Consider the following 72,089-nt stretch of genomic DNA (forward strand, 5'->3'; position numbering starts at 1 on the left):
TTCGGATCACTGTCCTAATGGTTCTTCCAGATGTGGCCAAGTTAAAGTTTCTCAGCTGATTCCTTCACGTTTTCATTAAGAATGCTAATGTAATCCTCCTTTCACCCTATTCCTTGGACTTTGACAATATTTCCTGTGTCACTTTGTTACAGAGCTTTAACTGTCCACTACACCCTATGTTTTTAGTCTTTGTCCTCAACGACCCATACGAAAATGATGTGCAACAGAAAACAATATGATTGATATAAGCTTTATCGTTAAGTTCAATAAGATTTGATCCAATAAACCAAAAGAATAACTCGAAGGCTCAACTGATTGGCGATGCAGTGACCTTGTGGCTATTTTTAATAACTTCTAGCATGGCTAATAATCCTAAAATTTGGCGGGAGACATACATCGATTTAACTGACATTAGTAGTTTATTTTATCGAGTTTCGAGCAATAAGGACGCAGTAGAAATCGTTGGCATCTTCAATCTCTACCTAAACGAATAGAAGACATTTGATAGACTATTTTGTCCAACGTTCTATAACTTTTTTCCCAATCCACAATTCTGAGAAGCAAAAGTATGATAAAAAATATTCAGTAAGGGGTTTGGGAAGGCCAGCTTATATTATTTCCTAATAAGCTAACTCTCGTCATTAATAAGCATATAATACCCTTAATACTGTAGGCACAAGACCTAACATTTGGGGAGGGGTTCCAGTTGATTAGTTCGACGCCAGTATGCAACTGGTACTTAATTTATCGACCCCAAATGATGAAAGGCAAATTCGACGTCGGAAGAATTTGAACTCAGGACGAAATACTGCTAAGCATTTCGCTCGGCATGCTAACGATTCTGCCATATAGAATGAGTCACAGCGTGTGTACTTTTATAAATTCGTTTAATCTTTTGAAAGATTACGTCGGAAGAAATTTATTATAAAGTCACTGCATTAGAATAAAAACAAATTCAAAATAAATTATAATTAATGTTGTTTTTGTTTCTTTAGGAAGTTTTCATAAACATGTGTGTGACCTTGTAATTATAGTGACCGGGTTACAATCAAGAGACATCGAGTTTCATTCCTTGACTAAGTGGTACGTTGTGTCTTTGAGAAAGACACTTTGTCATGTTGCTGGAGTTTGTTAAGCAAGAAAAATGTGCATCACCTGAATAATTATGTAGCTCTTTCTATCATCTTCGAGTACTAACATCCATGCTGTCCCATGAGTGCAAATGGATACGTAATTTGTTTATATCTGATCACGACTCCATAGCTACCTAATACGATGAATGAAAACATGGTAATATTACTGTTATATTCGCTTTTGTTTGAATAACGCTTATAATTTTTTTTAATTTTTGTACGTGCATATAAAGCCTAGTATTTACATCTACTTCAATATATATATATATATATATATATCAGTATCATATATTGCATCTACAGTATTCTAGAAACAAATTTAACGTTAACTTCATCTCGTAAGAGGTAAAACTAGAGTTTTCCTTATTTTTATATCCATACCGGAAATAAGACCTTCAAGTGAGATATATTAAATCTTTCAGCCAATCAATAACCCACAGTTTGCAGAAATACTAAGAACGATAATACTAGATATGTTTATCTCCAATATTTTATTTTGAATAGTTTTATGTAAAGTAATAATGGTTTTATTGGACGTAAGAAATTATAGACTTCCGAAAATTACGGGTCATCTGTATGGCTTTCCGATATTTTCTAATACCTACTGTATACTAGAGTGTCTACACAAAAACTACTGTAATGTCCCATGTTATTACGGAAGTTTCTAACAAATAAATTACTGTTGGTAGGCTTGTCAATTGTTTCATTCCAAACGAAGAATAAAGTTTCAAGAATGTTTGGAAAGAAGCCACAGCGAGAATGTTCTTTTAATATCTGCGGTTGCTCAATGTGAAGACATTAAATTGACACTCGAGTATATGTCAATGGTACTTCTAGGAGACGTTAAAACGAAAGTTGTTAAAATGTCTTCTAATCGATGATATTCTATGTTAAATCTAAGATACAGTAAAAAAAAAAAATAATAATAATCCAGATGTGGCTAAAGGAAGAATTAATGTATTTTACTGTTTGCAAATTTGATGTCCAAGGTCATGTGAATGAACACATAAACTTGCTGATAATAAACAAATGGTGGAAATGCATGTGTTAGACATTGTGACGACGAGAGAAAATTGATGGTTTAGTATTTTCGTTTGATTCTATGATATTGAATGGGCTAAAATTTACCATCATCAAATAACAGTTGTATTTCTTGTTAGATAAGTGGTCAATTCTAAAATATTCAGGAATATGTTGTATGCATATAGCATCAAGATATCTAGTATGAATCGACTTGCAATATTAAAAGTCTAGAAGATATATTTGATATGAAATGACGCCCATCTGTAGAACTTCTTCCTGTCAGCGTCGGTATTGTCAACGTCAATGAACAGAAGATTTAGCATTTCTTACGTATTAAGTGTAAACCGTAGACTTTTATTGACAAAACACAGTGTCATCCAACATTGATTTCGAATGGAATTTTATGAAGAAATATATATGGTATAACCAATACATATGTATATATATATATATATATATAATATATATATATATATATATAATATATATATATATATATTGCTATACTCCCAGTTTGAATATGTGTTCCCTTTGAGCAAGCATAAAATGATACCTGAAATTGTCTTTATTGTATTTCGATGTATATATATATATATATATATATACAATAATAAACAGATGAACTCGAGAGAATCTCAATATGGAAAACAGTTGCTTTTAAGTAATTTGAATTTAAACTTCAATATTTTAGGTAGGAACATGTCAGCTGGCCAAAGCGCTTATAAGGAGACAAGGATTCAAATGAAGAGATAAAATATTTGTTTTGACGTTATATATATATAAAGAGACGTCATACTTAAAATTTTCAGATTAACAATCAATTCTATATATATATATATATATATATATATATATATATATATATATATATGTGTGTGTGTGTGTGTGTGTGTGTGTGTGTGTGCGTGCGTGTGTGTGTGTCTGTGTGTGTTAAATTGAACTTACGTCGAAAGTCAACAAACTTTGCTTTAGAAACATTGAGATGTATTGAAAGATAAGGAAATAATTTTATTCTCAAACACAAGGTAATGCTAATAGCATAGCATAAACAGGAGAAACTATCCATATTTTGCAGACATATGTATTCATAAAGCAAACCTTACTCAGATAACATAGACTTAAATAATTAGAGAGGAGAAGTTACAAGTCCGAGAATTGTTTTCAGAGTTTTGAGTTACTTCATAACGCTGGCAGATGAAGTTGATCAAAAATGTTTGCAGCTAGAAATGGAAGGAAAGATTAGTAAACTCCAGAGCCTGCCTCAGGCCCATCGACATATATGCGAATCTGTCATCATAAGTAAGGCTGGATCTGATGTCTTGTTGTTTGCAAGACATCAGAGCCAGCCTCAGGCCCATCGACATATACGCGAATCTGTCATCATAAGTGAGGCTGGATCTGATGTCTTGTTGTTTGCAAGACATCAGAGCCAGCCTCAGGCCCATCGACATATACGCTATTCTGTCCTCATAAGTGACACATTACCAATACTGTATAAAAATATTTCATACTTGGCAGAACTGGAAGGCCACTGTTACTTCAAACGTACTATGGAAATGTAGGCGTGTCCATGTGTGTGTATCGGAAGTATGCGCTCGATGGCATCAGTAGCTTTATATGTAAAAAGGAGTAACACTAGAGCAACAGCAGTATGTATGGGAGTCTATAAAAATAAATACATGCAAATATATAAATATTTGGACTAACAAACACTCCATTGATTGGTTAACTAGCCCATTACACAAACGAACTCATAGTTGGTTGTTTAGAAACGTATCTAATCACCTAAGAATAAGGCACTCTTATTGAACCAGTGCATGCATTGTTATTCCTGTCCTAATGACTTCTCACAAAAAAAACAATATATATTGAAGGATACACTCAGTGAAGATCAGTTGCTAAAATTTGTATCATAGACCAACTTCCTGCCTTACAGCAAAAATAAAACTGAAAATAAAAATGAAGACCATGAACCATCATTGAGAAAATAAAGGGAACTTTGATCGATAACATTTTGAACATATTGTATAAATCCAGGTGTCCTCTTAGTGTCTGAGTGTTGTGAACGTCTTCTTTTTTTGGGGATGCAGGTGAAACGTTGCCATCACATGCCTCCAATTCCAACCGAACTTTGTGTACAAATCCTCTTGCAACATTTAGAGAGTTGCTAAGTTTCTAAATCACTGTAATTCGCATCATAGCAACTATGACTGCATGTCTTTTCATTTCTTGAGTTAGCAAGATATCTTAAAAGTGTTAACTGAATAAAAAAAAAGATACACTAAATAATCTAAAGGTATAATTAACTAAAAACGAAGTATCCTGAATTACCACTCGCATCCTGTATATATATATATATATATGTATGTACATATATATATGTAGATAGATAGATAGATACATACATACATACACACATACATACATACATACATACTTAAACAGATAGATAATGTTAATGTGTGTGTGTATATATAAGTACTAGGCTTAAGAAATAAGTCGTTAAGTCGATTTGTTCGCCTAAAATCCTCAAAGTCAGTGATCCAGCATAGCCGCAGTCAAATCCATGAAACAATCATAAGAATAAGAGAAGATATATATATATATATTAATCAAAGAAATTCCAACTTTGGTTTTTCACGTTTAATTTACAATCTTTTAATAATATAATATAATATAATGAAATGACAGAATATTATTGAACTAGGACTTTCATGCATTAAACTATGCAATCTTCATGTTCATATAAGAGTGGCTGTCGTGAACAATTATATGAACCCGAGGACTGCATAGTTTATTGAATGAAAGTACTAGTTCAGTGAGAATGGACATTGTAAATAATACATGAAAATCAATGTTGCAATTTCTTTGATTAATACATTCTTTTATACACAATCATACACACCCGTGTATAATGTATACATACATACAGACAGACATACATACATATATATATATATATATATATATATATATATATATAATATTAATTCGAGACAAAACCACTATTTTGTACATCTTTAAATATGAGAACTTTAATAATAGGTATCTTTATATTCAATTGTTTATAGGGTTTGTTTTAGATTATATGTTGATTATATATAGATTATATATAGATTATATATAGATTATATATATTTATATTCTTTCATTGATAAATTTATATTATTTTAATTTTATATTTTAAAATATTTATATTTTTAGATCGGAAATCCACCTGACGAATGTCATTTGAAGACATGAAACAATTGTAGTGGCGATTTATTTACTTTATATTAAAATTTTTTATGTATCGATTAAGTCTTTCCTTGTTTGATTTGCAAAATAGTGGTTTTGTCTCGAATTAATATTATATAATATTTTACTATAAAATTGGATTTAATCCTAAATCTGATTTTTTTTCCCTGTAATTTTGGATTTATTCCCTAATATTTATTATTAGTTATATATATATATATATATATATATATATATATATATATATATATATAATATGTTAAATTTATATTTAATATAGGATAAAATTTTCGAAAATTTTTCTCCATGGCCAGCAATGATATTTATATATAATATATATATATATATATATATATATATATATATATATATATATATGTTAAATTTATATTTAATATAGTATAAAATTTTCGAAAATTTTTCTCCATGGCCAGCAATGATATTTATATATATATATATATATATATATTATATATATATATATATATATATATATCCAGAGATCTTACTGTGATTATACATTTTGCCATCTATATACCTGTTTAGAGAGTCTAACTGAACAAACAATTCATTGAATTTTGAAATCCCAGTCAACTCAGATCTGTTAATTAGTTTGCCTCCAGCAAGTGTCTAGATTCCCAATTGAATAAATGTTTTATTCTATATTTTCCCGTTGACAACAAAAGATTCAAATACTACTGATGTGTAAGTAATTACGGCCGAACGTGCGTATTTGCGTATATGGATACCTGCGTGTGTGTATTGATTGATTTATTGCAAGATGCGCGTGCTTTGGTTTGATTTTCATGATTTACTTCTAGGTAAAAAAGGATATGTGTAATCACATTTCATTTCTCTTGTAATTTCGTTATGATATAAGAATGCTGGAGCACTTTCCATTGTAAATTTATTATCATTTTCTTTTGCAATTCGTATATTTTTTTATTTTATTTTACTGTTTATTATCATTACAATACTATTTGGCCATTGAAATTGTCATACGTAAAAAGTTACAAAAGATATTGAAACTATCAAGGGAAATAAAAATTGTCACGTATCAAAGTCATTGAGACTACATTAAAGATTATTCAATTCCCATATTCAGCAACAGAAAGACCTCACCTTTTAGAGATGGTACCTTTAAACGTATAATAAAAAATATTTAAAGTATTATTTTCGTGAGATTTGTATTAATTCATTATTGATAGAATATTATATCTATCTATTATCAACATTTGACACCCCAACTCCAAACCTCAAAATATATTCTTGTTCCTCTTGTCACTATCTGAGCAAAGTTTTCATTTTCTGCAGAAATCAGTATCTACGATTAATAGAAACGAATTTTTGTGATACATTTTCACACTGAGTATTTTATTTTGCTGTCTCCATAAAACCTTCGAAAACGCAATATTTTACATCTACATTAACCCGTTATATTTTAGAAATGTCTTATCTCAAAGCTGTAAAATAAATAGAAAAATTCATTTAAATAGATCAGAAATATACATAACAACATATAGATATGTATTTTCATGTATCTGAGTGTTTGAGTATGCGTATGTGTGTGTGTGTGTGTGTGTGGTGTGTGTGTGTGTCTGCAAGTCTATACACACACAAAGACACACATAGAAACATATATTTTGTTGTGTGTATGTATGTGTGTATGGAAACACACATACATATATATATATATGAATATGTATGTATATATATTTATACATAAATATATATATATATATATATATATATATATATATAGTATGTGTGTGTGGTGTATGTGTGTGTGTGTGTGTATACAAGTATGTGTCTCTGCATGGTGGTGTATGATTCGGAACAGAAAGACATTAAAAAATCGCATATCACATTTACAAGTTCATTTCCAAATACCACCAAAATTCTATGTTATCTAGTAAAATCCAAAATAGGTTTCCATAGACGACTTAAGAATGAGTATGCATGAATTTTCTAGATGCAGTTGACAGATAAATGCAGTGTTCCGTTTCATTCATTAGCAATATATTATTTCAAATAGTCAAATATTGGCTCCACAAAGCCATTAACCTACTACGAAATGCGAATATCAAAACACTGGAAATTTCAGGAGGTTGTAAAAGTCAGTGATAATATCAATGAGAAAAATAATATTGCATACATTATGAAAATTCTATTTATCTAAATAACTTGTGAATAGTTCTTCTTGATGGATAAAATGAGTCGCATATTTTACTTCATTCTGCTACTAATAGCATGTTAGAAGAAATAATATATTAATATGCATGAAAATGATCGCTTGCTCGGTATTATATTGGTACGTGCATGTGCGTATGACACACAGATATGCATCATATAAACATAAATATATGTGTATGTATGTATATCTATATATATATATATATATATATATATTATATATATATATATATATATAAGTATATATATATGTATATATATACATACATTTGTATAAATATGTGTGTATATTTGTATATGAATATGTATGTGTAAGTGTGTGTATATAAATATATATTGTGTTTATCTCCCAATATTTCTTTGCCTCAATGTCTCTATATATATGTAAGCGTGCATCAACTGCGATATACTGCATGAAAGGACACAAAAAATCGAAATCCAGATGATATGCCTCGATAGGAAATGAGCTACTTCAACAATGCAGTCGAAGCTCACTCACCTAGTTTTGTCTTTATCTATTGCATATTTCATAACTCTCCTTCATCGTACAATCCCCATTATTTTCTGTCTTTCAATAACTTCCACCCACTATAAATATGCTTCACATTATACATATGCCTACCAACATCATGTATACACACACACACACGCACACACACATACACACACACACACATATATATATATATACATGTGTATGAGTGTGAATCTGTGAATGTATATATATAAATATATATATATACATATATTCATATATGTACATATTCGTGTATATATATATATATATATATATATATATTCCTTATATATATATTCGTATATATCTCTCTATCTATCCATCTATCTATATATATATATATCTATATATATATATATATTGATATTGATATTGATATTGATATGCATGCGTGCAAGTCCTTACGCTTATTGCTATTGTGTTTTGTATACTTACACACATTCACACACATATATTTACATTCACGTCTGTACACATATACATATTTCATGTCATAGAATTGTGCTTTGTTGTAGAAATCACCTGTAGATCTTTATATATGACTTGCAGTTTATTTATGAATAATGAATGGGTAAAAACATATAGTATATATTTGATAATGCTTCAGATTCAAATAAGTATATCTTCAAACTATTTTTACAAAAGGACAATAGGGAAAAAAAGGATGATACACAGGGAAATGTATCTTACTGCCTATATATGTATATATATATGTGTGTGTGTGTGTGTGTATGTGTTGTGCTGGTTGTTTTTTATGTGCATGTGTGTGCATACGTGTGCGTTGCTTTTCATTTGTATTCTGACGTGTTTATTTTTTAACTTATGTAGATGTACTAACATATATGCATGTAAATATGGAAATATTCTCTCATACATTGACATATACCTGTTTATATGCCATTGATATCATAAAAGCCATCTTTCATACGCTACATATATTCCATTTTATATCTTTTATTATTTGAATTTGTAATAACTTTACCAATGTCCATTGTATATAGATTACCCTTTTTAATATATTACAAGAAATATTACCTTCAGATGAATAGTTGTCTGTATTTGTTTTAGGCTATTATAAGATATCTAACACAAATGCCTATAAACTAATACTCTATTCGGCATTCTTTACATCATAGTCTTCATTATTAAAGAGATTTTTAATAGCAGTACCAACAATCATTTCCTACCATGTAATCGTCTAAATAACCAGTTTTATACATTTGTAAGTCAATATAAATATAATAATGTATAAATAAATTGCTTGAAGTAACCTAATTATATAGAAGAGCGCAAACACAAAGTGTTTGCAAACAAATGGAGTGAGTGAGAGAGTGAGAAGAAAAGAATTCTTTGAAAATAATATTATATTTTACATACTTTATGCAGTTTCCTGCTTTGTACATTCAAACCACGTCGGCTCTTCAAATTTACCTCTTATCTTTTTGGAGATAAACTTTGGGAAGATAATTTTGGCAGATTTAAAAAAGATTTTCTGTAACTGCTGGCAAACATAAGGACGACAGAAACATGATTAATCGGGCTGAGTACTAGGAGATTGAACCAGATATGACCTCGTGGCAGAAGGACCAATCGATACGACCGCATTCGAGCTTATTTTATCTGTCATGATGGGGTGAAAAACAAAATCGACCTGCTGAATCTAAACTCACAACGCAAAGACGGACAAACTGCCGCTAAGCACCTAGCTCAGCGTGGTTACGATGCAGCCATTTCGCTGTCCTCGATTGATAAGATTATTAAAAGCAAGAAAGATGAATGCTATAATATCGAATGATCAAAGCAATGAATTTTGAAATGGTTTAGGGTAAAATAATACGTAAAACGACTTTCAGCGAATCTATCTGCCGTTTTCAAACGTAGCATATTCGAGAAATATAACGAAATAAATCAGAATGTACAGCGGGGATATTGTATCGAAAAGACAAACGCAGGCGTAGAAAAGATTATTAAAAGAATATTTACTTTTTTTCAATTATTTTCTTATTTTTTTCTCGACGGTTCATTCCAAACCCCCAGAAGAAGAAAGAAAAACAGACAACCAAAGACAGTAAGTTAACAGAGTGAAATTAATCTCTTACATATGCTAATCTCGATATAACTTCAATTTTGTTACGTGCTTCTAATATAGATCCATCGAACTTTTGATCGGCCTGCATTATATAAACACCACCCGCGCACACACATACTCCCACGCAGGCATATATATATATATATATATATATTATATATATATATATATATATGCGTGTGTGTGTGTATGTCTCTCTCTCTCTCTCTCTATATATATATATATATATATATATATATATGCGTGTGTGTGTATGTCTCTCTCTCCTCTCTCTCTCTCTCTCTCTCTATATATATATATATATATATATACGTGGTTTGGTCAGTAAGTATTGTCAATATGTGTTGCGATAGTAATGAGGCTAAAGCACGCCGAGTAATGCCGCTTGGCAAAGATTGACATTGAACTCTACTATTTACAGCAGTGTTTGGAAGGAACGTGTGTAGCGTGTGATCGTCCCATTGACTATGACAGAGAAAGTTTTTATGGTAATACCTGTTCAGAGGCCTATACAATGTTGCCGAAAATGTATGGAGAGGAGTGTATGAGCCGTATAAAAGTACACAAGTGTTTCATACTTTTCCAAGATGGCTGAAAGAATGTCGATACTGAATAACATTCTGAGAGAGCCGCAATCAACAGGACTGAGATAAACATTGTAGTTGTACCAGCAACAGTGAGGTGTAATTGTCGAATCACCATCCGTGAATAATCAGACGTTGTGCAGAAGTGGGTATGAGATGAGTGTTTGCCAAGTTTGTGCCAAAACTGCTTTCAGCTGACCCAAAACTTCACTCGAGTTCCAGCTGCACAAGATCTCTTTGATTGTGTCTAGAACGAAGAAAGCTTTTTAAAAACTTTGCGTAGGTCTCAGAGCAGGTATCGGAAAGTTTTTGGCAAACTTTGATGCAGATTCTCTGCTCAACATCCTCTGTCATGTTCAATGCGAGGTTCACTCGCTACAGACCTTGCTTTCAAGCACTACTGTAAACGGCGGATGTGAGCTGGAACGTTACAACTTAATAGGCATGCACAGCAGAGCTCGAGGTCAAGCCGTGCGAAGCGAAGCCGCTTTACTTTGCGTGCTTTAACTTCGTTTCTATGGTAACAGTCCAGATATTTATTGTTCATACCCCGTATATATATGTATATCTATCTATCTCTATGTATGTATGTATGTATGTATGTATGTATGTATGTATGTATGTATGTATGTATGGGTGTATGTGTGTGATGTGTGTGCGTGCGGTAAAATTACTCAAATCGATTGCACGCTTTCAGTTAAGATTAACTGCAGTCGTTATTGCAAGTTACAAGATGCTCGTTTTCTGTCTCTCTCTCTCTTTCTCTCTCTCTCTCTCTCACACTTTCACTCTCTCACTCGTTAGTTGACCACAAGACAAGTACCATATTGCGATTATTATTTGTGGTGTTGGTCGTAGTTGGGCGTATATATTTGCCAGTAAAGGCAACAATTGTGGTGATGTGGTTTAATCCACCCTTCATTTTAGTATGCATGATTTCGTGTAGCGAAGTCCTCCTCAGGAATAAACAGTATCTATAAGTATATTGAAATATTTGAAGACCACATCGTTAACATTATCTACTCATGCTTAGATAGTATTACTTCCAACATCGCACAGTACAACAGAAACTTATAGATAGCATCATGCTATCTATATCATCATGATATCAGTGTATATCTTTCAGTAGTCGTAGGGAAGGATTTGTGATGGAGGGGTACTTGAACATCAGTTTAAAGCTGGGGTTTACGTAAATATGAAACTATGGGCGTGGCTGTGGGGTAAGAAGATTGCTTCCCAACAACCTGGTCTCGTGTTCAGTCCCACTGCATGTCGCCTTCGGCGAGTGTCTTCTACTATAGCCTTGGTCCGACACATGTCTTGTGAGTGGATTTGATAGATGAAAACTGAATGAAGCCTGTCACACACACATGTATATATATATATGTATATATATATATATATATATATATATACATACACACACACTCACACACATACACACACATAAACACACACACACACACACACACACACACACACACACATATATATATATATATTTGTGTGTGTGTGTGTGTGTTTTCCTCCGCTTCCGTTTGACAACCGGTGTTGGTTTTCTAACTTCTCGTAACTTAGCGGTTTGGAAAAATACTTCCAATAGAATAAGTACCGGGCTTTAAAAATATAAGTACTGGCGTCGATTCATTAAACTAACAAATTCGTCAAGGTGGTGTCCCAGCTTAGCCGCAGACTAATGCGATATGACTTCGCAAGTGCAGTACCTAATACCGTTTAGAAATAAGACTGTCCTGAAATATAGAGTCACCCTGCCATTGAGTGCATACACAAACATCGACACAATGATTACTAAGAGAACATTGCCATCAAAGCATAACAGGCCGGATACTGGTTTTCGATAGACAAGGAAAACATAAGTACGCCCTGATGTCCTGCAGATGTGAATATTTCTCTCAAAATCAATGACAAAAGTGGATAATTAGGAACAAATGCTTAAAACCACCCGTTTCTATACCTAGATTATAAATTCCCCATGTATGCCCATGACGGTTGGTTCACTTGGTTTTGTGAGTAAATGCTCATGTGACACGTTGCATGAACTATGGTTTATAGTAAAGGACATCAACCAACTCGCACATTACAAATACAATTTCTAAGCGAAAAGATTAGGTAAGAATTTACACAAGTTTAAAATGTGACGTTGTTTTTCATATTTACAAGCACGTGTCAACGATAAAGATTTACATCTTTAAAAAAAAGCCGCGTCCCCGGCGGAAGTATTTAAATATTTAAAAGGAGACGAGAATGTATATGCATACGTATATTCTCCGATCTTGATCTCATATCTTTCGTAGACATTTTTATACATACACCACCCACACGCCCACACGCAAAAAAGCACACATACATTCATGTGTGTGCTTTGTGTGTGTGTATAAATTTATATATATATATATTATATATATATGTGTGTGTGTGTGTGTGTGTGCATATACAGACACAGGGTCGTTCTTTATGTTGTTTATCTTGTTTTCCACTTGTGTCTTTCGTTGTTCGAAAAAATACTTCATATTCCCTGTACTCGTACTTCTTATCTTTCTGTTGTACACGTTTCATAACGTACTGTACCTACATATGCATATATATATATATTATATATATATATATATATATATATATATATATATATATCCAAACATGAAAACACAAAGAGAAAACACAACAACGTGAGGACGTGGAGCAAGTATAATATTATTGGACGCGTAGGAAAGAAGGAAAGAAGGAGGGTCTAACGTTTCGAGCGGATCTCTTCGTCAAAAACATAGGAAAAGGAAAGATCCAAAGAAGGAAAGACGGAGAAAAAAAATCGCCAACGGTACACACGCGGTCACATTATATATATATATATATATATATATATATATATATATATGCATATAGATGTATGTACATATACGTATGTATATGTGTCTATAAATATATATTATTTATAATATATATATATACAGAGAGAGAAAGAGAGAGACTTTCTCCTAGATTTGCAGTGTATATTCTGATACACTTTTGGTTATTTATTTCTCTCTCTGTATCTACGTAGCTCTATCTCCTGCTTTACTTTCCACCCTTCTCTCTCTCTCCCTCACACTCTTCTCTCTCTCTCACTAGATTTATGGGCTATGATGTATGCATCGCCTACGCAAATGATATCTAAACGTGAGCGAATACTTTTATTTTATTTTATATTTAAACAATGATACATCAATTATATCTCTTCAATACAATAAACATTCGTACTGCGACAAGACTATCTAATTATGTTTGGCATTTACATGCATTTACATACTTACATGCAGCTGCCTTCAACATCAAGTTGTAATACTTCAACTTTCATTGATATGATAGCAATAACTGGTACGAACTTTTGTGTATTATTCCTGCCCGAAATGGAATTCCAACGAAATAAACGTCATAAAACTGAAAACTGCCAGCATCTGCTACTGTTCACAAAATTAAGTACCTGTAGCAATTTTGAAAACATTATACGACTCCAAGTTTGAATCAGTTAAATATCAGTTTTCTCTTTGTGCCTTAATCAGTTTCCTCTTTGTATATTCTTTGCATTCGGCAACCGGCTTTATCTTGTTATGATGCATAAAGATAAATACTTAAATAATTTCAACTCATTAAGTTTCCGTATTTACTTCAGTAAAACAATGCTTTCAATGGCAAGTATATTATTAAGATTGTACATGTTCACTCCTGCTTTAACTTTCAATAAGAAATGGCAAGCAAATCCATAAACTTGCTACGCAAAATTAATAATAATTAGCAGTTCTTATGAGTCACTGACGTTGAATTTTTCTACGGAAATTTTCAACACTTGTGAAAGATTTTCATTGCTGACAGAAACCACCATGTAATAGGTGTGTATGTGTTTGTGAGTATGTTAGTGAGTATGTTAGTGCGCATGTGTACGTGTGTGTAGGTTGTGTGTCTGTGCTTTACATGCATGTATCAATATATATGCACGCACCTAGATATGCATTCACACGCTTGTATCAGGAGAGTCGACATAAAATGTTAAAAAACAAAATTGTCACGAGTAAAATCGATTTGTGACCTTGATCACATTTTTCCAGAGACAATAAGCGGCGCCATTTTAGAGAAATAAAACTGGCAGATAATAAAGCTTGTGCAAAATGAACAGGAATTTTCAGAAACATCACTGAATGTTAAATGTAGCACATAAGAATAAAAATTAAAACAAAATAATTGGAAATATTTCAAGTCTAAAAGAAGGATACTTACACACACACACACACACACTCAGAGACGTCCGTGCCCACACACAATATATATGTATGTATGTATGTATATATGTATGCATATATATACACACACACGTGTGTGTAAGATTCCACAAATATATTTTGTATGTATAGATCTGCATATGCATCTATGTAATTTGAAGAAATAGATTTCCTTGTCTAACATTATTTTCATGCAATATATAAAAAATAGAGAAGCAGTATACAAATCTTCGTCAGTACATTTCCTGAAGACGATAAATACCACACGTCTCTGTAAAGATTAATTGAAAATCAAAGTCAATAATTTAAACACAAATATATTTGAAATACTTTCTAAAGCATATCATGTAAAAGGATCGATTCAATTCCCTTCTCAGTTAATTCTTAAATGAAATTTTTAATACTCCAAGGTTCAAAGAAAATGTTTTTTGATTTTTTTTTTCTGAGAGAAATATTACTGTTTTATACACTGTGTTAGAGACGTCGAAAAATCGATTCTACCTTGAAATATGGTTCCTTAATACATGCTATTTCGAGAAGAGGGAGAAGATGAATTATTTCATGAATAATAAATTATATATATATATATATATATTTAATTATTTATTTATTTATTTATTTATTTATATTCATATATAAATATATATATACATATATAAACACCTGTTTATATATGTGTGCGTGTTTATAATATATTTATATTTATATATAAATAAATATATATATATGCATGCATATGTGTATGTATGTATCCATACATGTATATATGCATATAGAAGTCATCTATAAAATATAATTTTAGTTGAATAAAACGTAAGAAACATTTCTTTCCTTCCTCCGAGGAATATATATGCATCTCCGAAATAGCTAGTGAAAAATATCAAATCTATGATGAAAATATACAAGAAATATTCGTGTTTAAAATACAATAACAAAAAAAAAACGGCGTTTTATTTTACTCACTTTCGATTGTGTGCAATGATAAATATAATATGAAATAAATATAAAATGTACATATCACTTAAGATGTTTATCATGAAACATAATTTTATTTACCTATCTCATGTGTATATGTTTCTTATTGTTATTGCAACGGATAGAAATGAACAAGAAACTCCTAATATATCTACCTATATATTTATATATATATATATATATATATATATATATATATATATATATGTATATATATGTATGTATATATATATATATATGTATATATATATATATATATTATATATATATATATATATATATATATGTATATATATATATATATATATATATATATATATATATATATATATTCCTGCTTAAGTTGCACCATGTCGATTGCTTCCATAAGATTTAGGTTGCCAATTTTGCAATATCAACGTATATAATTTGCTAGGAAAAGAAGTATTCTAAGTCGAAGTGAGAAATATATGCACCTCTTGGTGTATATGTGTGCCTGTATTTCAAGTGTTAAATGTCAAGTGGACACGGAATTAGCGTTTGTACCTATGCATCACATTTGATATATTAGTTCAGGACAAAGATTCCTGCTGCCAGATATTAGACTATTCACAAAGTAAAATCATAAGTAGATAGGAATGTTCCCAATGGCGGCCAGTCTTAAGGTAATAGAAACAAGAAAAAATGTACTGGATTTCCGTGATTGGGGCGATATATTGGGAAACGTAATATCATTATCAACAAACCTTTTCTAATTCTTGTGCGGTGTAGGAATTCACAGTTACCAGTTCATTCACCTAGAACCATAACACCAGACCTCGTGGAGGTACCTCTCGCCTGCAATCTGTCACATGTTTTCAATGATATAACTATTATATCGACAGACATCAAATATTTCCCACCAACATGTCTAATAATGTCAGGTAATGTTGCATGATACAATCGAATATGAGGTTCTAGGTATGCTCCTACCAACCCCTGAATGGGCCGAATTCACTGAGTGAATTACTGCATCCTCGACAGAATGAACGATCGTTAGGAATTACATACTGACCGTGAACTGTTATGCTCTAGTTGAAGAGATCATTTTGGTCGCTGTAAAGAACGAAAATTAGTCTTCTTCAAAATTCAAAATTTAGATTGCTGATGCCGAGTCTATCAGATTCGAGATGGGAAACGTTAAGGATGGTCCGATGGCGTTAAGATTAGTTCGTTAAACATGAGAAGTTCTATTTGCCTCAGTCTTTGATATCGTCAAAAAGCTAAAACAAATCATTAATTGAGCAAAATCTCAGCTCAAAATAGATATATATCCAAGGTTACGGTTCCTCATAGGGGTGAAGAGCATGATTATTCACTTCAAAAATTAGAATGTTGCTGATATAGTAACGCTCTACTTGAGACTGGCAAATCTCGTTCATGCAAGGATACGGATGTGTATATTTTTATCATTACTTCGAATGTTCTGGAACTTAATACCAGATGGAGATATTGTCCATATGGTCTTCGTTAGGTTGTAGCTTTAGGAAAAATGGAGGGGAAAACAGCAGTGAAATTCAGTTGGATATTCTTCGGGTCTGGTTGCTGTCTATGTCAGCGAAATGCATTTGCTTCATCCATCCATAGACGGACGCTCGAAGTTTAGTTAATATGTAAAGCCAAAAACTAAAAAAAAAAACTATGCATACTGGTTCCTTATTTTTTAACATCTTCCTCACTTGTGTTGTCACGCTATTTTGCCAAAGAATGACCAGGAAGATGGTGCTAACAATTGAGCTACCGAATCGAAAGGAATCGTTTCAACAGAATAAAACAGGACGAATTCTCAGATCGTAACAAAATCCGCAGAGAATATTCGGAACGTTTTCAGAACATTTATGCGCATGCACGTTCCTACTTTAGTGCCACTACATAAATCCCCGCGAAATTTCAGTTACGCTATGGCTATATTATCGTTATGTAAGAAGTGTTTTTGTTTTTTTTAAACTCATGAGTTTACGCGAAGGTCTAATCACTTCAATGACTAAGTTATATTTTTATCCTATTTGTTTATAAACAGATTGTTTGAATAATCATTTCTCTGTCCTTTCAGGACAAATTTCTTGTTGAAATAAGATATCAGATCTCAAACATTATGTTATAAACTTCATGTTCTCCTTCAACTTTGTTTTGTTCAGCGCATCAAGATAATTAACTGAAAATTGAGTAATCATTATTGTATAAATATATCATCAAATTTGGGGAAAAAAAGTTCTATTCTAATTACACTGAAATGACACCCTTGATTTCGTATAAAATATTATTATTCTGCGCACAAATACTGCTTCGTCTAAACAATTATTAGAAAATATAATACAGTATTTGATGACAAGAGGTGAGATCATAGGTGTTCGATGAAATGCTGGGAATGAAAATATACTCTCATGTACATGCCTAAACTTAAATACATCATCCACCTATTGAAACTTTAAATATTCACGGGGAAATAAATCAACTTTTATGTTAAGAATATGGCTGTCTTCCATCCAGTCAAAAGCAGAATTTTTAAATAAATGAAGAGGTCAATAAGTTAATAACATGCGCTATATCATTAGAGATTACCGTATCTGTTTGGCATATATGGTCAAATATACTAATTTGTTATAACGTATTTCATACAGAGGGTAAGTTAGAGTTGAATGAGTTTATCAGAAGTATTCGGGCTGCTTTAATTAAAAGCATAAATATAAGTTTTCTAATTGGAATTGGAAATGAAAATTAGTTTCTCGCAAATAAATGTATGATAAATTAAAAATCACAGTTCGTTAAAAACCTTTATTAACTATAGTGAAAGGAAAGTGATAATAATTACATTTATGTGGTTTCGATAGAGTGTCTGTAAAGGGAATATAAATATTAAACAATACGCTATTTTAAGAGACTTTTATTAGATGAATAAATTCATTTAACTAACTACTAGTTTTGGCTTCACTATTTCCACTCGTCTAATTATCATTCATGATAATGTGTTGTTCAGTAAGAGAAACATTCATAAGTTCACACACACACATACACACACATACACACATACACACACACACACACACACACACACCACACACACATACACACACACACACACATGCATGAACACTATCAGGAGTTGATACTTATTTGTGAATGCTTATAGATATTAAATTTTATAATTGTCACCTCGTTTCACCTCTGCATTTTATTATTTCAAAACACAGCAAATATTTACTCTTGTCGGATTTTTAGAATCTTTCTTCATAACTAAATGAAACTTAATCGACTGATTGCAATAAAGTGATAGCAAAATTTAAACTCAGATTTAGATCTCTCTAACATTATTACTCCTAGAAGACTTTGTAATCGTCATGATTTTCCTCTTGGTAAATAACTATATAGAGAGGGAACATGGAAAATATACCTCGATGAATGTTTCCTAATATTATCAAAGCCCTTAAAGCTTTGGAAGAATTCAACGTATTTCTCAACAATCTACATCCTACATCACAAAGGAAATGCACAAGAAATATTAACATTTTTCGATATAATGCTAATTAAAAATTATATATCAAAATCATTATGAACATATATTGTAAAGACACAGATACACGTCAATACCTGAACTTCAAGTCACGTCATCCACCGCATAGAAACCATAATATCCTAAACTGTCTAGAGACGAAAATTGATTCTCTTGTTGATAATATGAAAACAAGAAGCAAACAACGCACAAAAATTGTCACCACGACTTCATAGACATTGTTTAATGGTATGCAGCGGTCATAACATATATCTAAGCGCAAAAAATGGGACCACAAGTCCAGAACATCGTATTTTGTTATAGGACGTAATAATTCATGTCATCAAAATATTTTTAACGTCAATAAACCAAACTTGTTTATCATCGGACGAACTAAAGAATTTAATTAATAAACGTACAGGTTTTTCAAAGTAAAAAACAACCAAATAAATCGAAGGTACTTTTCGAATGAAAAACAACGATAAAAAATAGTATCAAAACCAAATACAATGAAAATCGATGTGGCACTTACTAATCTGCGAGTAGCTGTCAGTATATCAACTCAAACACTGGACGTAGATTATTTCCATATGGGAGAATATGCACTGTAAATGAAGAGGTGGTTTTATTGAATGCCCATAATAGCGCTTGGCAGAAAAATCTACTGCTCAGGTAGAAAACTCATTATGGAAATGCACGCAGGCACACCGGCAGACAATGAGATGCTTTCCATCAGATCTCGGTAATCAATCAATCAATCATGTTGTAAGATAATGTTTTTTTAATGTTTATAGGTTACAACTTTTACAAGTTTTATATAAGGTGCCTCTTGAGCGCTACTGGTAACATGTAAACCAGTACAACCTGTCGCATTGTCGGATCCTTGGTGACTAAACCGGCAACCCCATCAAGCTTGCTTGGTGAGGAGGGTAATTGTTGGACACCCTGAAGGACGAAAAATAAGACCCGTCAAAGGGATTACTGTGTAGTCAACGATCAATTCAACAAATACCTTGTTGCGGTAGAGTGCCTGCGTGCTCCATTGGCCAGGAGAGCTATGCTGGAGGGAGAGAAATCTTCTTACCAGGCCAGAGAAGTCGAAGGGTATGAGACAGACAAAACCTTAACGACAATAAATCAAAGTGTCAGCAGCAGGGCGTAGATTTAGTTATAGGTAGGACCTAACAGATCAGATTCTTGGCTTTGAACATGCAGGGTGTCAAGCAATGGATGAGACACAAATATTTGTAGTTAAATGAAAATTGCGGGACCACATGAAGCAGCGTCCTGTGACGCCTATAGTATGCGCAACCCAAAACGCTTATGAGGGGTGTCGTCTGGGACGACCTACATGAGATGAGATTTGCAAATTTTACGACTCGAATGACTCCACAAGTAAGTAAATAATAAACTTACTGAAAGCACAATAAGAAGAAAATATTAATGTTGATTTAAACCACCTTCAAATATAACCGATATCTAAGCTGGATAGCTTATATAAAGGGTGAAATAACCCAGGTAGAATACACTGACTTACACACACATGTATACATAAAATACATGTGCACAAATGTGCACAAATGAAGTTGAACACTATCACACGCGCGCTGACGCATGTATTCTTTTATTCTTTTACTTGTTTCTGCCATTTGATTGCGGCTATTCTGGAGCACCGCCTTGAAGCGTTTCGTCGACCCCACTTCGACTCCAGGACTTATATTTTAAGCCTAGCTTTTATTCTATCGGTCTCTCTTACCTAGCCGCTAATTTACAGCCACTTAAACACACCAGTGCTGTTCGTAAAGGTACACAGTTTGATATATACATATCTACATCTATGTGCGGCGGGTTTCTTTCAGTTTCCGTCTACCAAATCTACTCACGAGGTTTTCGACGGCCCGAGGTTATATTGGCTAGCTTTAGACGAAGGTGACACGAGTAGGAATGAACCTGGAAACATGTGGTTGGGAAACAAACTTCCTACCACGCAGCCACACCTGCACCTATCTATCTATCTATATACCTATGCACACACACATACACACTCACACACACACACACACACACACAGATATATATATATCTGTAAATACATATATTTACATAATATTGCTCTTGGAGATCGTACTCATTCATATATAAACTCACATTTATTTTCTGCGTTAGCGAAGTCCTATTACTCTACCGCGGTGTCATGGTACTTCTTTCATTAGCTGATTACACAACCATTGACGCCAGCCCTACCGATGCGTTGCAACTACTATTTTGACAGAGCTTGGTGAAAGTGACCGTTGACCTTCTAGTATTCCTCCGCCCAGCATCAATGTGATGCTTACGAGAAACAGTTCTATTTCGCGGGACGTGCAATAGACAATATTTTGCAAGTATCATCTCCTTTTGGATTTCTTTAAACTCTGCGTGAGAGCAGCTTGACAAAAATGAGTGCATACCTGCAAAAATTGTAACATGAAACACCTATATTTATAATTAATCGCATACAGTATTAGTTTCCTCAGGTGTCCCGACAACAGAATAGAAACACTATCGATCTATGTAGCGGCAGACGAAATACCTATTTCTTTACTAGCCACAAGGGGCTAAACACAGAGGAGACAAACAAAGACGGATTAAGTCGATTACATCGACCCCAGTGCGAAACTGGTACTTAATTTATCGACCCCTTTGGGCAAATATTTCTTGTTGTTATTACGATTACGACCAAAACGCAAAGTTCTCCCGTTTAAGGTTATTTTATTCTTTGCTTGAAACATCTCCTGCTGTTTATTTTCTCACTTATTGTGCAAGTCGGACAAAATGAAGCCCCAGACTGAAGAGCAAACACTTGTTACACTTAGGAAACTTTCGTACCAGACACGTTATTACTGCTGACATTTCTATGGAGAGGATCAAGTTGGAGATCAAATTTTATCAATCTCTCAAATCTAGAAGAGCATGCAGATTACATCGACACTCATCTACCTATCACTTATGCCTACGGATATTGATGATTATTTAGAACAATACGTATGTACACGGACCCAAGCATTCATGGACATGTTTGCTCACATGTAGATATTTGTTTATAAAATACATGTTTAGATAGATAGATAGATAGATGTACGTACATACAAATATACACACATGCACACACTCTTTCACACATGTATATATATATATATATATATATATATATATATATATACAGGTGCATAGTTCAGGGCACATTTATATATATACATTTATATATATATACATTTATATATATATATGTATCTCTAGATATTTGCAAATATATCTAGACATGTTTCATTATATATACTTAGTGTGTATATACATATTTTCCTATTACACACTCACATGCACACATACAAACACACACGCAGACAAGCACACGCACACACAAGCGCACACACATACACATGTCTTAAAATAGCTGTATTTCTCTATTACGAAATATAAATATAAATTCATTAAATTGTGTAATTTGTTCGATATGCTTGTAGATTATATTACAAAAATTACTTTAAATTCAACAGAAATAATTATTAAATTTCATGTTTGCATTGTTTGATTACTTTGATTGTCTCTTTTCAAAGAAGATCAATATACATTAATAGCGTTCCTAATTACATGACAGCCCTATAGTTCTATTGTACATGAAAGGAATTGTCGATGTATATTCCATTGAAAAAGAAGCTATTTTCAAACTAATAATTTAAATTATGCATGAAGAACCGGTGTATTTTCACAAAGTGTTAAAATACATGGCATATCACGTATATATATATTCGTGATACAAAGGTATAAAACCATTAATCCTTATTGGATATATAAACATATATATATATATTTGGAAGTATATAACAAATTATCAGCTATAAAAAATTCATGGTCCTATTCATGGTTTCAGGTTTACATTTAACAATTCTTCACAGAATATTCATAATAAAAGCGACAGCATTTGTTTTTGATTTTTTTTTTTGGCTTTTTTTCAAAAGATAAAGTAATTATAAGTTGATTACCGTTATTCTTACATTAGTGAGATGTGAATGAAAATATTTGGTTGGACGTTAGAAAAAGCTAACATTTTGAGGCTTATGTGTTCTGTTGAGGAATGTTATTCATTAGCTTGTGTTTTGCAGAACAACAAAAGCCTCTATAAAGTATGAAAGAAACAGTGGCACAGAAATATAAGAAGTTCAAACAGCAATGACGTGGTCTTTGTTTGGTAGCAGGAATAGTTGTGTAGTTAAGAAGATTACTTTGCAACCACATGATTTCGAGTTCACTTCCTTGTGCGTCATTTTCGGTATGACTGCTATTATTATAGCAGTGGACTGACCTATGTCGCGTGAGTGAATTTTCTCGGGAATTGTTCGGATATTGTACGAAAACTTACCATATTGTTTGCGCGGCTGTAGGCAGGGTACATCCGGTGCATCGGGATATTTGTGTGTGACTTCGACTGCTGATCACCGTTTGCTTACCTTCTCATTATACAGCGCTTAGCAACATGAATACGATATAGATTTAAGATAACCAACGGGGTTGATTTGATCACAATAACCCTTCAAGTAGCTCTGAAAGTTCAAACAGTCAGCCATAAGTTAGGTATAGGAAAATAGCGAGTTTAAATTTAGAATAATTGTTGGCTTGTATTCAGGTAATAATTTTAATTCAGGTGGTTTGATTATTTTTCTGTTTTCATAAATTTCTCTTGCTATCAGTAATTGTTCAGTTGCTGTGTAAGTACCACAAGTAAGGTTGATATCATGCATACCTTATTCTCATATACGTTTTAACGATTCCTTCCTACAGTCCTGTTTCTTCACATATGCCTAGTAAAATAGCTGTCAACATTTTACATTTAATATAGAACCAAATACGTTATTCAGCATAAAGTTTACCGAAAGACGCAAGTGGAGAAATTTGAAATATTTTCAAGTACGTCAAAATATGAAGAGTACGTAATTCGATTTACTATTTCATAATTTCATATTTCTGCTATGCCTATATCTTTGAAAATTATGTTTATGGATACTTGTGCCACATCTCTCCATATAAAAGGGAAATCAATCCCTTATGCTACAATATTCAAATTCGTAAACTATATAAAGGTAAATAAATATACAAGCATTCGTGCGTGTATGTATGTGTGTATGCGTGTGCGTGTGTTTGTGCATATGCGCGTTTGTGTGTATATGTCTGTGTGTCTGTGTGTGTGTGTTTGGAGCAACTAAATCGTCCTTCATTTCCTAACCATCTCTCCCTAATTCTTACGGTGAAAGTATGCTTAACACCAGTTTAATTTTCAATTTTCACCGTAGTTTCACTCCTTTCTTATTTATTTCATTGTCTATCTATCTATCTATCTATCTATCTATCTATCTATCTATCTATCTATCTATCTTTCTTTCTTTCTTTCTTTCTTTCTTTCTTCCCCTCTCTCTCTCTATCTGTTTGCTTACCCATCTATCTGTCTATCTTTATTTTTAAGTTCTATCTATCTATTTTTCCATTTATCTACTTATCTATCTATACACCTATATACATAAATGAGATGGCGCTCGGTTGGATACGACGACGAGTGTTCTAGTTGATCCGATCACCGGAACAGCGTGCTCGTAAAATCAACGTGCAAGTGGCTGAGCACTCCACAGACACATGTACCCTGAACGTAATTCTCAGGGAGATTCAGCCTGACATAAATTTTGCCAAGGCTGACCTTTTGAGGTACAGGTGCAACTCGTGCTTCCCTCCTGAGTTGACTGGAGCGGTGTGGAAGACAATCAAGGACACAACGATCGTCGACACAACGCTTCGCCGGGAATGGAACTCACGACTTCATGATCGCAAGCCGGTACTCTAACCACTAAACCACGCACCTTCACAATATACATACATATACATATGTGTGCGTTTGTGTGTGTGAGTGTGTGTGTCTGTGTGTGTGTACTTGCACATTCGCACTCACACACATACTCATCATTTCCTCATATACGTGAAACTACATGTATGTGCGCGCGTGAGTGGGATCTTCAATATCGAAGACAAGACTCATGGCTTTCTGAAGTGAAGGACACGCCCTATCCTTCGCAGAATTCCGTTAAAATACGCAAGGTATTTAGAAAATGGTCATTTGCTTGGTGTATTTGAAATACATATCCTGCAGCAAAAGCGTTTTTGTTCTGATACAGTCACGTGACATTTGAATACATGTGTAACAGAGTTTGGAAAAACTATGCTGTAGTAGGTCCCAGGATTTAACTTTACCAACTTCCAGGGCCCACGTTAGCAGCTCATGGGCGTCAAAGATAGCAGCTCACAGATGTGAACGACAATGTTCAGCGCTGCATTTCGGTAGCGTTCAGCTTGTACTTTTTCAAACATGGGGCTTCCCTGCTACATTTCTCCCTAGAGGAGCTGATTTTTGGATACGTTCCAGCATGCGATAGACATGTGTCATTCAACAGACTTGGGTATTCTTTTCTACCCTAGACACAAGGCTAAAAATTTTGGAGGAAGGAGCCAGTCGGTTAGATCGTTCCCAATTCGCAACTATTACTTAATTTATTGACCCCGAAAGGATAAAAAGCAAAGTCGACCGCGGCGGAAATTGAACTCAGAATGTAACAGCAGATGAAATACCTATTTCTTTACTACCCATAAGAGGCTAATCACAGAGGTGACAAACAAGGACAGACAAATGGATTAAGTTGATTACATCGACCCCAGTACGTAACTGGTACTTAATTTATTGACCACGAAAGGATGAAAGGCAAAGTCGACATCGGCGGAATTTGTACTCAGAAGGTAAAGACAGACGAAATACCGCTAAGCATTTCGTCAGGCGTTCCAACGTTTCTGCCAGCTCACCGCCTTCAGACTTGGGTATTCTGCAAGATAGTGTAACTTGATTGTGATGTTTACACTCAGAAGCACTTCCGTGTTGAGAATCATTGCCAGTAATGAATACTGCTGAAAAATTATTTGGAATTTATTGGTTTTGCACGAATGCTCTGGACTCTCCAAGAAACGCAGACATATACAAGGATATCTTTCTTCATCTTGTAACATTCACTTGTTTCAGTCATTGGACTGTGACCATGCGGAAGCAACGCATTGAAGAGTTTAGACGAACAACTGATCTCCGATTTTCCAAACCTTTTTTATCTTCTATGGGTTTATGATACAGGACCGCTAAGTCACAGAGATGTAAGGTAACCAACACCAGTTGTCAAGCAGTTTTGGACTAACACACATACATGGACACACAGAAACAGCACACACACATACACACACATACATATAGGCATAAAAAATCCCTAGGATTGCACCTAGAATGTTCTGCTCCAAGCCCGGTAAGATTGTTAATTTGATTATAGAAGACCAGCAGTCGCCCATGCATACCACTTTCCCCTCAAGGGAAAAGCAAAAGGGCCGAGACAGCTTGGCACCAATGGCGTCGTAATTCATTCCTACAGCTGATTGAACTGGAGCAACGTGAAATAAAGTTTCTTGCTCGAGGACACAACACATAGCCCAGTTAGTGAATCGAACTCACTACATCACACATCAATTACGTGTTTTATCTATTTAGTGCAGTATAGCGCACGGATTTACGACTCGCTTATATCTGTGAGTGTTAGAACAACTGAAAGTCATACAAAAGCGAGACAATTCGGCTCCGATGCCATCGAGGAGTGACGGATACCGATATTTCGCCATCTTTGGGGCTTATTACTATCTCCTAGCTGAATGGAACCGGGGCCGAATCGCTCAACCGTGATTACATAAATGTTGTAAAAGCAATTTGCTGATATTCGACAGCGATTCTTACGTAAGACAAATTAAAAGCAGCGCCAGTGATGTAAAAATTATCGACTGCACATACTCAATGTATATGTTTTGCTACTTCGCCGGGTCGCTGTCACATAGCGCCAGGGGGAACGATTCCTTCATTACGTTGGGTGTTAAAACACTCGAATGTCATCATCCGGGGACGGTATCGAACCGCCAATATATGACAAATGGTACTCCGTAGCATAATCAATGCTTTTAGTTTGTTATCGAATTTAATCTTACGTATGCATCGCCGTGGTGGTTCTGCTGAGAAAGGAACCGAGTGTGGGGGGTACCAAATAGATAATTTTAGACACGTAACTTTGTTGAAAGCAGATTACAAGATTGTGGCCAAGTGTTTAGCGCTGTTTGTCAGTAAACTGGTGACACACGGACATGCGATTTCTAGCTATATGTATCCACAATAACCTCCACATCATGCCTTTCATTATAGTGGCGATTAGTAGGGAAGCTGGTAGGGATGAGGCCGTGATCAATTTGGATCAATCAAAATCGACTGTGGTGCGTTTGGCTTAGTCATTGTGTATGCTCCAACTGTGGCAGGGCAGTGAGATTTCTTCAGACGTCTGGAGGGTACTTGTGAGATGTCAGGCTCTTTAATGCTATTGGGAGGCTGGAACGCCATTTTTGATGCACGCCTGGATAACGTGGGACTAACAAATGGATAGAGAAGTGTAAAAGTTTCGCAAACCAGCTCAGTCATTTCCAACAGACTAAGAAATAACGACTAGATTTCCCGAATGTGCAAATATGGAGATGGGCAAACAGCACCGAGCCTTCCAGAGCGTATCTAGATAGGATATTTTGTAGACCAGCAGATCGAAGTGGTATAGGTTGTCCATAGTTAAAAAGTTTTCGGCTTCACGGCCCACAAATTTCTGATGTGTACTATCGACCTTGATAGGATCCATACGCATGGCCCTCGATACTGGAAGCTGAACGCGGCTTTCCCGGCGTGTCAAGCATTCAGAAACGGTGTTAGCAAGGTAGTCCATCGAAGTTGTTAGGTAAGGATGAAAGGCAAAGTCGACCTCGGCGGCATTTGAACACAGAACGCAGCGGCAGACGAAATACCACTAAGCATTTCGCTCGGCGTGCTAACGTTTCAGCCAGCTCGCCGCCTTAGTTCAGTTAAGAATACTGTAGCTGTAAATTATAACCGGAACAGCTAGAGTGTTGATACCTATTATCTTGCTTTTCGCATTGAGCTCTGTTTTCAATATTAATATATATCATCTATAGTATTTCTCTTTTAATTTGTGTGTTGTATCGTATCTTGTTTTATTGATTGCTAAGTATTTCATTGTCTGGCTTCGGTCTAATTCTCTTATTTTATTGTTGTTGTTGTTGTTATTTTATGACACGAATAAATTCTATGAGGCAATGATTTGTTTTCTCACAATATATCTGTATCTAAAAAACAGCAACTGAATATTCCCATATGTCACTGTAAAATGCAATTTTCGATATTTTTTGAATGTCAAAAATCAATTTATGGATGGTTAAGCTTGTTCGGATTTGAACCAAGACCAGCTTCACTTACAATTACTTTGTTTTAATACGGCAACACTGCATCATTTTATACATTTCCTTCCCTTAAAAAAAATGAGAAGAGAAACAGCAGGGTGAACTCGGGCCACATGTGTAATTTTCATTATAATTATAACGCGTTTAACTATGATTATTTGTCTTGGAGTTTTACTTCCATTTTCGCAATTATATAAAATAGTTGTGCAACATTAATTGTCAGAAAATTTGATATTTTATTTCTGAAATATCTGCGTTCCCTATTACGGTAGCAATTATATGAAATAACATGAAAATATTGGAATGAATTAAATAGCACCTGTAGAATAGAAACATTGTTTATTCGCTGTAAACCGTGTTAACTATCTGTTAGCGCTCCGGGAAGTATAGTAACGACATTACAATAACAAAAAAATCCACATATAAACACAGTAGTTGCACTCTTTCAAATACAAACGCAAACACATATTCACATACATACACGAGCACTGCCACCACCAATTCTCTCTTTTTCTTTCTCTCTCTCTCACCTTCACTCAGAAACACACACACACACAAATATAGATGTATACATTTGTGCGTGTCTGTGCGTTAAATGAAATACTGAAGTCATGCATTACAGATACGTGTTAAACAAATACGTCTTTGTTATCGGGAGGGACAATCTCGTTTAAAATGTCAAACCAACAGCCGTATATAGAATGGCAGTATTCATTTTCCCTGTTTGTCCAATAGATATATACTAAAGTATTTTGAACTTTTAGAAGTACTGTTTATGCAACATAAATTAATATATCTGTGCGCTACATTACAAGGTTAAACAATTTCTTCCACTTACTTTCAATAAATAAGTTGTCCTTAGAAATCAATAGATAGATATCAGCTAGGACGATGATTGTCTCATTTCTTTGATCGATCATTCAACTCACTAGTTGAGTTAGCGTATCATTATCCAAGTATTTCATTGAGCTGTCTACCGGTAACTACTCTGTCAAGAACAATAGACCTGATACAATGTGCGATTAGGTTGATCCATTGCAGTTCAGGTACTCGATACACAAAAGACTTCCCAATAATTTCCGTTTATCCTATTTAAATCGGAACATTTGGATCGATAAGAGGCTTTATTGTAACGTCACCTGCTGAACATGCTGCACAATCTCATGAAACGAAGAACATCACCATTGTGAAGCAAAGTAACCGTTCGCTTACACCATCTAAATAAATGATATATTGTATAAAATACCATATACGTAACTGAAAAATACTGCCATAATGATTACTTTTCATGTCCAACGCGTTTCAGTACCATCATGCCTTGTTTGGCAAAGAACCGTAAATATGAGATCCCTCTTAGAAATGGATTTGTGGTGTAAGGTTTTGGAAGGAGTTTAAATAATTTAAATATCAATTGTAAATCCAGAGGGTGGAGTTCTCGTATTATCGTAACAGCGTCACTGGGGTAATGCCTTTGTGTAAAGAACTGTAAGAGATACACGAAGACAGTTCTTCCGGTTATTCAAGCTCCTTGTTGAAAACCCACCGCGGTCGAATTTGCCTTCATATCGAACCAGTGTGTGACTACTTACCTTGATCCTAAACTGATACAATTTTACTACATCATCTTTTTAAACAGTCTCAGCAGAGAAAACTAAAACTAAAATGTTGTTACTATTATATACACAGTCTATAATTATCTTAATTATTTCCCTGCCACAACTAGTGGAGGAGTGCAAGGAAGCAGGTTGTAGCCAAGATAATGTTGTCACATCCGTTAAAACTCGGGAGGTGTCTTTTCGGTTAACCCATTTTAACCGAGGTTAACCCTGTCGAAATTTTAAAGATAGATAAATAAATAGGGATAACAAGCATATGGAAGCTTCTAATGAACCTTTACTACAGTGTTTGTGTTTGTGTTTGTGCTTGTATATCTGTATACGTGTATATGTGTGTATGAAAACACAAGCAAGAGCGTGTAAGAGTATACGCATGTTTGTATATATATATATATATATATATATATATATTATATATATATATATGGGGGTTGTCTGTGTGTGTGAGTGTGTGTGTATGTGTGTGTGTGCGTGTGTGGAAGTAATGGGAGGTACTTAAATCCAGTTACCCATTCTACTTCGTTAAACCGATTTTCCAAAAGACAAAAGATCTGTTTCGCTTTATATTTACATAAAAGAACTATTCTACTTTCTAAATGGATATTTCTGTTAGGAAAGTACTAAAAGAAGACCGCGTAAATAAAATTTGAGAGAGATTATTACTGGGCATAAGATGTAAGACTAAGTTTTATGAATATTATTTTATACGAAACTAGAGGAACTTTCTAAATACGTAGAGTACACTGTTTTCGCTATTTGTAGCTAGTTGCAGTTTCACGAAATGATAAAAAAATATTTTCTCCTCCGCTTTGAGTACAGAATATTCCTTCAAACTGAATTTATATTTAACTTACTTCTATTAGTTCTAAATGTCATCTTAATTATAGTTCGGTGTGCTCCAATGTTTATGATATGTGTGAATACACACACATACACGCAAATGTATACATACACACACACGCACACTCTCATATATATATACATATATACATTTACATATATATATATGTCAATACGCGCATATATATGCATATATATTGACATATAAAGATAGATAGAAACGAATATCTATGTATACATAAGCCATCAGCATACAAATATATTTAGATATGTTTTTGTGTACCTGACATAGTGTGTGTTTATGTATGTGTGTATGCATGTATGTATGTATGTATATGTGCATGCATCCATGCATGTATGTATATATGTATATATGTATGTATGCATGTATATATGTATGCGTGTATGCATGTATGTGTGTATGTATTATGTATGTATGTATATGCATATAAAATAATGACAGCTATGCCAAACAATATTGCTTTAATCCACATAATCATTGTTTCTCTTCTGCTAACGCAGTTTAAATATTTCCAATGTCGGCATATTGGAAATAATTGCCACTTAAATGGCATCAGCAAATACTTAGTAGGCGCATAGATAACACTTCTTAGATAAGATGATCAAATTTTACCGAAGTTACAGTAACACATGTATTTTCAGCTGATAATTAGGAAGAAACTCAAAATGTCATGAAAAATAGTAAATCTTTAATTCGTTATGCCTATTCAAGAAGGTAGAAATCTAGATAAATTTTGGAAGTAAAACATGAAGTTCAACTCACGATTGCCTCCAACGTCAGAAATTTAGACACTACAGACAGTTTACTTGGCTCAGTTTGTATACTATTTGTCTGGTTGTGGAGAAATGGGAATATTACGGTTTGTGTGAGGGAAATATTTTTAATAACTATCGTACGCCTCTTTCTCACTCGGAAACGCCAAACACTTTTTACTAAACATGCGATTTAACGCATAGTCTAGATTTCAATTTACATCCCATATATTTACCTTTCTGTGAGTATCTATCGCTGAAGTAGTGAATGAATATATACCTACTAAAGGAGCCTCCACTGAAGAAAAATGATTGCGTAGTATTCAATATTTCATTTTCACTTTGGAAATAAGTGACAGTCTCTCCGTGTTGAATTTGTCATTCCTCAGCTAAATTCAATATTTATTTGCTATGGATGTAGCTAACGGCTATTCTACTATATACATCGCCTACATATATTTTGTTTAGTTCGAATACCAGAAATCAATATTACATTGAATAAAATTGTGTGAAAATTCACCTGAGAATTAATGAAATTTTACCAAGATTTTTGTCATACATATAATCATAGACATATATATGCATATATACATATACATACACACACACACACACACATATATATATATATATATATATATATATATATATATGTGTGTGTGTGTGTATGTATATGTGTATATATGTACGTATATATGTATGTATGTATGTATGTGTGTATGTATGTATGTGTGTATGTATGTATATATGTATGTATACATGTATGTGTGTATATATATGTATATATGTGTGTGTGTATACATATATATATATATACTTATATCTATATAAGAAATTTTTCATATATGGTAGCAATACGAAACATATTTATTCAATACCTGTTTCCTTAATTTTCTAGATTTGACACTAGCAGAATTGTGGCCAAGTATCTTTGATATGTACATACGTGACTTGGATTAAAATGAAACTTCAATACAATTGAAAGCGAATACTGTCTGAAGTCACGTTTCTACGTGCAAATCTGTTTTCTTTCTTTTTTTTTCACACAGGAATTACAATCACTTGAATAGAAATATAGCGCACATAATAAAGAAGACAAAGAATAACTGAAATGCTTGCAACTTTAAAAAAAATATATTAAATTATAACAGAGAGATTTCGAGAGATGTTTTTATCATATATGAAATTGTGATTCTTAATGTGATTCATTTTATTGATATATTCCCTTGGCGCAATCGTATAAATATATAAGCCAGAATACAAATTTGCCACAATGTGAGTTCGTATAATTTTTGTGACCTTTGTCAATATGAGAAGGATCGGCATTAAATAGAGAAATACTTTGATGATGTACCCGTTTCTTCTCAGGTATAAGGTACCGAACATGAAGTTTAACGTCAGCATATTAACAAGTTTTAAGGAGTCTACAAATAAATATAATGACTGCTCGAACCACACTATATAATAATCGATAAGAGAAATCGATCAATCGAGGAAGATTTAATTGATGGTTTATACTTCCGAAATTAATCCATTCACCAAACTTTCATAGATTCAGTTTTCCTCTCATCATATGGCATGGATATTAGATAAGTCAATGCAATATACCTGCTAAATTTGCGATCTATTTAAGTGTCTCGATGCCCTTGATCGCGTAGTATCTCAATGTATGGTAAAAATTCTAAGCAACAAAATCAGTGAAAGACTCAAATACTTCAACGGAAGCATATACTTCATACGTATTTTCACAGACAATCATTTTGATTTGGTTGTGAAGAAGTTTCTCCCACAAAGATAGAACTTACGTAAATTTATTCAATGACCAGAAGCTGATACTTGAAATTCTCTTGTAAATTGACTTGTAAATGAAATATAGTAGCTAAACTTCAATAAAAAAAAACATGTCAAAATGTAAAAGAAAGATATTCGTAGTGTTTGATATAATCCTAACATGGCCGTGCCAGGAAATTAATTCTTGGTGGTTATGTTTACATCACGGTTAGAACGATGACATACCGACATAGACAGACAGAAGATTATCAAGACATTAATAAACGAATCCTGAAAATAGATCTGAAGTGAAGATTTCTGAAAAGGGTCATTTAAAACGTCAAAATATACGAACCAGCTAGCTGGAAACACAAATATAAGTAGATAAAGGTATGCAAGGAAACATCGTATATGGAAATAACGCTTCATAATAATGTGTAATCTCGTAAATGTAATGAAAGACGTTAACATCGCAATGGAGAGATCTCAGAAAATTAACCTATTGTACACGGCGCAAAAGGGTCAAGAAATGTAACGTACAAATCCCTTTACGCAACATCTACAAAATATACTGCAAATTGGAAAATGTTCTGTTGGTTTCGTGTAATTTTATTTGCATCAATGTTTTAATAAATTTTCGATTTCCAGCATATCAGATTATATAAACGACAATTGTTTATAAGTACAAAATATTTTATCGAAACACAGACTCAGACAAGTTTAGCTTTTTTCCAACAACAATTCACTTAGAATATGAGATGTTTTTTTATATATATATTAAAAAAAAGCAATGAATTTATCTGATGTTATAGGCTGTCTTACACACGAATGTAGATATATAAAAGCACACGTTCATGTGTGTGTATTTATTATGCATATATGTATATAGACATATATGCGTAGAACCATATACATATATGTATGTGTGTGTGTGAGTGTGTGTGTGTGTGTGTGTGTTATAAGTGGAAATATATATACATGTGTCACAGCATGTTTAGTGGTTAATAGAATTAAAGCATCCTCATTATCATCAACACCGTGACAGGTACCAATATTAAGTATTACTGTTCTAAAATTTGCAAAGAGGATTCTGCCTAAAACCTCAAAATAGCATCCATTTACTTGAGGAAAGGCATCAATACATTCCTTTTCAAAGCTCTGCAACAGAGATGAAACTGAAAATGGTGGGCCATAAACCTTTGTCTCCCAATCACTAGGATCGAGTCTAAAATTCAAGTATCGTGTTTTTGCAATGTAGGTGAATAGACGTTTTCCTCTATAATTGTCGGAGTCTTCCCAAGTATAATATATATTATGACCTTTTCTTCAGCTCTCTTGCAGTGAATAGACTATTCCAGGTGCGTTTAGCAATAATAGTAGTGATGTGGAGGAGGGTACACTCATAAATCTCTTTTATGATCTAATGCTCACGCTCGAAGATATCCTTTCTCTCTTCATAAGAAGCCCAGTGTATATAACGAAAAGACAATTTAGTCTTGGAACTAAAAAGAAGCACGTACTCAAATCTGTCCTTGGAAATCTTGATTCCCACATGTATTTTAGGCTCCTTACTTATTCACGAGACTAGTGCCCTGCACGTAAGGTAGTTTTCCTTGATCAGCAACATATGACATTCACTACTTGATTAAAAGAATCAGCATGAAAACGTGTACTATATTACTATGTTTAATTCTATAGTATACTGCTTTCATATTTTTGCTCACGGCCAGCGATTTTGGGGAAGGGCTTAAATCGATCACATCGACCTCAGTACCCAGCTGGTATTTATTTTATCGACACGAAGCAATATAAGGTAAAGTCAACGTGGGCGAAATTTGATCTCAGAACGGGAAAACAGACGAAATGCCGCAAAACATATCGTGTGACGTAACAATTTTGCCATATCATCGCTTTAGAGCTGTAGTATATTACTATAACTACTGCAAATAATAGTGATAATAAGGATACTATTATTTTTTTCTCTTTATCACAGGTTTTATTGGAGCTCCTGTAGTCTTGCATGCGTGGCGGAGTTACTAACTGCAGCCTACGGTACCATGCTATTCGATCTTTTCATCTATCTAATAATTCCCTGATTATTCTGACCGTTCCAATGAGGCAAAACTTTCGAAATAGTCCTACTGGACACTCTATTCCAATTTCCTTTAGATTACCAAGGACCCAACAATAATTGGCTGTATCTTCACCTTCACTTTCCATAGCCAAGCTATTTCGTACTTAAGTGGGTTGTATCTATCTACCTTTTCGCCTTCCTTCTTGGCTATTACTTGGCCAATGGAATACGCAATATAAACTACATAACTTACGTATTGTATCTTGCCCACCACCATTAGGTCCGGTCTGTTATGCTCTAACAACTGATCTGTTTAGATCGGGAAATCCCAGAGGTTTTGCTAGTCTTCGACTTCGCCACACTGTGGTTTGTATTCATACCACGTCTTGCCTCTCTGTAGCCCCCCCCCCCCCCGTTGTCGCACAATTTCGAGTGTAGCACTTTCGCTACCTACTTGTATCTTCACATCTTGCAGTGGCTTGGGGAAAGACTAGGGCATTCGTTTCTGATGTAGGCAATGATTTCTTCCGCCCTATTGCAGACGCGGCAAGGTGGAGACTCTTATATTTCCTAAGGTTGACCCTCTAGATGACGACCAACGCCTGGTTTGCACCGTCAGTATAGTGCGCTCGGTCACTTTTGTAAGGATTCCTTTCATCAGCCAATCCCATCTATTTTTTCAGCAACTTTTGTTGTGGCTACACGGATTGATTGTGTAGTTCCTCCTTGCGTAATTATTTTTGTACTTCTTCCTTTGTTTTCCCTTTTTCTCTGCTTTCAATATTCCTTCGTTCCAGACACCAACAAGGTTTCCTTACTTAGGGCTAGGTATGTAGCCCTATGATTTCACGTCGATACGTACGCAGTCTTCCACATTTATCAGTCCCCTTCCTCTATTTGCTATCTTCATATATATAAACCGTTCCACATATGACAGTTGATTGTCTACATAACTCCGCAAGTCAAATTATACGATCATTGGAAAAGTGAGTGCAAAAACATTTTTGTCGCACATTTTAGGCCATTTGACCTCGGATTGTCGCGCGTTTTAGCAACGATGAAAAATCATGATTGTAAGATATAACTCCACCCTCCAATTCACGCGTTATCGCTGTTAGAGAAGAGTTTTCAGGATATTAGCCTGAAATCTGGATCATAACAGAGATTAGATTCTCTACGATGTCCAGGATTCCCTAGAGTTCAAGGCGGTATGAAAAGGTGCCCGGATTAGTTATGTTTAATAAAGAATAACTTATTTACCTAAGTATTAGCATCAGCTCTTTCGAATTAGTCACCTTGCACTGAAAAACACCGGTCCCAGCGTTCTTGCAACATTTGGAATCAAGCTAGATGTCGTTTCAAGTAAGCGATTCGCTCTTGATCTCAACAACTGTGTTAAAACAGCGAGCCTTGAGCTGCATTTTCATTTTGGTGAAGAGATGGAAGTAAGTAGGTGTTAACTCTGGCGAACAGAGTGGGTGTGGAAGCGATACCATATTACAAGAAACTCACGAGGGAAGAGAACTCGATGACAAGGTCATTGACGTCATGAAGAATCTGATTCTTCGCGCTCCACAGATCCTATCGTTTTCACCGAATGTCCTCCCTCAAACGCTTCCAAACGTTGCAGTAGAACTCTCCATTGGCAGCCTCGACCTGCGAGACGAATTCTAAATGCACAATACTTCGAATGTCGGGGGAAATGTGCATACTCTTGATTGAGCTGCGGCTCTGTCGTGCATGTTTCGGTCGTGGAGATGAAGAGCACTTCCATTGTGAGGACTACTGATTCGTCTCAAGGTCGTACCCGCAGACCCGACACACACCGCCGGTGATGATCCTCAACATGAGAGATGGGTCATCAGTAGCAAACTGACAGATATCTTGACCGACATCAATGCGATGTTCTTTCTGTCCAGTGACCAGCAAACGAGGGAAAAACTTGGTAGAGACACGCAAACTGTTCAATTCAGACGTTAGGGGATTGTCTGCACGAACTCAAACCACAGACGAACAGCATAAATAATATCGTTGATTGTCATCCAAAGATCCTCATGCGCAAGATAACTTTTGTCCACATTTCTAGGTGTGATGTTTTTGGCAGATCTTCCAGATTGTTCATCGTCTTCTAGAGTCGTTCTTTCGCTTTTCAAGCGCCTGTGTAACTGGAAATGGTGTGTACGATTCATTGCCTTGTCGATGTAAGTTTACAGAAGCATGCTTAATGTCTCTGTAGCAGACTTTCTACGTTTAACGCAACATTTCATGTTGACTCCTTGTTCAAAATATTTGTCCAAGATAAAATCGCAGACATATAATCACAAAAACACAAATTTCTCAACTTGCGAGCTAAACACACTGATGTCACTGCTAGCTCTCTTTGCACGCGCAACGGTGCGCTGCCATCTATTGGCGCGCTACAGAACTAGCCTGGAAACTGTTTGATACTACCACGCAGAACACGCATTGTCTCGGCATAAAAACCGCTATGGAACGTCTTACTGGAACTTCCACTGATCAAAGAACCCGACAAAACACTGTGAGCGCTTGATCACACTCTAGTTACCAGACGACATGATATTTCTATGCTTGAACCAGGATTGTATTCTATCAAAGATAAGAGGTGTGCGAATATGTGTCTGACCAACAGAAACAAACATCTGGGGAACGGTAGACATGTGCAGCTTCAACGCATGGCTGCGCATTATTAGCAACGCCAAGATCAGTTCTCCGTGCAATTATCCGAATTCCTAACAACATATTTCTTCATTCCTCTCTCATTCGTTCTAGATAATTCAATGTATGGATATATATATATGTATATATATATATATATATATATATATACATACATATGGATGTGTGGGTGTATGAGTGCGTGGTTGGATGCGCCAGCGTACGTTTGTTCATAAACTGTATATATATATATGTGTGTGTGTAAGTGTGTGTGTAAGTGTGCATACATACATACATACATATATATTTAGATATATATATTTTCACATATGTATGTACATAAATACACACGCACATATATATGCACATACACACACACACGCACATGAACGCAGATATATTTATGCATATCCTTTTTCTGTATGCAACCACTACATACACATATATACACCTAAATTCCTGTGGCTTTATCGCTGCAATTCAATTAACAATAAATAGCTTTTACTTTGTCGAAAACATATTACACGACTACATAGAAACGTAAATATTTCCATCAGTGACATCTGCTGGTGGCATCACCATATTAACAGTGACGTTAATTAACATGTATGCAGCGAGGTGAAAGATATTCATAATATGGATACTATTAATGTCAAATTGTAAAGCCTCATCAATTTAATTACATTTGTAGTAATTATCTGTATTAGAAAACCGTTTGATATATGCCTAACACTCTATGTAGTGAATAATTCCAGCTGATATTCTCCAGAATGCATACATACCTACATACATATACATATACATGTGTGTTTATATAGGCATATATATATATATATATATATATATATATATATAGATAGATATATGTATATATATATATATATATATATATATATATATATATTATATATATATATATGTGTGTGTGTGTGTGTGTGTGTGTGTGTGTGCGTGTGTGTGTGTGTGTGTATGTGTGTGTGTATTCTTATATATGTATATATACATATATATATATGGCCATATTCAACTGAATCTAAATTTTACTGTACACACATATATATATATATATATATATATACTTATTTGTGTATACACTATTTGTGTTATGCACAGTTTTGTATAGAATGTCAAGCATTATATGAAGTATTACTCAAAACATTAAACTTTTAAGTAGAGTATAACATTTATTTTTGCAAATAATGTTAGCAGGAGTTTTGAAATTACAGTCACATTCCTTATCAACGGCAAAGAAGAACAAAATTTCGGGTTCACTGCCAGTATTTCGCTCGTTTATTTGATTGTCATCATGAATTCTGCCGTCGATTTCTACATGTGAGATAGACAGCCATCTGTTTGGTCACCACACTAAGGATTTGCTTGCAGCGGTGAAAGCTTTTGTACAACCAATCACACCTGTAGGTAATTTAGTGGACGGCATAGAACAAATATTTCTCTTATATTTCCACATCACCTGCTTTCCGATCCTGCCATTTTGTAAGCTCAATGCTACCGGTATAGTGACAACACAGATACTACTCTCGTATAAAGTGGGTTATAAACTCAATCAAAACATCTTTAAAATAATTAGCAGAATTTTTATCATAACGTCTCTTCCTCTTGACTTCAAACTCAACAACATCAGCCTTTCCAACTTTCAGAGTCAGTCATATATATATATATATATATCGGCTAATTAATGTGATAACCCAGAACTACAATATCCCCTCCCTGTAAAAAATACTCTCATCTAGAGCTATATACTAAATGCTTATTCATGGTAATAATAGCAGTGGTTACCTTGCTAACCTTGAAAATATGCCCAAATGATTTTCATAGCATGCTTTCGTGTGGTATTCATTTATGCTAGAAATGATTATGAATACTAGAATACCATGCTATGGGCTGCTTTCGGGTAGGCATCATGAAAGCCCAGAAATAACACAACGATAAAGAAAATCATGTGGTACAACCCAGTATTTAATCAAGCAGTGAGAATTAATATAGCTAGGGAATTTCTTAATTGGATCGATTGCCATTTTCCACCGCGGCTAAATCCTATTAAGATATTAAAAAGGAGCTGTTCTAAGATTAGTAATTCGGCAAATTCCGATTGGTTTATCAGTAGTTATAATACCGCTAAGCTGAATACAACAGAAAGGTGAGCAGCTGACTAATATCAATCATGAAATGCAGAATTCGTGCGAAATTCGGTCTCGATTTTAACTGCTTGGCAAAGTTAATAGTATACATCACCATAGTAGGAAAAGTCCACAACTGCATACCAAAAGTATATAATCAAGTACCTTGACAATGAAAATCTGATTGACTGCACATGATTTCATCCTGACGAGAAGCAGGTGTACCGAGTTCGTCGGCATGCATTACTCTCGAATCAATGCATTGTAGTGCTGCAAATCTGTTGACCACGAAGGAATAAGTGCGATGGACAGCAGATTGACGCTATAGGTAAGATACTGAGTGGCCTAAATGTAATAACCACAGTAAGTGTTAAATATGTGTCTCTAGGATTCAGCATCATCAAAGCAAGGAGTAACGAGAGAACCTACAAAAACAAAATCTGTAAGGCTACCAAAACAGAGCATCTGCGTCACAAGCTGAGAAGCCTCGTGTAACAGTATGAAGGAATCAATGAAGAACAACACTAACCATTTGTAAATCTGTAAGAATTACAGTAGGAATTCATCAATCTTCGCAGAGCTGATTTCTCAGAAGGCGATGTAGGGAAACGGCCAAAAAATATAAATTTCATTTCCAACCTTTCTTGCTTTACTAAAAAGCTTCAAAGAGACAAGCGTATTGGCGGTCTTGACTGCTTTGTCTGTGCTCCTCCGCCCAGCGGAGTAAGGTAAAGTCATTATAAACATTGTTCTACATTTCTTCAACAACTATGAAAGTTGTAGAAAATGATCTGGTGGAGAAGAGTTCCAACAAATGACTGAGTTCCGTGTGTACTTGGCTCACTAAGGAGCAGTTCAGGACTGCATCACTAGACAAGATTCTTTTCTACTCTTAGCACATGGCCCGAAATTTTGGGGGACCGTCCAGTCAATTAGATATACCCCAGTATGCAACTGGTACCTAATTTATCGACCCCCGAAAGGATGAAATGCAAAATCGATTCGGCGGAATTTGAACTCAGAACATAAAGACAGACCAAAAAGCGCTAATCATTTCGCCCGGCGCGCTAACGTTTCTACCAGCTAGCCGCCTTATATCACTAGTCAGCATTGAAGAAAGGAAGTTTACCGTATCATGTTCTGTACCCTACCAAAGTTCTTCCTGGAGAGTAAGTACATTTGCCTATCAGTGCATTATGTTGGCATCCCCGTTAGACCTAGATGTATGGGACATACTACGGCAGTCACATAATATTTAGGAGAAACAATCAAAAGCGATATAAAATTTCCGGTTGCGTAGATTGAAATCGTAAACGCCCAAGGTTCAATCCTACACTCGCTGGTATAAGAGGCATTTTGAGGATATTGTTTTTCCAGAAACCTCTTGCTATTTCCACATGGCAGTTACTTCTAGATCTAAAAGATCAGACTGATACAAAGAAGAAAAACGGATTATCATTGGTTACACTATTTCGTTCGTGTATTTTTGCGCTGATAATGACCATAGAGGACGAATCAGTAAGTACTGAGTTCCAAGGACCCTCAGACAACACCAAGAAGAATCTGGAAGATATGACTGTAGCAGCTGGTTGAAAGAGTGTGATAAATCCGAGTTTTCCAGCTGTTTCAATGTCTGATTACACCCACGTTTTGCCATCATGGCATCTTATTATGGTTTTGTGGTGCCCTAGGAAGATTTTTATACGTAAGCTAAGGAAACATCGAAAGAGACTATTATAATTTTTTGATGACGTGAATTAAATTGCGAAGGAATCTAATCGGTATCGCTCAATATGCATCCCTTTCAGCACTATTTGAAAAGGATTTGGAAGTGATACATAAATAGAAGCCATGCAGCATAGGATATGAGGGACGTGAGGGTACTAAACTATCTGCAAATATAGTGAAGTTTACAAAAGTAGAAAGGGGAGAAATTCCAATCAGAGAAACGTTTGAGAATTAATTGAGGAGTTAAGTTTTCACTTTTGATTACTTCTCAGACGGCCAGATATGTGAAAAAAAGAAACGAGAGACGACACTTCTAAGAATTAGTTCAAGCTAGTGCTGAAAAAGTATGCGGGTGGGATACACCCAACGTGGTGGTACAATATACAATAGTGGAAAATCATATGTTGTAATATGTGTCATGCTGACATCGGATTCATCTGCAAAGATGTCTACAACACCTTATCACGTCTGACACTATTTTACACATGGAGCAGGAATAAGGGCCTCTTCCATCCTCGATATACTGAAACAAGGTTCATTAATCTCCCTTGTAGCTGCCGTAACCGATGGCGCTAAGACTGATAACATACCATGGAAATCAAAGCGGTCGCAGATGTAATAACAACATACATTCTTTACAGAAAACCCCCCGAAAAAGCTGGAGAAATATCCTTGTAACTAGTTCCTCAAGGACAAAGACAGTGCCTACATTGTACAGCTATGGTAATTCAATAAAGATTGGATAGCGTTGTGTAACTAAACCTCCTAGAAAAAATACACACGTTTTCTCTCCCTCGTAGTGCCTCGCACTCCCTTTCTTTTCTTTTCTCCCCCCTCTCTCTCCACTTCTTAAAATTTAAGTCCATTTCTTCAACGTATATCTTGACGTAGTCATAGTTCACTTACTTGTTACTTTAAGGAACTGACGGCACGCAGCGACTGGTTGTGTTTTCCGTTACTTAGAGTAAGTTATAGCGGGGGATGTCTTTTACTACAACTTATATGTATATCGTTACGTTTATGTAGTTATTATAAGATTATAAATGTTTTGAATGAATAAGATAGATGGAAAAATCAGAGGTGAAGAAACTCTTTGTATTGTTAAATTTACTCTTTCTACGTTTTCAGATCAAATCATATCAGATCCGACTTTAACTCTTATTCCTTCGGCGCCAGCATTTATACTCGCTTTGTGCTAATTTAGAAACCTCTACTTATGCGTATGTTTGAAACATATGCAAATCATACTTCCATTACAAATGTCAGTTTTCGGTGACACTAACGCTTGTTATAATCATGCTTGTAGTATTAGTTTTACAATGTGTGATGAAGTAATTCCCTTTACAGCAACGCTAGATTACATTCATGTACAACTAATTCATGAATTAGGAATTATTAGAGCACCGACTTCATAATTATTGTGCAAAACAATATACGTGACTATACGTGACAGGTTTGATCTTTTGGTATCCTCTTATATTTATCTTTGCGTTTAGTATTCCATTATTATATGAAACAAAGTTGTTCATGACACTGCAGCGCTTGTTTACAAGCATTTTCTAACATTTACAATTGGCATATATAAAATGGTGCATGATTATTCTCTTCTTTTATGTATTCGAGCTGGTCCTATTCTGTTGATATAGAACGAGACATTTACTTGTAGCGCCATATTATTTCTTCGATTATAGCCTAGACTTCAATTCATGTATTGGATATATTTGAATTCAGTTACCTGCCTTGTGTTATAAAGATTTTCTACCTTGAATGTTGACATATGTGAAACTAGGCCATCGAACATTTTATGCGTATGAAGGCATCAATGCTTTGTAACTGATCAGTGTTCAGATTTAACAGATCAACATCTCGATGACGGCCATATTTCTTTAATACTTCTCACGCAAACCATTCATCAGTTTGTAGTTTTGTTCTGATTTTGTCATAAGGTTACCAGCAGCTCTTCTAACATAGGTTCATGGACAAAACTGGGGAAATATAAATGAACGAGATAGTAATATAAATATATTGTTACTAGCATCAAACCCAACTATTGAATAGGACACTTGAAAAATAATGGCTTCTACTAAAGTACTCCAATATCCAGGTGGTGATTTTAAACCAGGGAATAGAATAAGTCTAGAAAATTATATTGATCATAGCATATTTTCTCTAACCGAAGAGTTTGCATAGATATTAATTTTCTCTAGAGCCACCATTCTCATTTCATTGTGCGAAATTAAGACAAACACGGATATCTATGATATTTATTCTTTTCATAACGGACATGAACTTTGCATTGCTCTCACTGCAGGCAGAACTTAATAGAAACACTGATAGTTTACATGACCTATAAGGTAGTTTAAAACAATTATCAGTATCACTTTCAGGACAAGCTGATATCTTTCAAGCAATCATAAATGTGAATTTAGCTCCAGAACTTGTCTGATACAAACAATGCATTTGCAAACGCATATATTTTTGACCTTTTGATTATAAAATTTTCCTTGATTGTTATTTAGTTACAATTACGCACATACGCTCACACGCACTTATAGATATATAGATAGATAGAGAGAGAGAGATTATGTCGCCTGTTGCTTATGATCATTATCTTCATTTTCAATGTTTTTCAAGGAGACATTTACCATCAATACTTAGCAATTTATATGAGCTTTCAGCTTTTTCGATTTAGATCATTTGTAGAGCATGTGTCAAATTTCCTGGCGATTTTTTTTACGTCCCTTTACGATGTATTTGCTACGTCATCATGTAGATGATAGTAGCAGAAACTCACCGCTCGGGTGGCTTTTCTATTGGTTAATGTTGTGTATATATATATATTTATTTATCTGCATATATATATATTTATGTATATATATATATATAATATATATATATATATATATATATATATATATATATATATATATACATATATATATATATATATATATATATATATATATATACATATATATATATATATAATATATATATAATATATATATATATATATATATATATATATATATATATTTAGGATCATATCTTTCTATGTTATACCTCCTGCCCAATATATCGGTAATGAAATTTTTTAAATAGGTCAAAATCTATATAACACTGTACAACACATTTCATGGTCAAGAAGAAAATTTACATGGTTCACATGTAAATTCTGTTACAAAGTTCATAGTGCTAAATTCGAATTTTATAACAAGAATTTTCCATCACAACACATTTTCTTATAAATTACCAAATTAATAACTATTCGGTTTATACCAATTTCCACGATAAAATAAATTCATTTTGCTACCAAAGTCAGATTATATATGTTCATTGTAATTAATTCATAAATATATAATGAATCGATATGTTTGTTAGCATTATATAATGTTTTGTCAGGTTCCAGCAGAAGTCAGCCAGCATAGCTGGATTTCAATTTCGTTTATACCTGTTTCCCATTGACGCTATAGCTATAGCTTGATGCAACCGTTCTCAATGTTCGTCACTCACATCCCCAGCATTCTCCAGTAAGAAGGACAGATGAGAATTAAGAAAGTGTATCTTCAGTAACATATTCCATCCGAGATCTTGGTAGCACTTGATTAGGCTCCCCACTATTCTCTGTCGCTGGACCACTTGGTGCTTTCCCGGAAGTCCATTACATACATTTTTATATGCATGCCAGGCCGCTAGCTCAGATTCATCCATTATCGACTCGAAGTCCTCATCAACAATAGAATGACGAATTTGAGGGCCTACGAATATGCGCTCTTTAATCTTAGCATCTCTTATTTTAGAGAAGATTGCCTTCAGATACAGGCAACATGGCTTGTTATGTTGCAGTGCTTTGGTAAATTACTTCATTAGGACTAGTTTTATATGTAGTGGTAGCAAAATGATTTTCTCCTTCTTAACTAGTAGCTCATGATTTAAATTATGGCACTTACAAAGGAAGTCACTTAAACTTGGTGTATCCAGGTTGTAGCCCATTAAGTAGGGCTACTATTTTCAAGTCTGTACAAATTAGCCTCTCATGTACCTTGTAACTTATGCGATATAGAAGAAAAGCGTGGTTCTCATATGTCCCCTTTAAAATGACTGAGTGAGCAACTGGAACTGAAGGCATGGTGTTCCTAATGTGTAACTGAACCATTTTTATTCTGTAAAGGGGTGCATATATGAATAATCTCCACTCATTTGGTTCGTAGGTCAGCTCAAGTGCATTGAATAGGTCTCTGATATCATTACAATAAATCACGTGGTTTTCCCAAAGTGAAGAATTGTTGGAGATCTGCAGAACGCTTCCTAAATACTGTAATTCGAGTATCTTTATCTAACAGGTTCCATTATTGCAGGCGTGAGACCAGTACTTCACACTGCTGCTTAGAAATCTTAAATCACGAACTAGATCATTGAGTTCAGGTTGGGTTATGAGGTGTGATTCCTTTGTCAGATTTACCACATATTTGGACCCATGTAACTATAAAAATGTTGAGTGCACGTTTATCAATTTCATAGGTTATGTTGACAAATATTTTAGGAACACGCCATTAAAAATTATATCAAAATCCGTTCTTAACATTTAGAGTTGTCAGTTCCGGCCCAATACTGTTTGCACGGAAACATCGGTGTATTTATCGTAAATAAGATTATAATTTACAAGATACTGAAGGTCACAATAAACCACAGTCCTTATATGCGTGATCTACAAACAAAATACTCCTAGAAGTGTTTTTTCTCATTTCCATTTTTTTTTGTCATTGTTATACAGTGTAATTAAATAGAAAAGAGAAACAGATAAATTAGAGAAATACCTGAAACGCTTTATTAGAGAATCAGAGAAATATAGAAATCATTTTAAGGCACGTAACAATCTTTAAAATTCAGTGTAATGTGCAAGTATATTGGTTGTCATGCACCCACCCGTTCAGTGTTTGCTGCATTGATATCTCACCAGTTGTTAATGTGATAATCATGGATCTCCTGAATGTTCAGCTGAATGTTGCATGTACTGAAAACAGTTCAGCTTTATTTTAATGATACAGATCAGCGATCGTTATAATGAAATTTTGTAGACATTTGAAATGCGATATCTGTAGTGTCTGTAACGAAACTCCTCGTTGTTCCTTTTCATTGAACATCGCAGTGATGACAGATAAAACAGTCAAGCATTGGTCGTAATAACACAGTTTTGCTATGGCTGCAATGAAGCTGCTCCATATTGATTATAAAGAATCCTTAGGTGTCTTTGTAATAACATGACTCGGTTAAGTTCTTAATGACGCAACTTAGTGTTTGCTTCAATACTGAAACTGCCGTTTTGATTTTACTAAAATACACTAATGTGTTTAATGTATCACTTTTTCTAAATACAATCTTAGTTGTTTTATAAAAGATCAGTTAGTTGCAGTATTGAAACAGCTAAGTTCTAACTATTAGTGTATTTTAGTAAAATCAAAACGGCAGTTTCAGTATTGAAGCACTAACTTGCGTCATTAAGAACGTATTCGAGACATGTCATTACAAAGACACCTAAGGATTCTTTATAATCAATATGGAGCAGCTTCACTCCATCATAGCTAAACTATGTTATTACGACCAATGCTTGAAACAGCTAAGTTCTAACTATAAGGAATAAATTCCGTTATAGTTGAAATAATTAAGTGATGGTTGCAAAAACACAATTTCTGCATTTCTTAAAATGACGTAAGGGGTTCATGTCTTTGCTCTGGTGTTTAAGCGAGAAGTCGATTCTCTTGTGCGTTGCAGATGCTGGCTAGTATTTCCCGCGTTGCAGAATGACACTAGTATTTGTCTTAGTTTAAACATATATGCAGATATGTAGTTTAGTTTGGGGTCTTGTAGTTTTCTAACGCGATTTCCCCTTCTCGTTGTTTGTTGTATTTTGGATACATACCTTTATACACAGATGTATACGTTGGGAAACATTCCGTATTATAGCAGCACGTATTATAGCAGCACGTATTTAAAATGCTATCACGCGCTTACAGAAAAGCATTAGACAGCAACGTTAGTAAGCCGAACAAAATGCTTAGCAGCATTTCGTCCGTCTTTATGTTCTGATATTTAATTCCGCCGAGGTGGATTTACCTCTGATCCTTTTGCAGTCGAAAAAATAAGTACCTGTTGAAACCTAGGAGTCGGTGTATTTGATTTACCCCTCCCCCGAAATTACTGGCCTTGTACCAAAAATTTAAACCTTAATATAATATAATACTTACTCCAGAACGGCCAACCTGGGCAATCGCATACGGCAGATGAAATGTTATAGCTGCATTTCGTCCGATTTGCATTATAATGTTTAAATTCCGTCGAGACTGACTTTGCGTCTCATCTTTTCGTGGTCAATAAAAAATCTTAAAGCCAATCACTAAGTTCGATATAATCAACTTCTCTTTCATCTTAAATCCTGCTGGATCTTGTGCCAATATTCGATATTATTTAAAACATTTTGCCAATTCACCACTTGGAGAATCATAAGCATACCAGATAAAAATACCGAGCGGCATTTCGTTAGTTCTGGCATTCACTTTTCAAATTCCGCTGAACTCGACTTTGCCTTTCATCCTTTCGCAGTCGATAAAATATCTATCGAGCACAGGGGTTGATGTTATCGACTGGCTTTCCTCTCTCACAGATTCAGGCCATGCATGTGTAGTAGAACTTATTATCTACCACATTTTTGCATTTTAGATCTCACCAAGGTATAGCCAGAACGCGTACACACACATACACACACACAAACACACACACTTGTATATAGGTATTTAACTATATGCATGTATTGATACATGTATGATCCAGAGAGTTCCCTGTACAATTCGTTCCTCATGAGCATCAAACATCGAATAGATTAAATACACATGCATATAGAGGCACACACACACACACACACACACACACACATACACACACACATATATATTTACATACATACGTACGTACATACATACATATACAAATACATACATACGAACGTACACACAGCGGTGATGCGTGCAAGCATATATTCTATCTCTATAGTTTGATGATTGTGATCCCTACCAGAATTTGAGATGGTAAAACTAACAGAAAAATACATAGTTTTAATGAGATTCTGTGGAGATACATTCTCGAGATTGTAGATTAGGGTTGTATTGATGTTAATTATAATCACAGAGTAAATGTCAGAACATTCTCTTCACTCGCGGCTTGGTTTTTCGTAACTCTCTTAAAAAAGATCCATATCTTTAAATTCCATTTTGCAGATATAAATAATAAATGAGTGGAAACGGAAACGGTGAGTGTGTCAGATAATATGGCATTGCAGATATATGTTTGAAACCTAATAATCCGAAACCCTTCCTAAACTTTATTTCTAAATGTTAAAAATTGATCTTAAAATAAGACAATGGAAACGCGTTTCAGCAAAATTTCATCAGACAATGTGCATTTTGTAAAAAACAAATATAAGAGAAGGAAGACTTGTACGATACTTTAAAAAAAAAGAAAAGAAAAGTAATGAAGATAAGCGTTATTTATTTATTTCATAACTTTTATATAAATTTGCAAAATATATTCAGACAACATATCAGCCAAGAGATACTAGGTTCAGATTTCCAGCTGGATGATCGGAAACTTTGAAATTGGGGTGCTGGGATTATGAGCTTTATGAATATTAACGAATACTCTATATCTATATACTTACAGACACAGACACACATACACACACACACACACACACACACACACGCACACACACACACACACACACCACACACACACACATATATATATATATATATTATATATATATATATATAATATATATATATATACATACATACATACATACATACTGCTTGGGATATTTGAACCCGCAACCGACCATGTTTGAGACCGCATTATAGGATCTGTGAAAAGTTTGTGGTCCTTACGTGTCCTACACAGTGAAGAAAAATCGTTGTTGAATGCTAAGAAATTTTGTGCTGTCTTTGCGCTGGACTATGTTGCACCATATTCTCGGGAAAACAATAGGGAGGGGTTGAAAACGCGTTAATTTTTTTATACATATTTTCTAGAATAAAACAAGGTTTATTTTTGTATCATGGTAGGTAAATATTTCTGTTACATTTCTACATATATGAAAGTAATATATAGTAATAACAAATGTTTTCAGATAGCAGTTTTACTATAAAAATAATAGTGTTTTTACAAATAGAGTTTTACACACAAACACATATTCACGCACACTCACATACGCACACGCAATCACTTACGCACATACACGCACTCACACAGAAACTCAGAGAATCACATGTTACTGAAGAGTTTTCGCATAAACACTTGTAACATATGTCCTACATTACATGTTAGGTCTTGTTATAGCTAAAAATAAATTTGCCACAAAAGAAATAAAACACAATTTACGGACACATTTTTGCCGACGAAAGTCTGAAAGTTACGGTTTTTATTCTACGGTCTTTTTTAGAAAATGGGTTGTTAAAACAATGTGGTTTAATTATATAAAGCCATTTCGATTAGGTTATTTCCAAGACAAAGGATAGAAATTTTACCACGTGTGTTTTATGCAGCTCATGTTCAGTTACGAATTATACAGAGAAAAGTGACTGAAGAATTTTCTTTTAAGAGGGAAGAATATTTAATTAAAAAAATATCAGATGAAATGATTAACTGACAGTTTCTGTTGTTCAATTAAAAAAGGTGCATTTTCTATTCCAAGGAAGTGTGAAATCATTTTGTTTTTGTAGCTGTTGTCGCTAATGTAAGTCATCGGAGTGGTACAACTGCTCGTGTTTAAATTGTGTGAGTTCAATATACAGAGAGGTATGTACACACAAAGGCACATACACACAGACATACAAACCCGCATATATATATATGTATATATATATATATATATATATATATATATATATATATATATATATATATACTCACACTCTGCTCTGCACCCACCTATTCATAAATACATATATATATTCAAACGAATTACGCAAGAAGAAAATTGTATTCCGAAAGGAAAATCCACTTTTTGTAATTGAAGAACGGAATCTTTTAATCATTTCATCTGATATATTAAATTGAATATTCTTCCCTCTTAAAAGAATCTCCTCGGTCTCTTTTTAGTAACAGAACATAAGCGGTGCACCCTTTGTCTTGGAAATGACATAAGAGAAAGGGATATCTATAATTAAGTGACGCTATTTTAACGCCACATTTTCCAAAAAGCCTTTAAAATTTCCTTTAAATCCCTCATAATATCACCGACAGCAAAACTCTGTCCGTAAAATGTGATTTAACTTCTGCTTCAAAATCACTCTTGCATACAACATGACCTAAAATTTATTTCCTAAAGCATTTTTATACGAAAACTTTTTTATATGAACACATTTTTTGAACGCTATTTTATTTTCTATATTATGTAATTCTCCCTTTGTATGTGTGTATGTGCGCGCACAGCGCGTCTTTGTGGGTAATACTCAGCTTCTAAAAGCATACTCTCTTACTTTCACAGTAAAACTATTATTTAAAGATCGAATATGTACCACATTTAATTTTCACTTCTCCACAATGTATAGTATGCAAGTCTGCATCGGTAAATTTCTAAATTTCCGAACGAATTTCACGTTTATTATATTTCGATGTTCTTCTCTTTCCTTTTCCTAAAGCTCAATATAAAAAAGGAGAAAATGTTTAAGTATTCTGTAAAAATCTAAAATATTTTAAACACACCTTCCATTTAAGTGTAAAAAATTAATTTGGAAAGATTTTTTTTTTTGTCAAATATGAATATTTTCAATACTATACAAGAATTAATTCTTCACAAAAGTAATAAATTTTGGCATTCATAATTTTAAACTGTTTTACTGAGCAATAGATTTAATTCTGGCGAAAAACAGTTTTAAATCTAGATTCACTGAAGAAAAGAAAATGTTGAAGATTTAATTTAAATGTAAACTTTTTCTTAAATTCAATTACTGATTAAAGAGAAATTGTTTGTTAAAATAATGAATCAACATCTTTGAAAATTCACTTATAATTGTGATTTGCTGAAACTATGCAATAGCAGATGGCCACCTTTTGCGTGGTGCCATTACTTTTCGAAAGCGTGATAATTGTAAATAAATGATATTCAGTATGATTTCGTATTTTACATGAGAGCTAAAGCTCCGTGGGCCATATGTATTTTCTCATAACGATGGAGCAGTTATAGTTTCCAGCTCTTTGAATCGGTAAACGAACTAGAGGTTTCTAACCGAAATTTTCTGTGAATCGATAACATTATTAGCGAAATTTCTAGCCGATATAGTATGATAAAAGTCTATTTCAACCAATTGAATAATCATATACTTTACAAACACGTAAGAGGCACTGCTTGAACCGGTGAATTTACATTCTATGATCTTAGATTTAAAAATAAGTATAATATCACGCAACCTAAACTAGACACAATAGTCATTGGTAGAGTTGTTTCCACTGCTCTTATTAGATGTGGTGATTCTTCATGGATGCATTTTGACTGTGCTTATACTTGCCTATAGGGCGTTTGCGGATAAAAACACCAATTTCGACACAGCAATTCGAAATGATAATGGAATGACGTAAAAATTATTCATAATTTCCTAACAGGAAATCTTTTATTTTAATCATATATTCATTCACAGTTTTACATAAAACAAATGCATTTAAAAAAGAGTGAAAATCAAATATTTTGTTATAAATATTTTGTTCATTTAATAATTTCAATAATATTCACATCAAGGCTTTCCAGTAAAGCGAAATTTAATTTATAATGTTCTCTCTGCATTTTCACACTGACTCCCTGTTTTTAAATTAATTGTTACTTAAGATTTGAATACATAATATACCATACAATTTTTGCCGTGTTTAGATACGGGTACAGAATCGTTCAAAGTGAAGTGTCTTCGAATAAAGCAATATTGAGAATATGCCAGAGGATTATCAATGAGTTTAAAGATTTTTTTTTATATTATAAAACATTTAATATAAGGTTTGTAGAATTTTCTCGTAGAATATGATTTGTCCAGCAGAAATATTATGAACGCTGCTCTCTATACAATTATATCGCTACATGCACATCCTTTATGTTCTGCTAAGGTTCTAGAAAGGAAACAATGCGCAATCTCCTTACAGATTACCGAGTCTACAGTCAACACTCTTAAGCTAATATGACATTTCTAACAGGTACCATTCTTCCGATAAGTGTTGCAGGTGTTTTTGATCCGACCACACTCAGACACCCTCCTCATTTCTCGCACCACTTGATCCAGCAGCATATCGAGCAAGTGTTAACTGGAGGAAAAGGGCCGCACCACAACTGGAATGATATTCATTTTCAGGCGAGTAAACTCGAACAATGTAAAATGAAGCACGTTCCCCTCAAGAAGAATCAAACCAAACAAAATTCTGGTCGTGAGTTCTTTTGATTGAAAATATGAAGTCATAGCCCCACGGTATTGGTTTGGATCAAACGCCACCTCAATCGGGATTCCATTGTTGCTATGCCATAGAAACACGCTCCAAATCACGGCAATACATATATACATACATGCATACATACATACATACATACATAAATACATACATACATACATACATACATACATACATACATACATACATACATACATACATACATACATACATACATACATACATACATACATACATACATAAATACATACATACATACATACATACATACATACATACATACATACATACATACATACATACATACATACATACATACATACATACATACATACATACGTACATGCGTGCATATTGTGTTGGCAACTAAGTTCCAGCGTTTTTTTTTTTTTTAAATTTGTTAACGTTTAATAAAAAAGGACAACTAATTAATCGATAATGTATTCACCTTTGATGTGTACAACTTCTTCCCAACGTTCAGCAAGATTTTCAATACAACGTTGTTAGAAATCACCCGATTTCGAATCGAAAAATTCATCCAACCAAGCACTGAAATCTGCAACATTATTGAACTAAACTCTGGCATGGCATTTGAAAGAGATCGAAAGAGGTGGAAATCCGATGGTGCCAAATAAGGATAGTACGGCGAGTGTGTCAGCACTTCCCAGCAATGCGTTTGAATGGCTTCCTTGGTCATATTGGCGATATGAGGTGGTCATATTGGCGATATGTCGTGAAGCTGAAGAATTCCATGCTGCCGATTAGGTCTTTTCTCTTGAATAGACATGTTGAGTCGTTTCATCTGTTGAACATAGAGTTTCGCGTTGACAGTTTGCTTCCAATCAGACAATTCGTAATGGACAATCCCTCCTCAGTCGCCCCATACGCACAACATCGTTTTACGTGGATGAAGATCTTGTGTCGCTTGTTTACCGGGGCTAAGTCATTCCTTACGCTGCTTCATATTGATGTACAGGTACCATTTTTCGTACCCAGTAACGATTCGGTAAGGAAATCGTTGCTTGTGTCCATGAGTTGAGCGGCGACGAGTAAGCAAACCAGCGGAAATTGTGGCTCGTTATTTTTTTGTTGTAGTCACTTAAAGCAGGCGGAACCCATGCACCATATTCTTGACCTTTTACATCGAGCGAAGATGCTTCACTATAGCAGTGTGGGAGCATTCCATTTTCCAGTTTCCTTGTCATTCGAACTCAACTGGACGGTCAGAACGGGTTGCGACTTTGAGGTAAAAATTTCCATTTTTGAAGTTTGCATGCCAATCACGAGCGGTTCTTTCAGCTATCGCACCCCTCTCCACTGACACCATAAATGTCGCGAGCAGCTTTTGCGGTCTTAGAGCCTTGATTAGATGCAAAAAGAATGAGGTGTCGAAAATGCTCGTTTTTCTTATCTTGACATTCCATTTTAATGATCTGAAAATAAACAAAACTTAAATAATATTAACTAGAAAAAAATAGATTCTAAAATTTAAAAACGTAATAAATTCCAAAAGTAAAAAAATTCTGCGGGAACTTATGTGCCAACTCAATATATGTGTACATAAATACACATGTATATGTGTGTGTATGAGTCTTTGAACGTTCTCAGCTGGTCAGCTTGACAACGGGTTTTTGGTCTCCTTATGCCGGTGTAAGAACAATCTGGTAAATGAGATCGATGTTATAAGTACAAGACTTGTAAATGCGTACTGGTGGCGAATTCTTTGCCCAAACACTCGAAGGCAGTGCCTCGGCGTCACTACTAATCGAATGACTGAAACGAGTAAAAGATGTCAGCTAAACACGCTTTTTGCTTCATAGTTAATCTCGAAGCTGATTCCTACCCATTAGATACATATGTATGTATGTATGTACGTATGTATGTATGTATGTATGTATGTATGTATGTACGTGTGTTTTTTTTAATCATTTAAATTCTTCCTCTGAAGAAATCATTTGGTTTCTAACAAAGATATTATGCTCCATAACGAAAACAATGTCACATTTTAAACCTGAGGTAAGTCTTGCATAATTTTAATGTTTCAATTACAAATTCTATTTGTAATGAACGAATCAATTGGTTGATTTCTTTTTCTGTGGGTGCCACACAGTTTCAGTCTGCCAAATTTAGTTGCAAGGCATTAATCCACTATAGTGCAAGGCCCTATCCCAATCTGCCGCACAGTGGGGATTGGATATCTGTGATGTATGGGCCACTTACAATATTCTTTTAATAAATTTCCCCAATGCGTATTATTTGATTGACTGCTCCTTGTTTCAAAACGTCATTTTAAATTCTAAAATTCTGAGCCGTTTTCACGCTCATGACATTCTACTTCACAAGTGACAGACATTAGGTGTCCCACAAACTGTTTTTGGAATGGAAATCTTTGAACTTGAAACAGACTTAACACTATAAAGAGGTTAACAAACCCTAAAGAAAATACAACTAGATAGTTCTTAAACATTTTCGAAGTCATAGAAACAAAGAAAATGAGAACATAAGAAAAAAGAACTATTTAAACTCTTCCTTGAATTTCAAAGGGTATCTAAATGAATACAAAAAATTATATTCTGACAAGGAACCGATTTTTAAGGGGCCATTTTGTATTTATTTTTTTTTTTAGCTGTTTATTTTGAGTTCACGAAATATGCAGATAAGCCTGAGAATCAAATTTATCTATGGACTTGTTTATCTATAGATTTGTTCTATATCTACTACCTGATGGAATCATATTAATACGCAGTCCAAAATTCTGATTGAAATACGTTGCCGTATCTGAAACAACATTCTTGGGTTTCAAAAATAGATAAAAATTGTAACAAAATTTGTGAATGTGGTTTGTCGATAAATCTAATAAAAAAGTAATATTTAATTTAATGCAGATCAGGTTTCATATATTCTTTGTTATTTATATGAGGTCTATGTTGTACTGTATTATAATGCTGAAGAAATATCGTCACGAGAGGATTTTCTATGTGAATTTAGATGCTAATTATATATGTATATCATACACTTGGGAATCAATTTGTTCCTTACTCTATCGTGCATATTATTAGTGTCTCTATTGAAATCATTCCGAGTCGTGAGCGTTAGAATAGGCACCAAACATTTTGAATTGCCATTGAGAGTACCGAAAATGCTGCGTAAATAACGGAGGATATTATCACTTTCCAAAATTATTACAAATTAAAGTCGGGGAGAAAGACTTAGAATAGTATTTAGATTCTCACTTCCCATCAACTTTGACTTTACTTCTCATTTTCTGTGTTCTGTATATAAGATGCTAGTATTCCAGAAAGATGCCGTTGCTGTCCTCATACCACATCATACTCTTCTCTAACAGCATTTGTCTTGGTAGCAGGCAATGAATTGTTTTTGTTGCCCGGTGTAATCACTCTTTTACTCCCGATTCCCTAAGTTTGTACTTACTTTTTTTATCCATTTTCCAGGACAGTACACAAAATATTAGCATTGTGAAAGATTTGCCTGGTAATTAGCGTATTATCTGTTGGTGATTACCTGATTCTAGTTTCAATAAAACGTACGGCTCATACCAAACATTTGTGAAGCATAATCTATAGAACAAATCTCAGTTATGTTTGTTCAAACATTCTTAGAACATTAACATGCAACATCCTGTGACGCAAACTTAATCCTTTGCTTTATAATATTATGGATGCCATTAGTAGAGTTCACGCTGTTGTTCTTATCTGCATAGGATTATAATAGCATATCCCTATCCACTTGATAGTCTCCAAGACATAAAAAATAAACCGTTATTGTCATTCCCCTTACATTGATAAGAACAAAATGCGTCATATGTGAATGGAATTATTAAAACATTTTCAGTACTGGATCGTGTTAAATTTCCACCAGTCACTTTATTTACGCCGATAGCCAGCTGGAAAAGATGTTTTCCTGAGGCAAAAAAGGAAGCAGCATCGTCCTGATCAGGACTGCTACATTACATTGGCAAATAGACTCTACTTCATTTTTCATTTTTATTTTTATATTTTTTTATGCTAATGTAGTTTTGCAGGATGACGACGAAAACCGTGTTTACTGTTTATAGAAATTAATAACAAAAGGATTTTTATTGTCAACATGCACAACTACATGAAAACCGTATTTTTTAAAGTAATCTGGTGTCCATTTCAGTTACACCAAGTGGTTGGGGCACTTAACGCCCTTCAAGGATTTAGACCAATGCTTGCTAAGTGGAATTGTAGCATGTGATTTAGGAACCACATGCACAATAAACTAATTTGTTCGGATTCTAGACAGGCAGAAAATACCACAGATATAACGTACAGACTGCGTCTAATCATAACTTGCCATCTTTTTCTTTACTTTTGAAATTGAATGGACAATATTGAATTGGATTATTTTTTAAATTTATTACCATCAAGATTATGAAACTTAAAAGCGTGTCAAGGTTACGGATATTTGTGAGTTCATGTGTATGTATGTGTGTGAGAGAGTGTGAGTGTATGTGTGTGCGTGTGAGCGAGTGTGTGTGTGGGTGTGTGTGTGTGTGTGTGTGTGTGTGTGTGTGTGTGTCTTGTGTTTATGTGACTGTCTTCCTAAATGTACAGCGATACATTCACATGGCAACCGCAACAAAATTGAAGCTGAAGTGTCATAACGACACAGTGTCACGACTTTCCTCCTTTTATTCAATATTGTAACGAAAGAAATGTAAATGATAAATGTCTGATTAGAATTCAACAGTACCTGGCCATTCAACAGCATCATACAATACTAAACGTTTCCTCAACATTATGAGGTACATCAGCTTAAAAGTACCTCACTATCTCAAAAACTACTCGAAAGATTTCTGCAGATCTTGCTCTATATTTAGGCATATATTAGCCACATATTTGCTGAATTCTATCTGATACAAGCGCGCACGAGCGTTCGAGTGTGTATAGGATTAATAATTAGCAATTTTTATGCTTCACTGAGGTTGAATTTTTCTATGGCTGATAGGGATTCAAACTTTGTGAAAAATTTCCATTACTAACATAAACCACCACGTAATAGGTGTGTGTATTTGTGAGTGTGTGTGTATATGTGTGTGTGGGATATGGATGTGGGTGGGTGTTTAGGTGTGGGTGTGTTTGTGTGGGTCCCTCTGTGAGTGTGTTTGTGTGTACATTTGTATAGGGAAGGAAAATAAGACATCGTTTTGAATTTCGTTGACGATATTTACGTAAATATAAATTAATTGAGACGCTGTCGATTAGAGCCGTCTGGTAAAATTAACCTCCAAGTGGCTTAGTACCCTACAGCAACGCGTAAACTTAACGTAGTTTTCAGAGAGATTCAGCGTGGCGCAGAATATAACAAGACTGTCCCCGTTTGAGTTACAGTTACAACATATTTCTTCCAGCTGAGTTGACTGGAGTAACGTGAAATACAGTCTCGGTCAAGGACACAGCGCACAAGCTGCAATTAAACCCACGCCCTTACGATCGTTAGCTGAACACGCCTAACCGCTAAGCCACACGACTCCACACGGAAATATAGACCAACATAATATCGCATGTCCTGTCAATCAATAAGTACTGTAACATTTTGTGAAAATGTGATCTAAATTTTGTGGTTACTGAAAATAAATTTTAACTGCAAATAGCGATCAGTTAATATACATTCACTTCCTATATTCTGTGGTCATTGAAAATGCTTTTCATATCGTTTCTACCTGCTGCTGAAACCCAGCCTAAAGCATGTATTCTGTTTTGTATTTGTGCTTTAGCATTATTTGACTAGTCAATAACATCCTGTTAATTATCTGAAGGAGGTCACATGCAGATGCAGTAAATTGGTTCTCGAATGATTTTTTTACTACATTCTTATTTTACTCAAGATCTGAAAGGCACTGACGAAAATGTAGCTTTAGGGTCACAAGGCTGTTGTTTTGAGCAAATCCCAAAGAAAAGTGTGCAATATTCTGCATGTATGTATTTTTCACGGCAGATAAAGCATTTTAAGTTATTTATCGTAAGCTGAGAGTGTGGAAATATTTATCTGAAGCGAAAGCATTCACTTAAGTTTATATTTCGTATAAAATTTTAGAATCACTTTGTAATGTAAGACTGAACACATTAAGATATCTGCCAATTCTTGCAATTCTTACCTAAGTAACATTCAGACGAAATGTCAAGCACCAGCTGCATTTCATAAAATTATGAGATAACTTTTCCACAACTAAGCTATCGCACAGCAGTATGGCAAAACCACCTTCGCTTATTATGATTCTAGCTTTTCCCAAAATGTTCCAAACTGCTTATGATTGAATGTGTGAGAAAGAATTAAAGCTAATATTGATACCTTTGTCTTTATTGCATATGTCAAATGCTAATGCTTTCTGCAATTGTCTTTTTACCTTCTGGTGAACGATGAAGTAATATTGAAATTGACTTTTTACATCCCGGATAATTTTGCAGGTTTGTCCAACGAAAACATTTCCTATATGTGAAATACATTCTAAACCCTTTGCAAATATGCTTTCATTCATTCTCGTTTGTTTCTCACTCAGAATGTTTCTCCATGCATGATATTAGCCCCATCGCATCAGAGTTAAAATTAATTCTCGAGTGAACATTAACTACAAAATTGTACGCCACATATTCTGTTCAATAAAGAACCAGAGAAGAAAAACACTAGAAATCCTTTGATTTATTATGAATATGAGACAATATGTTGTTTTCAACTCCCTTACTTTCTGCTTGAATTTATTTTATGTTTTAATATTTCTAGAGACGCTGCTATTATATAATATGTAAACAATTCGCCATCAGTATATAGATTTCTTTTCTTACCAAACAAAATACCTCTTACAACGCTTTGCCTGTAGTTTCATTATTAGACTGCATGTAGTCTTCAATATTAGTATCTTTCATCGCTTTGCTACCCAGTTAAATGTAAAATTGCTTTAGAGATAGGAATGTTTCTTGAGATATTGACGACATATGTTTACCGCTTTGGTACAGCACTATATTCACTATATGTTTCACGAAGAAACATTCCCAACAAGTAAGATTCTCTTCTCCAAAATAATTATAATTTGCAAAATGTACAAACAAGTGCTTTCGGTTTTCTCCCGTGGCATTTTGTGATCATATGTACATACACACATACAGGCACACGTGTGAGAGAGATAGAGAGAGGGATTGAGAGTGAGAGAGATGTATGTATATATAGATAGTACATAGGTAGATAAATAGATGGATAGATATATAAATTGATTAGTTAGACAGATGCAGAGATTTATATATATGCGTCAATTTGTTTATATATATATATAATATATATATATATATATATATATATATATGTGTGTGTGTGTGTTTGTGTGTGCGTGTGTGTGGGTTATATAAATGCGTATATATCTGTATGACTCTGTGTGTGTATCTATCATATATATAAATATATATTTAATTATATATTTACATATATATATATATACACGCACACACATATACATATACAAACGCACACAAGCACAAACACACACGTGCAGGTATGTACGTATGCATGCATGTATATATGTATAACCATATTAATTCGCAAAATGCCGGATGCATTGAAACATACTTGTTGGAAGGTTCCTCTTTGAGATTCCGTGTTTCGGAACGGAAGGATATAGCTTCGATGTGCTGATCTGAAATCTGCTAGCCAAGAGTTAAAGATATATCGACGTTTTATGTTCATATCGTTGATCTATAGTCTTACATGTAATTGTGAAAGTACACCAAACCATTTCAGTACACGGTCAATAATGCTGAGAGCATCTAATATGTTTACGTTCCCTAATAATACTAACAATGTATATGATGTGTATAATAATATGTGTAGATAACTTCTTCTGAAGACAGATATCAAACTGCTATTAACCAGTGCAATACTTCCAAACCATTTCAATATAAACCGAGCAACTTTTAGATATTATGATAAAATGTTTGGGCGCGTTGATAAACATAACTTCTACCAGGTAGATAATGATAAGTATAGACAGCGTTTGATAAATAATACGACTTAGAAAATAGGAAAGTATACTAATGCTTATACTTGTAAAGAAATTAGCAGCGTGATAAAAGCTATAGCTAATAAGGTCAATATGAATAAGAGAATTGGATGTCTTGGTAAACGGAAGGCTTTTATCACTTTAAAACATCACAAGTTAGATTTCGTTTGTAGTCTTAGATGTAGAGGTTTAAAACAAGCAAAAAGAAGAAATCGGTTAATTATGTAAAAAACAAAGATATTTGGAAACGTTAATATACTAACATTGGTAACTAATCTAAATTCGCGACTCTATTAAGAAATGCTTCTGTGACGTATGGATATATTTTAGGGCATACTCACTCAGTTCAACACCTCGATACCAAGATCGCACAAGATTTTGGGTAAGATTTTGTAAACGTCGATAGAATATGCACGAGTAGTCAGTTTATCACTGACTGTAACTGTCCATTTGATCGAACTAACTGAGCTGAAGACGTTGTTTATATCGTATTTATTTATTTCTGTTCTATATTCTTATTTTTTCCTGGAATTACACAGAAGGTATTAATATCTAAATCAGCAGAACTGCTACATGATTTAGTTGTTGCTGGCTTCATTTAGATATTAGTGTGATATTTACCTTTTTTTTCTGAGAATCTTGGGGCTAAATCTTACAGATAAGTTCAGTCTTTTAACCTGAGTATTTACCAAACTACTAAAGATAAAACACAGGATTCAATTCTAGGATGCAGGCTTATTAATATCTAGATGAAACCAGCAACAACAAAAACAATGTAGATGTAGTGCTGACTACCAACCTAAATGCATTCTTTTGTAAACCCTTCCACCTGAAGATGGCACACATAAACGCACCTAATTACGAAACTATACATGGATGAATTAATTCTAAACATTCGAAACTCCGAAACATTCGAAATTTAATCAATAACAATTCTGTATGCCATCATTCCAGCTCGAATTAACTTACAGCATAAATCTCACTCAAAAGATTTCAGGATAACCAAGAAGATTTTATATAGTCATACACACACATATATATATATATATATAAATATATACATACATATATATATATATATATATATATATATATATAGAGAGAGAGAGAGAGAGAGAGAGAGAGAGAGTGTGACAATTATATATATATATATATATATACGGCTGTTTAAATAAGACTTTTGACTGTTATTTCCATACATGTATATACATGTATATACTAGGTAGATAGATACATACATATGTTTACTCTAAAGATTTTATCAATTTACATACTTCTATAGACTTATATTACGTGGATTACTCTAATAGGTATATACCTGCACAACTGAGTAACCTAAACCTAAGGATGCCTCTCCAGAAAATTAGTCCTAGTGAGACGGATTGATAGTAGGGTTGTTTTTCCACTCCTACTGAATGTTATGAATTAAAGATACATAAATGCCTTACTAGTATAAAATATTTTGCCTGTTTTGAGGCAGATCTCTTTGATTTGTTTACCGATATTAGATTCCGTATATGCTATAACTGTATTTAAGTCAACCTAATATTTGATATTAGAAACATTAGAAGCTCTGAAAACAAGTTCCTACTTTCTGATTAGACAAAGAACCTGATTGCACTCATATATATGGTTCCTTGATGAGTGACACCAATAATTTCATTTAATATAAGAATCTAGAATAGATAGATACAATGAGTTTAGCCTAAATTCATCTCTAAGCATCACAGAATCGACGATAGATTAGAATGCTTAGCAAAAAGGGAAGTTTTTATATATCTCAAAGATCACAAACCTAATATATACTTATTGTAGATTGTTAAATAAGGAATATTAATATCAGAATCAGAGTGACTACTGTGTTACAACATCTGGATTATAGCAATAGTGTAATAGATTCCTTTAAGAGTTTAAAGGGCAAGCATAGGGCTTTGATGGTCACACTCTTGATAAATTTATTTAAAAACTCAACCCTACTTTTAGTGAATCATGCCACAAAATTACTGTTAGTGCTAAGCTGTCAAAAGTCGATACTTTTGATGTTTTCTTCGATTTCAACTCTCACTCTTATAAACTGTACCACAATCCAAACGAAAAATGTTCATAACTATATAAACAGCCGATCCACACTCCATTAATGTTTTAAAACCTGTTTGGTAGCATTAGCCACATTATGTCCAATCACTCATTTTCTAAAGACATTTTTGATAAGTCAGCACCTTACTATAGCAATGCCCTAGCTATGAGTAGCTTCGAGAGATATATTACGACTCTCCTAGTCATAACATGAATAAAAACAGAACACCTAATAAAATATCCAGGAAAATAATTTGGTTCGCCCCCTATTACCTAAATATTAAAGCTCAAGTCGGTATAAGACTCCTGTCTCTTCCCGATAAGATTTTCCCAGAAATTCACGAATACAGAAAGATAGTTAAAGGACGCTCTGTTACATTATCATCTAGCTGCTGCCCCAATATCAAGAACATCATAACTGGTAAATACTACCGTGTTCCCACTTCCAGTTGTAACTGTCAAAATCCTGGAATTTATCCGCTTGATAAACTCCGTACATGATAAACTCAGTCGATTATAAAGCTAAGGTTAATGGGATCGTGCAACTTTTGCTCAAAAACCTCACATTTAATGTGGTGTGCGTAGGCATTTTTATTGTGATAAAACTACCACTCTGCACTTTTCCACTGGTCTGGGGCCTTTTTGTCTCAGCGTGTCTCGTAAGCGCTTCCGTAATGTCATGTAAAATGTCTGATTAACAGTTTGAGTTGGAGGAACAACTTTTCTGTGCACAGCTCCTTTCGCATCGATGAAACAAATCCGCAGCATCTTGACATTGGAGTTCACTTGACGCACGTCGTGGGTCGCGGTGATATTTGAATGATTCCATTAGCTTGATTGCCGCTTCGTTTCCGGGTCGTAGCCGCAGCACTGGTTTTCGTCACCAATGGAGACCTCCGAAAATAGGTTCGGATCAACTTCCAGTTGTGCCTTCAGTTCACGACTCGCATTCAGACATTTCGCTGCAGCTCTTTTCATTCGTAATTTCTCGCTGAAAAGTCGTTCGCAGGAGCTCCAGGACACGGCGGTTATAATAAAAAGTTAGTCAATTGCTCGACGACGTTCCTCATGAATTTTCGTGATGTTTTCATTCGTTCGGGAGGTGTAAGGTCGCCTTGAGCAAAGTCGGTCTTCAAACTAAAAATGCGCATACCCAAAGCATGGAAACCACTCGTAAGCGTGTGCCTTGCTCGAGGCAGCGTCCTTGTAACATGTTTGAAGCATTACAACTATTTCGGCCGCCGTTTTCCCCAGTGAAGACCAGAATATCAGGGAATCACGCTGTGCATTCGTTTCAGCCACCATGTAGTACCATGTAGCTTTACACCGCAGCTCTGATCACGTCGGTCAGTAGACAGATGCCTAAGAGTTGCATCAAGTGACTTCCAGCTGCGAAAACCTGAAATACAGGGGGGCTTGTCCTACAGAGAACGTTTCCGTTTACTTTTGGGTACCCATACATCATAGTTACCATCAATATTTAAATTACAACGGATGCCAGTTATTTATCAATGCTGTATTTGAGAAAATAACTTTGTGATAACATACAAAAAAAGCAAGAAGATTATTATTTTTTTTTTTTCGAAATATTCTACTTGACTATATTTGAAGTATTTTGAATTTTCAGTTTTTGGATGCGCAAACACTGGCTACAAGTCAATGTCCTCTAATCAACGAATAAGTGTGCTCTCGAGGCGACAGGATATTATGGAATGCGACATTAATTGACGCATTGTAGATGTACACAAATTAAACTTCAGAAACGAAATAGCTTGCGCTGGAGAGATCAAAGAGGATAACAATCATGGAAAAAATGTATTACCTTTTTTCTTTTTTTTTTAGAGATAGCTGCAGAATAAAATAAAATGGAACGAAATATTAAGAAGTAAACATTATATACGTGTTGATTAAGAGAATAGCAGATAGAGAGAGAGAGAGAGTGGAGAGAGGGAGGGAGAAAATGGGAGCAATGGGAAAAGCGAGTGTGAGAGTTCAAAGAAAACGTTAAAATTGATATATTTTAATTAGATAAGGAAAGTTGAACGATTTTGATCATAATATAAATCATTCTTTTTATGCTCTCTCCAAACTTGCAGATTCGCATTAATATAGAGTCATACGTGGAAACATATACACTCATATTACATCCAAATATCGAAATATATGTATATATGTTCTGTACAGTCACATATATATATATATTATATATGTGTGTAAATATATCAGTATATATGTATATGTACATACATATTTTTTTTTGTACTTGTTTCAGTCATTTGACTGCGGCCATGCTGGAGCACCGCCTTTAGTCGAGCAAATCGACCCCGGGACTTATTCTTTGTAAGCCCAGTACTTATTCTATCGGTTTCTTTTGCCGAACCGCTAGAGAGAAAGAGAGAAAGATGTACATGTACATACATACATATACATATATACATTCACACATATATACATACATACATATATATATGCACACACACATATTTGACGAAGTGTGAAAATGCACGAAACTTTACCATTCTAATTACAAGACAAAATTTGACCACATTGTCTTCTTAAATACTTTCAATGCACGCTCAACATTTACCAAAATTACATAATCTGTATCCGGTCTTTAGTGTAGAAAAAGCACTCCAGGCAGCTGAACTAACCACATTTTCAATCCTTCATGACAATTGTTTTAATAATCTGATAATGATAGATACCCCTCTCATAGGATCAAAATATGCAAAGATAAAAACAAGTTGAAAATATTGACTTTATATACTATAGAATCAATATGAAGCAAAATACAAAATATTGCAGTAGCTATGAGTTATATTTACAAGAAGGAAACTAAGAATTAAAGGTATTCAAAATTATATGGATATAAAAGTGTAAAAACGGAATGTAAAATTCCAAAATGTACGTCAAAATTAAAACAAATGAATATGAATAAAAAGACAAGTAAAGATAAATAAGAGATTAGGAAAATGAAATTTCAGATGATGATACCCCGATCAGGCGATAAGGAGTATAATGCAAAAGACCTCAAAGTACAGAAAATTAATTTGGAATAATAAACAATAAAGGAATTAATAAAAATGAATTGCCAGAAAATAAAACATTAAAAAATCAAACATGTATAACTTATGAAAGCATGTATAAAAGCATACAATTCTAAAAATATAAAATTAAAGGAAACTAGAAAATAGAACGTAGCGTGTAATGAATAGGAATTGTGAAAACCGAAATATAAATAGATAACCATAGAGGATAAATATAACAAAAGATTATATCAAACTAAGATATTACAGATAAGGCAAGAAAAAACGTATAATATTAGAGACAGAACAAAGCAATTAATAATATATGTATACAAGTATTAGTATTATTGGGCCGTAGCTATTCTAAATTTAGTTATGAATAGAGGATAGTTTGAAATACTTCATTAAAAAATTCAAAACTCAAATGAAGTTGCTGTTAACCATTAAAGATATTTATTGACTTATATAATATCTGTTGTTGTGCCAAATCTGACACACGATTGATTAATAATATCAACATGTTATTCAAGAGAAGGAAAGATGATAATGACAATTATAACACTAAAGGCATGGTGCTTTATAGGAAGAAAAAAAAGAATGATAACTGCAATAATGAACTAAATTATAATTAATATGATTAATAAAAGGAAAAAATAGCTCGAAACAAACAAGATATAAATAGTATTATTATTTCTTTATTACCCACAGGGGGCTCACATAGAGGAGACAAGCAAGGACAGACAAAAGGGATTAATTCAATTACATCGACTCCAGTGTGTAACTGGTACTTATTTAATCAACGACGAAAGGATGAAAGGCAAAGTCGACCTCAGCGGATTTTGAACTCAGAACGGCATTTCGCCCGGTTTGGTAACGTTTCAGCCAGCTCAACTATAAATAGTATTATTGCAATATTAACGCCATTATTATTACAATAATACTTTTTCAGTGTTACACAATGGATAAAGCATATACGTAAATAGTACATAGATATCTATCATTTACATGAATGAGTTGATATATCTTTCTTGACGTGAAACGTGCAACTAGCGTAAGAAAGGAAAGAAAATCATAGGACTGAGTTGTGTGTTATATAATCTTGGGCAAAGAACATAGGGTGGTTCCAATTTTTATCTAGCCGTTATGTGTGTGTCTGTGTTTGTGTGCGTCAATGTGTTTGTTTCTCTGTGCGTGTCTCTCTGTGCGTGTCTCTCTGTGTGTCTGTGTATGTGTGTCTGTGTATGTGCTTGTGTGTGTGTGTGTGCATGTGATTGTTTCTGTGTGTGTGTGTGTCTATGTTTGTCTGTGTATGTCTATGCTTTGTGTGGACGGTGGGGAAAGTGTGTATAGTTGCGGAAATATGCACATATGGTGCAGACTTTACGCGGAAAATACTCGTAAACACAAATACCAAGACACTTGAAAATACTGAAGGAGAGAATATTGCACATGATTCACTCAAATTTCAGTAACGAAATATCAAAATTCAACCCAATTACGTGGCGAATATCACCTGTGAACGTAATTAATTAAACCGAAAAGTGGTTTTAGCTTCTTAGTTGATAATGATTGCATAAAATAAAAGCAAGTACTGCGTTCGTGGTTGATAGTGTGATTGCTATGGTGAGAATTAGCTTCACGCGAGTCTAGTGAACATCATTAATGGACGATTTACAGCTATAAAATAATAATAATGATAATAATAATAATGATAATAATAATAGTAATAATAATAGTAATAATAATAATAATAATATGAATAATAATAATAATAATAAAAATAATAATAATAATAATAATAATAATAATAATAATAATGATGATGATGATGATGATGATAATAATATATACACATTTAATATAGAACAGTGAGAACGAGTGCTCAACACAGCGTTAGTAGATTAGCATTTTTTATTTGTGTGATAAGAAGGCTAGAGAAATCTCTCAACAATTTTTCGAGATGTTTTTTCTCTACCTAAGACCATTCGTAGCCATGATAACCTACAGATAATACATGTTTGAGCGTGTATGTGAGTGTGTGTGTGTGTGTGTGTGTGTGTGTGTGTGCGTGCGTGTGCGTGTCTGTGTGTCTGTGTAAGTGCATATATAAATTAGACAAATATATATATATATATATATATATATATATATATATATATGTACATATGCATAGTGTTTCAAGATGTGTATGTATAGATGCATGAGTTTATCTATATATGCTTTACTATTAATATACTTCGAGCAGTCTTTCAGCTAAATGAACCACAAGGCACTTGAAATTCTTTCTTACAAACGATGTAAACTCTAATGTAAAGTAGGAAAGAATATAAAATATAACATGATGCAAACGTGCTTAATAAGAAATACGAGGCTGAGTCAAAAAGTAATGCCATTTTGTTTTAGGAGAGGTATAATTACCGACACAGGAACATGTATCATACATCAGAATGAAGCTGGTCATCTGTGGATCATATTATTGCTCCTCAACATAGTCGCCGTTTCTCTCAATAGCAATGTTCCACCTTTGAATGAGAGCATGTATCCTTGCCCCGTAAAATTTTGCTGACTGTTCTTTGAGCCACTTCTTCACTACAGTTTTCACTTCCTCATCACTGGAATAACGTTTACCTCTCAAACCCTCTTTCACGGGGCCGAAGTGATGATAGTCTGATGGCGCTAAATCTGGTGAGTGCAGGTATTGACCATGTCAGCAACAAGCAATTCAGTAACTGCTCTTTTGAACGTAACTCTAAGGGGGCAGCCATTTTGAATTTTCCTTACCAGTATAAAAGCCTGAAAAGGAAGAAACAAAATATTTCAGAACGTAAATGATATAATCATTTATAACTGGGAAAATTTTCAGTTATTTTTATCAAAAACTTCACATGAAATAAAGAAAATGTTATTACTTTTTGACTCACCCTCGTACATGTTGTGATGGCTGATGCTGTGAGGCTAAATTTAATACTTAATCCCCCTCCTATCACATCCTTTTTCTTAGAAAAGATTTAAAAAGGAAGACATTTGATCGTGTGTTTCTGATCAGCTATAATGTGGGCTGGTTATGTTTCGGTCTTCTTTTTCGATTAATCTGAAAAATGAAGGCTTCCCAGCAGACAAATGTTAACATTAACTGAGAATGACCTCCGGGCAATATTGCAATACAAACCTGTAATCATCAAATGAAGCCTCACCACACATCCGCAATATTTATGGTTATAAGACACATTGGAGAATGATATTTGCTGTTTTCTATTTATGCACAAAGTACAGAATATCCGTAATTTGCACAACTTCAGTCATAAGTCTACCCATTCAGACGCTAAACAACATTGACAAATCTCTATGACCAAAAGTTATGTTTGGTTTCTGTATATATTCTCACGAGACGAAATGTATATTATCGTATTACATTTTTAATTTCTTTGTAATTTATATAACATGTGGTAACGGCATTGCGATGTGATGAGCATGTCTTGAATTACGATATCATCGGGACTGTTCTGCGTGCTGTATTGTTTTTGGTATGATAACATCTCTTAGGAAAACATACCAGTTACAAAATTGCGTCATAATCCGGGATTGGGGGAAGGCCTTTATATTCTTGTCTTTGCTATGGTTGTTACTATCATAACTTTCAACACAATATAGTTACAAGAGCAACGTAAACGTAGAAATTGTTCACGATCTCTTCAGTTCAAATCAATATCCAATGCATGAAAGGCGGCGAACTGGCAGAAAATTTAGCACGCCGGGCGAAGTGCTTAGCAGTATTTCGTCTGTCTTTACCTTCTGAGTTCAAATTCCGCCGAGGTCGATTTTGCCTGTCATCATTTCGGTGTCGATAAATTAAGTACCAATTGCATACTGGCGCCGATCTAAATGACTAGCCCCCTACCCCGAAATTTCGGGACTTGTACCTAGAGTAGAAAATAATATGCAATACGTGGCTATCTTCCATGCAATAAATTTTGCCAGACGAGACGCTTCTTTCAAGGAGATGAACATTATAAGAATATGCAGTCTTGCATTTTAAAATGAAAATGAGAAGCATTTCTCTATGATTGTCTGAGAACATGTTTCCCATGCAATCCACAAAAAAATGTCATAATCACCAATGGAATAGAACGAAAATCATACTGAATCAAGCAAAATAGAATTTACCTCGGCCATCTACAACCATGCCCACATCATCATTACAAATACTTATTTCTTCATAGTCTGAGTGTCTCTTTTATCACGGTTCACCTATCGCTCACTCAATACATCGCGGATTTTTCTGGCTAATATATGTAATTTTATATCTCGGACTCCTCAGTATTTCGCGGGTTTCTGCGAGCGTAGGTATTTATAATTTTAGATTTTAATTATTTCTATGGGAGGTTTTGAGACGTAACACCCGCGATAGTCGGAGGATTACTGTGTAAATTTTGTTATGTTTGATCGTATTTCTAAACATTGCTTCATTTATATATCCATATCTTGGGAAATTCAAACAATTTACTTATTATTTTTCTGTAATATTTATTCGTGAATTTAGTGAGCATAAGCCGGATTCGCTCTCGATTTAGAAGCTTTAAATATTGTTTTCAATTCAGCAAGTAGTGAACAAGTGTATAAACACTGAGTCTGAGACGTATCAAAATTTAAAGTGTAACAATCAAAATGGTTGATTGACTGTGAAGAACAAAGACACGCGCACAAAAAACAAAGAGAAAAAAATGAAATTTGTTTGAAGTCCAGGATTCTAGACGCCAGCAGAATTTACTTTGATATTGTGGCGAAAACTGATAACATTTGATAATGACTTTTCACACATAATTTATAATTTTTATTATAAACAAGTTTTATTTACTTTGTAACTTTTCAAGAGATACAATTAAAGACACTCTAGTTCTTTCATGATAGAAGAGGCGGCAAATCCTTATAAGGACTGAC

The sequence above is a fragment of the Octopus sinensis genome, linkage group LG16 (genome assembly GCF_006345805.1).
Source record: "Octopus sinensis linkage group LG16, ASM634580v1, whole genome shotgun sequence".
In the NCBI taxonomy this organism is placed as follows: domain Eukaryota; kingdom Metazoa; phylum Mollusca; class Cephalopoda; order Octopoda; family Octopodidae; genus Octopus; species Octopus sinensis.